The sequence below is a fragment of the Cynocephalus volans genome, chromosome 6 (assembly GCF_027409185.1).
Source record: "Cynocephalus volans isolate mCynVol1 chromosome 6, mCynVol1.pri, whole genome shotgun sequence".
Taxonomy (NCBI): Eukaryota; Metazoa; Chordata; class Mammalia; order Dermoptera; family Cynocephalidae; genus Cynocephalus; species Cynocephalus volans.
The window spans coordinates 149,032,583-149,104,671 of NC_084465.1; the positions used below are offsets into that span (position 1 = coordinate 149,032,583).

General features: G+C 42.4%; 3 long non-coding RNA genes across 3 annotated transcripts; 1 reads left to right on the plus strand and 2 right to left on the minus strand.

Moving 5' to 3' along the window:
* Nucleotides 1-11,457: 11,457 nt before the first annotated feature.
* Nucleotides 11,458-12,265, minus strand: LOC134379690 (uncharacterized). The gene is made up of 2 exons (XR_010023818.1): nt 12,140-12,265; nt 11,458-11,670 (listed from the first exon to the last, which is right to left on the minus strand). It is a non-coding gene; the product is annotated as an uncharacterized LOC134379690 (long non-coding RNA).
* Nucleotides 12,266-14,507: 2,242 nt separating this feature from the next.
* On the minus strand, nt 14,508-26,836 carry LOC134380487 (uncharacterized). Its single transcript, XR_010023882.1, has 4 exons — nt 26,721-26,836; nt 26,078-26,292; nt 14,860-15,024; nt 14,508-14,664 (listed from the first exon to the last, which is right to left on the minus strand). It is a non-coding gene; the product is annotated as an uncharacterized LOC134380487 (long non-coding RNA).
* LOC134380486 (uncharacterized) lies at nt 25,631-34,945 on the plus strand. Its single transcript, XR_010023881.1, has 3 exons — nt 25,631-26,439; nt 29,190-29,337; nt 31,372-34,945. It is a non-coding gene; the product is annotated as an uncharacterized LOC134380486 (long non-coding RNA).
* The last annotated feature ends 37,144 nt before the right edge of the window (nt 34,946-72,089 follow it).

The window sequence follows — 72,089 nt, forward strand, 5'->3', positions numbered from 1 at the left end:
TCCCAGAAGAGCTGACAGTATAGTTCCATTCTGAGTCCAAAGGCCTGAGAACCAGAGAGCCAATGATATAAGTTCCAGTCTTAAAGCTGATGGGCTTGAGACCCCAAAAGAGCCAACATTTCAGTTCAAGCCCAAAGACAGGAAAAACCAATGTCCTGGGTCAAGGAGCTAGGCAGAAGAAATTTCCTCTTCCTTGGGAACTTCTTAAGGCTTTTTTGTTCCATTCAGCCCTTAAACAAATTGGATGATGGCCCCATAGTAGGGAAGACTATTTCTGTTACTCAGTCCACCAATTCAAATGTCAGTCTCATCCACAAACACCCTCACAGATACACCCAGAATAATGTTTGATCAAATATCTGGGCACAGTGTCCCAGTCAAGGTGATACATGAAATGAATCATCACAGTCACTCAGCTGGTAGGTGGTGGATCCAGGACCTGAACTCCACAATCAGATGGATGTGGAGATCTTACCTGGCTAGAGAGAGATTTGAGAGTCATCAACACCTGAAGCCACAGGAGTAAATAAGATAACCAGAAAGAGAGGATGTCATAAAATAAAACCTTGAGGATTGTCAGCATTTAATTGACGGGCTTGGAAAAAGGCACTAGGGCAGAACAGCCAGAGGTAGAAGGAAATTCAGGAGAGAAACTAAGGGGAAAGGGTGTTCCAAGGAAGAGGGGTTCGTGGACAGGGTTAAATAGGGCTCACGTTTTGGGAGGGCTACAAAGCGTCCTTGGCACTGATGACCTTGCTGAGGGCCATTCCAGGGGTGGGGGTGGAAGCAAGATTGCAGTCATTGAGGAACCAAAGGGGAGAGAGGAAGTCAAGCTAGGAGGTGTCGACGAGTTTTACAAGGTGTTTGTCTGTGAAGGGGAGAAGAGAGAAGGCTGGGAGCTGAAGGGAGACACTGGGAAAGGTTTGTCAGCTTGTATTTAAGATGGAGAGACTTGAGATTCTTGAGTCAGTGGGACTTGATGCCAGGCTGTCATTCCATGCAGGGAATCTCCAGGAAACTGGATAAGCCCAGGATTTGTGTCTCAGTTGTGCCCTGCTACAGACTCTCTCCTCAGGCTGACTGTTTTGCTCCTCCAGGCCTCATTTGGATGACAGCCTATGTCAAAATACTGCTGAGAAATGCATGTGGAGGTGCTCTACCAATAATCACCATTGCATCCAAATAGGAAAGGCCCAGAAGATTGCTGAACCAAAGATACTCCGAGCTTTTCAAGCGGGAGCATCTAGGAACTAGCAATGAGGAAATCCTGGCAGGAAAAGCTTTGGAGAAAGAAAGACAGGGTTGGTTTATGCAGGCCGAGGCTGGGGCTGTGGCAGGACTTCAAAAGTGGAAACACTTAGCAGATATGTGGAGATGGGGACCAGATGCAGGAGAGAAGCCAGGGGTGAAGAAGGGGAGCCGGCCTTCCTCCTCCCAGAGGTGAGCAGTGTGTCAACCTGGGGCCATGTGGTCTTTCGCAGAGTCACACAAGAACCCTTATAACTGCCGCTCATTTAACAATGACTTTGTGTCAGGCCCATTATCTACAATATCTTCAAACCTTGTGATTATCTGCATTTTACAGCTGAGAAAACTGAGGCTCAGAGAGGTCACCCAGCTAACGAATGATGCATGCCAGAGTGAAACACAGTCACTCTGGCTCCAAGCCCTGCCTTCTTTCCACTGCCTCATGCTGCTCTGCAGGGTGGAGTCTTGGGGGAGAACTATGCTTAGGAGACCAAAGGAAACAGCTCACTGGGCAGAACCATCAGAGAGTGTGATGTTATGGAAGCCAAGAGAAGATAAAGTTTCAAAATGGCAGAACCAGAAACAGTGCCAGATACTGCCAGGAGAGTAAGGCCACGTGGTGAGCAGACGGTTACCAGTAACTGCAGACAGTTGAAAGGGGCTGAGTCAGTAAAAATAAAAGTGCCCCAAAATGGTTCTGGTGGAGAAACTCCTACAGTGGCCAGTTCAACCACTGTCCGATGGCTAATCGGGGAAGTAAAAGCCAAAGGCCTTGTCCTCAAGTAGCTCACAACTTAATTAGGGACACTTGCTTTCAAATAGGAGGACAAGCAGAGAACACACAGGCTGAAAGGAACAAATGTCTGCCCCAAGACGTCTCCAACCGCCCCAACTCTGCCAGCTTGTGGATCACCAGGACCTGAGCTCCCGCAGGAGAGCTGGCCCCTCCGTGTGTGTGACATGTGTGGTGATGGTGCAGGGATGTTGATGGCCCAGGAAGCATGTGCAGCTGGAGAAGAGAAAAAGGTGCAGAGCGAACTGTAAGTAGCATCAGCATGTAGGGGACAGGCAGGAAGAGAGTGGACCCCTAATGGACACTGAGAAGTAATGGCCAGAGAGGAAGGCAGAAAGCCAAGACTGGAGGAAGGGAAGATGTAAACCATGGCCATATGTCATTCAAATGCCTCATGTAGCCCTCAGCCAGGCCAGAACCTTCTTCATTCTCTTCTCCCACTCAACAGCCACAAATTTAGTCCTGTTTTCTCCTTCCTGCCTCATTTTCTAAAATTCACAGGCCAGTGAGAGTCATCCATGTGAACGGACTAAAGCGCTGGCCTCTTCCCTCCTGCTCCACTTCTGCCTTCATCCTGCCACCTCATCTGCTGCAGAATTCCTCTGCTCGACCAACCTCAGGCTCAGGTGGCCCCTGCCAAAAAAGCATTTAGCTGCCACAGGGCCTGAAATGCCAGCATTTTCATCAATCTGTTTGGTTAAGAATCATTCTTCCCTTTGGTTCCTGTCTTAGAACGTTAATGTGCCTGGAAGGGTAACAGATTTTATTTCTAATACTTTAAATTGTGGAGAAGACCATCTACCTCTTTGCTGTGCCTTGAAGAGTTAAATACCTTGGGAGCCTTGGGTAGCTGAGGTTGGCACCCAGTATGGTTTAGGGAACAAGGAGGGAAGGTGGAGGGACTGATGAAAATCTTAACCCTTTATGCAGTTTTGTCCTGGATTAACTTCACCCCTTTGCTTGGGTTCAGGGAAGGTGTAATAATTTATTTGTAGCTGAAGCTATAGGAGCTCCAGCCATATCCCTTGGCCTACCTAAGAATTTACCTGCAGTCACTTTCTAAGTAACAATGGGGAAAGTCAGATCAGGAGAGCTAATGCTCTGCGGGTGCTAATGGAGGACAATTCTGAGATGCATCCTACATGGGTTCTCAGAGGGTCCCCAGCAGGAGTGAGCCCAGTCGCCCCCAGCAATAACCCACTCATGAATGTACCTCTTATTGCCCGCTCCTCAGGGTATTTTCTGGATCACCTCTGAAAAAAAACTACTTGCTCCCCAATTTTTGTTTTTGTTTCTGTTTGGGAGTAATCCAAACTAAGACACCATATATAACAGACCTTTCCCTATTATTCTCAATACTGATAGGCAAGAAAATAAAGGCCACTGGCTCCAGGAAAATCCACAGACCCAAAATACAGAACTGTGCATCAAATTTTTATTTATTTATTTACTTACTTTTTTTTCTAATTTTTGCATCAAAATTGTAAATGTCTGTATCCCTTGACCCAGTAATTTGATTTCTAGAAGTTTACCTTAAGAAAATTAACAGAGAGAGTTTCAAGATGGCGGCAGCTGCGGCGGCTGGCGCGGAGTAGCTGAGGTGGAAAAGGTGGCCACTGGGCCTCAGGCAGCCGGGAAACTTGTGGACCTTCCTCTGGCCATCTCTTAAGGGAGGATTGCTGCTGCTGGCCGGTCGTGGGGGCTCAACGCCACTTTGCCCCCGGCAGGAGAGGCTGCCTCATTTACAGGCAATAGCTTTGAAGTGTGGAGCAGGAAAAGAACTGATTCTTAGCTGCAAAAGTGAGTCTTGAAACAGGGAACACGGCGCCAGGGATGCTGTGGATGCAGCCAGGATCCCGGAGGCTGGGGCCGCACTGAAGGCGGCCAGCTGCCCTATCCAGGATTCGAGGTTTCAGGCCGGCATTAAAGAAGACTCCTGGGAGCGCCCGAGCGGCGCCGCGACTGAACAGCCCGAGGCGGCAGCGCCGAGAACACGGAAGGCAACAAACCAGAGACAGAGCGAGCGCCCGACCTGGCACAGCACTGTGAGTGATCCCTGGCACAGCTCTGTTCGGGGGGTGGATGCCCACGCGGCTCCCCGCCTGCACCACCAGGCCACTCATTGCCCCGGTGCTGCCTCCATTTTCCCAGGTGCAGGCAGCTCCGCCCTGCTCGGCCATCACTGAGCCCATTTGCTTGGCCTGGCGCGGGGCTTTCCGGACCCTGCGGGCCGACCTCCTCTCCCACTCCCTCCACGGTTCTCTGGCAGGGCTGGGGGTGTGGGGCGTCCCGACCAGTTTTGGGAGGGCTAGGAAGTACGGGCGGGCCGACTGTCACTCCACCACACCCTGGACTCCGGCCCCGGTAAACTTCCTGTTACTGGGAGGCAGATACCATCTCTGCAACCACCAGGTTGGAAAAAAGCCTAACGAATTTCTGGTTGGGAATAGTGTGGTAGGAGAGTTCCCAGGTCCGCTTGAACCTGCCGGAGAGCAGGCTGCAGGCGGGCACTAGACTCGGTTTATACCGGGGGGATACAAAGGTGAACAAGACCCGAGAAAGATCTACACAGTGCTACAAAGGCACCCAGAGAGACCGGTCGTCTGTGCCTAGCAGAAACCTGGTAGACTTCCTGGGCGAGGCGGTGCTGAGCAGGGTCTTGAAGGCCCAGCTGATAGACGAAGGGTGCAGAAGACACGCCCCAACCCAGCACAGTGTGCACAGAGGGGGGAGACGTGCGGCCAGGGAGGCGGAGACTCGACAGAAACCATACACCCGGTGGGGTCGCCACTGCACGATCTAACAGCCTGGGCCAGAGCACACGGAACGGGGAGAAGTCCTGTACAGAAAGTGAAAGCTCAACAGAGATCACACACCCTGTGGTACGTGATCCACCAGCCCAGCAGAGTACAAGCTGACCAGAAAGGTGGATCCCCGGAGAAGCCCAAGACCCGAGGCAACCACACACACAAGACACTAGAGGCCAACTGAGCAGTCACGGCGGGAGCCATACCAAATTGGCAACCACAGCAACATCCTAGTTAGTCATTAGTCTTAAACCGGTGGACTGTGAAACCCCCTGCCACAATGAATAAACACCAAAAAAAGGACACCAGAAATACAAAAAATCAAGAAAGTACACCACCAAAAGTTAATAAATCTCATACTCTAGATCCTATAGAACAAGAAGCCCTTGAAATAACTGACAAGGAATTTCGAGTGATAATTCTAAGGAAACTGAATGAGATACAAGAAAACTCAGCTAGACATCATGATGAAATGAGGAAAAGTATACAGGATCTGAAAGAGGAAATATACAAGGAAATCAATGTCCTGAAAAAAAATGTAGCAGAACTTGCTGAACTGAAGAAGTTATTCAGCGAAATAAAAAACACAACGGAGAGTTTAACCAGCAGGCTTGTCGAAGTTGAAGAGAGAACCTCTGAACTTGAAGATGGGCTGTTTGAAATAACACAAGCAGACAAAAAGAAAGAAAAAAGAATCAAGGACATGGAAGAAAATCTGAGAGAGATATCAGACAACCTCAAGCGCTCAAATATCCGAGTCATGGGTATTCCAGAAGGGGAGGAAAATGGAGATTCCATTGAAAACATATTCAACAAAATAGTGGCAGAAAACTTCCCAGGTATAGGAAAAATCACAGATCTTCAGATCCAGGAAGCTCAACGATCTCCAAACGTATTCAACCCAAAAAGGCCTTCTCCAAGACATGTCATAGTCAAATTGGCAAAACTCAGAGACAAAGAGAGAATCTTAAAAGCTGCAGGAGAGAAGCGTCAAATCACCTATAAGGGAGCCCCAATCAGGTTAACATCAGACTTTTCATCACAAACCCTAAAAGCTAGAAAGGAATGGGATGATATTTTCAAAATACTAAAAGACAAAGATTGCCAGCCAAGAATACTCTACCCTGCAAGGCTATCCTTCCGAAATGAGGGGCAAATAGTATATTTCTCAGACAAACAAAAACTGCGGGAGTTCACTACCACAAGACCACCCTTACAAGAAATCCTCAAGGGAGTACTGGGTTTGGTTCCTGAAAAATAACTACCACTGCCATAAAAACCTAAGAAAAATCTAAACCCGCTAGTACAATAAAAATGGCATTCATGAAGAGAAAACAAGCTAACAAAAACACTATCTACAACCTAAGGAACCAACAAACAAAGAAACCAAACAGTAAATCAGAAAGCAAGGAACAAAAGACACCTAAGACAACCAAACAACCAATAAAATGCTAAGAATAAATCAACACCTTTCAATAACAACTCTTAATGTTAAAGGCTTAAATTCCCCAATTAAAAGACACAGCCTGGCTGACTGGATTAAAAAGCAGGACCCAACTATATGCTGCCTACAAGAGACCCACCTCACCCATAAAGATTCACACAGACTAAGAGTGAAAGGATGGAAAAAGATTTACCATGCAAACAGAAAAGAAAAACGAGCTGGAGTGGCTATTCTTATATCTGACAAAATAGACTTTAAACTAAAAACCATAAAAAGAGACAATGAGGGACACTACTTAATGATAAAAGGACTGATCCATCAAGAAGACATAACAATCATAAATATGTATGCACCCAATGTTGGAGCAGCCAGATTTATAAAACAAACTCTATTAGACCTAAAGAAGGAAATAGACACTAATACCATAATAGCAGGGGACCTGAACACTCCACTGTCAATATTAGACAGATCATCTAGGCAAAGAATCAGTAGAGAAACACAAGATCTAAACAAGACTCTAGACCAATTGGAATTGGCAGATATCTACAGAACATTCCACCCAACAACCTCAGAATATTCATTCTTCTCATCAGCACATGGATCATTCTCCAGGATAGATCACATATTAGGTCACAAATCAAGTCTCAATAAATTCAAAAAAATTGGAATTATCCCATGTATCTTCTCAGACCACAATGGATTAAAACTAGAAATTAATAACAAACAAAACTCTGGAAACTATACAAACACATGGAAATTAAACAGCATTCTACTTAATGACATATGGGTCCAAGAAGAAATCAAGCAGGAAATCAAAAAGTTTATTGAAACTAATGAAAACAATGATACATCATACCAAAACCTGTGGGATACTGCAAAAGCAGTATTGAGGGGAAAATTTATTGCATTAAATGCTCACTTCAGAAGAATGGAAAGATGGCAAGTGAACAACCTAACACTTCACCTTAAAGAACTAGAAAAACAAGAACAATCCAAACCTAAAGTTAGCAGACGGAAAGAAATCATTAAGATCAGAGCAGAACTGAATGAAATTGAAAACCAAAAAACAATTCAAAAGATCAACGAATCAAAAAGTTGGTTTTTTGAAAAGATAAATAAAATTGACAAACCATTAGCATGGCTAACAAAAAAAAGAAGAGAGAAGACTCAAATAACAAAAATTAGAAATGAAAAAGGCGATATTACAACTGATTCATCTGAAATACAAGGAATCATTCGAAACTACTATAAACAACTGTACGCCAACAAATTTGAAAATCTGGAGGAAATGGATAAATTTCTGGACACACACAAGCTCCCAAAACTGAACCGTGAAGACGTAGAAAATTTGAACAGACCAATAACAATAAAGGAGATTGAAGCTGTTATCAGAAGGCTCCCAACAAAGAAAAGCCCAGGACCAGATGGATTCACAGCAGAATTTTACCAAACATTCAAAGAGGAATTGACACCAATTCTTTACAAACTATTCCAAAAGATTGAAACGGACGCAAATCTCCCAAACTCATTCTATGAAGCAAACATCATCCTGATACCAAAACCAGGTAAAGATATAACCAAAAAAGAAAACTACAGGCCGATATCCTTGATGAATATAGATGCAAAAATCCTCACTAAAATACTAGCAAACAGAATACAGCAACACATACGAAAAATTATTCATCACGATCAAGTGGGATTCATCCCAGGGATGCAAGGTTGGTTCAACATACGCAAATCAATAAATGTGATACACCATATTAATAAACTCAAACACAAGGACCATATGATCATCTCTATAGATGCTGAAAAAGCATTTGATAAAGTTCAGCACTCATTCATGACAAAGACCCTCTATAAGTTAGGTATAGAGGGAAAGTATCTCAACATAATTAAAGCCATATATGCCAAACCCACTGCCAATATCATCCTGAATGGGGAGAAGCTGAAAGCTTTTCCTTTAAGAACAGGCACTAGACAAGGATGCCCACTCTCACCACTCCTATTCAACATAGTGTTGGAAGTACTAGCCAGAGCAATCAGAGAAGAGAAGGAAATAAAGGGCATCCAGATTGGAAAAGATGAAGTCAAACTGTCCCTGTTTGCAGATGACATGATCCTATATATCGAACAGCCTAAAACCTCTACAAAAAAACTGTTGGAATTGATAAATGATTTCAGCACAGTAGCAGGATACAAAATCAACACACAAAAATCAGTAGCATTTCTTTTCTCCAATAGTGAACATGCAGAAGGAGAAATCAAGAAAGCCTGCCCATTTACAATAGCCACCAAAAAAATAAAATACTTAGGAATTGAGTTAACCAAGGAGGTGAAAAATCTCTATAATGAGAACTACAAACCACTGCTGAGAGAAATTAGAGAGGATACAAGAAGATGGAAAGATATTCCATGCTCTTGGATTGGAAGAATCAACATAGTGAAAATGTCCATACTACCCAAAGTGATATACAAATTCAATGCAATCCCCATCAAAATTCCAAAGACATTTTTCTCAGAAATGGAAAAAACTATTCAGACATTTATATGGAACAATAAAAGACCACGAATAGCCAAAGCAATGCTGAGCAAAAAAAATAAAGCTGGAGGCATAACACTACCTGACTTTAAGCTATACTACAAAGCTATAATAACCAAAACAGTATGGTACTGGCATAAAAACAGACACACTGACCAATGGAATAGAATAGAGAATCCAGAAATCAACCCTCACACTTACTGCCATCTGATCTTTGACAAAGGCACCAAGCCTATTCACTGGGGAAGGGACTGCCTCTTCAGCAAGTGGTGCTGGGATAACTGGATATCGATATGCAGGAGAATGAAACTAGATCCATACCTCTCACCGTATACTAAAATCAACTCAAAATGGATTAAGGATTTAAATATACACCCTGAGACAATAAAACTTCTTAAAGAAAACATAGGGGAAACACTTCAGGAAATAGGACTGGGCACAGACTTCATGAATACGACCCCAAAAGCACGGGCAACCAAAGGAAAAATAAACAAATGGGATTATATCAAACTAAAAAGCTTCTGCACAGCAAAAGAAACAATTAAAAGAGTTAAAAGACAACCAACAGAGTGGGAGAAAATATTTGCAAAATATACATCTGACAAAGGATTAATATCCAGAATATATAAGGAACTCAAACAACTTTACAAGAAGAAAACAAGCAACCCAATTAAAAAATGGGCAAAAGAGCTAAGTAGGCATTTCTCTAAGGAAGATATCCAAATGGCCAACAGACATATGAAAAAATGCTCAACATCACTCAGCATCCGGGAAATGCAAATCAAAACCACATTGAGATACCATCTAACCCCAGTTAGGATGGCTAAAATCCAAAAGACTATGAACGATAAATGCTGGCGAGGCTGCGGAGAAAAAGGAACTCTCATACATTGTTGGTGGGACTGCAAAATGGTGCAGCCTCTATGGAAAATGGTATGGAGGTTCCTGAAACAATTGCAAATAGATCTACCATACGACCCAGCCATCCCACTGTTGGGAATATACCCAGAGGAATGGAAATCATCAAGTCGAAGGTATACCTGTTCCCCAATGTTCATCGCAGCACTCTTTACAATAGCCAAGAGTTGGAACCAGCCCAAATGCCCATCATCAGATGAGTGGATACGGAAAATGTGGTACATCTACACAATGGAATACTACTCAGCTATAAAAACGAATGAAATACTGCCATTTGCAACAACATGGATGGACCTCGAGAGAATTATATTAAGTGAAACAAGTCAGGCACAGAAAGAGAAATACCACATGTTCTCACTTATTGGTGGGAGCTAAAAATTAATATATAAATTCACACACACACATACACACATACACACACAAACGGGGGGGGGGAAGAAGATATAACAACCACAATTATTTGAAGTTGATACAACAAGCAAACAGAAAGGACATTGTTGGGGGGGAGGGGGGGAGGGAGAAGGGAGGGAGGTTTTGGTGATGGGGAGCATTAATCAGCTACAATGTATATCGACAAAATAAAACTTAAAAAAATAAATAAATAAATAAATAAATAAATAAATAAATAAAAAAAAAAGAAAATTAACAGAGTATGCAAAATGTGTGTGTGTGTGTGTGTGTGTGTAGAAGATTAAAATTAGGGAAACAATTTAAATTTCCAGAAATAGCAAATTGGTTAATAGATTATGGTATATCCTATGTTGCCATTAGCAATAACAATATAGATTTTTCTACATCTTTCCATGTCTGTGGCAAATTAAGTGAAAATGCAGGTGAGAAAACATCACGTACAGTGTAATCTAGTTTTGTAAATACACCTACATCCATGTGTGTATGTGCACACAGAAAGAATCTGGAAGGATGACAACAGAATGTTAACAATGGTTATCTTTGGGTGGAAGATTGGGGACCTGGATCATTTTCATTTTCTTCTTTACACATTTCTGAATTAGAAAAAAATATATAATTTATAATTCTTAAAACCTTTAAAACTTCTTTAAAAATTGTAAATCAGAAATCAATGGCTGCAGCCACATAGAACTGAATTTCATAGCTCAATTCCTGTTCTCCCAACAACAGGAGCTGTTGGTCCCGCCACCTAGGGGAGGTTGGAGCAGACCCACAGAAGTGAACTGTCCCACTTAGCCCAGGCCAGGACTTGGCAGTGGCTGTTTCTAAGCATGTCAGCAAACACAGCTGCTCACTGGCAGCAGTGGGAAAGCACGTCATGTCAGTGTCCAGCATGCGTGGCCCCATCTGACTCACAGGAAACTCCCACAGCCCAGGATCCACCCTTGGGGTCCCTCATCAGGCTCAGCCGCATCCCCCGCCCCTGCAGACCACCTCTCCTCACCCCGCCTGTCTGGGGCTCCAGCTGGCATTCGGGAGGTCCCTTTCCCATTTGCTCCACATTCTGGAGTTCCTTATTCCCACGGGAAGAGCTCGTTGCCATGGCGATGTGAGCCTCCCCACCCCGGAGCGTGCAGGAGAGGCCAAATCCCTCCCTGTGCAGCCCGGCCTCCCTGGCTGAGCGGTGGGCTCCGGTGGCCCACCTTGCCCAGTGGGAGAAGGATTTTTAGGCTCCATATTCTTTGTGCTTGGGGGGAGAGGAGAGTTAATTAAGGACAGAGGGAAAGGAAAGGAGAAAAAAATGGAAAGAAGATTTTATTCAAAGTCCCCAGTCACTAGGCCTTTTCTTCCCACCCATGGGGACTCCTCAGCCAAATGCTGTTACTGGTTCAGGAGCATGGATGAGGATGCCAGACGCTCTGCTTTTCCTCTCAACGTCTTCCAAGAACCCCGGGGCATTTCTTAGTTTCTGGAACGGAGCTTTAACCTCTCTTGCTCCTTCTGCCTGGGACTGAAAAGAAGGGAGAAGTTGGGAGCGACAGGGCCTAGCCCGTGACCACTCGGCGTAAGTGACCTGAGGTTCTCTGCTCCCAGGGCTGCAGCCTCGGCTGGATGGGTGCGGGCTGCCCCCAACAGAGACCGGCGGGGGACGGCGGGGGACGTGGCCGCCTCGCCCTCCGCCTCGGGGGAGGAGCTGCAAGGCCGCCCCGCCCACCGGGAGGCGGGGCGATGGGATGGGCGGGGCGACCACGTGCGACTGCGGGGAATGCGCGGCAGGGCGGAGGGGCCGCTCCGGCGCAGGCGCCGGCGTGGGCCACGCCCCGCCCCGAGTTCTCAGCGCCCCCTCCCGACGGCCACGCCCCAGGCCACGCCCACTCCTCCAATCCCGCTGGGCTCCTTCGGTGCCTCCCTTCCCCCACCTCGACCGATTCACAGACCTCAGCCCTGGGAGAGAACCGCGTGCGTCTCCTGTTACTCACCCCAGGGTGGCTGCCGAGGGAAAAACTCCAAGCATATCACTGACTGGCCTGGAAACCCTTTCATCTTTGCTCCATCAGCAGCAGCTCTTTGATTAATTCAGGCTTCTGGCTTTGGAGCCTCCAACTATAACCACACTGCAAATCCCTGGGTGTCCGCTGGCTCAGATCGGGGGCACGTGTACACGCAGGTGCACCCCCGTCCCTCAGCCTCCTGTCCTCCTCCTCTTGCCTCCCCACCCCTCAAGCCTCTGGGACTTGGAGTTGCAATGAACCTTAAATCTTTCCAAAAGAGTTATTTTTCTTCCAGCTTCTCTGTGCACTCACCCACTACAACACCTGACATTTTCTTTCAGCTACACCCTTCCTCCCCCGAGAGTCCATGCACATAACACACATGCCTCTTCCCTTCCCCTCCATCATCAGTCCGGTGAGAAGTCAGCTCACCTAATAGGCAAGAGCCCAGAGGGTCCACAGACAGCTGCTCGCTCTGCGCAGGAGGAGGGCTGCACCCCACAGCAGGCCCACACGGAAAAATCGTGCTTTGACAACCCCAGGCATCATATTTCATAAGTGGACCAAATGTAGAAAGGATTAGCTGTTTCACCCAATAAGCCCACATCTATAGTTACATTCTGACTGGGACAAACTTACCCTGGTTATTAATCCTTCTGCTTTAGGGTATAAACTGATCACCAGCTGGGGTCAGGAAAAAATTCTGCTCCTTCTAGGCTTCTCCCCCATCCTCACTTGTCCCATCTCCTGTGGTATATTGTTGCACATTTAGGTCTGCAAACCAGGTTCAAAGTCTTCTAATCATATAAGTGAGAATCTACTTTGTGCAAGACAGCACTGGTCTCCACTGTGGGAGATTCGAAGTTGATTTGGGCATGGCTCTTGACTTCTTCATTCCAAAAAAAGCAGAAATGAGGGGTCAGAATCTGCATGTGGTTTCTGGGACTCCCTGCCTTGAGGCGCCTTGGGTGTATCAGACAGCCTGAGGAAGTGCAGTTTGGGTACTAACAGTATTTCCACGCCTGCTGCCAACAAGGAATAGGGCCATTTCCTCCAGCCTCAAGCTTATGTGGCCTCTCCTTGCAGTGAGCCAGTGGGCCAGGCCAGGGTTACTGTCTCTGATCCTTTCTCATTAGAGCCCAAATCTGCAAGCCCTGGAGACTTCCAGGAGTCTCCATTTCCCTTGGTGGGACCAAGAGGAGAGAAGCAGGTTGAGAGCCCGAGTTTACTCTTTCCAGACTGTTGGGTCTGGGGCTATACCACACAAGAAAGTGACATCCCTGAGAAGCCATCTTCCTCAGTCACTTTAGACCTGGCCTTGTATGGGCTGACCACATGATTCAGCATCCAAATTGGAACATCTTGATAAGAAAAAGAGGCTCCATTGATAATTTCATGGAATTTTCCCAAGCAAGCCAGGATGTGTTCATTCTACCAACAGGTCGTCTCCGTGGGGCATCACAAGAGGCATTCCTGAGACACAACAGTTTGTTAGCTCTTCTCTGATGGCTCCCCAAGTTCTCTCCCTCTTCCTTGCACTCATGTCCCACAGTCCCCTTCTGTGGACAGGTCTCCCCCGACCTCAGTCCTACCCTCCACCTCAACTCCTATGTCCCCTGTACCCAAAGCACCTGTATTTCTGCTCTCCAACCTTGGGTCGGCCCAAAGACTTGTTTTTATTATTTCTGCGTCTAGAAGGCTGGGCAATTATGGAAATTGTCCTCAATAACGTTTGCTAAGTAAATATATCTGGGTTGACCCCATGGCACAATTATGCTTTCTACCCTCAGACGCTTCTCAACAGTGCTCAGTCCTTCTGTTGTCTTTCTCATTTCACATGGTAGAGTTTCAAGCCTTCAGTAGCCCAAATCCCCCTCTATCCCCTAATTCTTGGCAGAGGCCCTAACTACCAAGAACAACAACAAACAGCAAACTAACAAAAACAATTTGAGATATGAACCTGTCTCACTTTCTAAGCTCTCCTCCACCTCCAAACTACATCTATCAATGGATGCCCATTATTTTGTCTCTAGATCCCCTCTTCAATGCAAACCACCCCTCCTTCCACTCCATCTGTGTGGTCCCTATGGGTGCTGGCATGTGCTTATGTAGGACCTCCTGTCCACAGCCTAGCCACAATTTATTGACCCAATATTGGGCTCTTAAATACTCAAGATAAGAGACATGTTAATTTGCTTCACTATAGCAGTCATTTTACTATGTATATGTACCCCATAACATCATATCATAAACCTTAAGTATAAATAATGAAGCTTATTTTTAGAAAAGAACATTGGAAAATTAAAAGTACTAAATGTTTAATTAAAATCTACAAATATATAAACAAATACTCCAGATGGACCAGTGAGAATCTTTTTCTAGACTTTGGGGCTTGGAGCCAAGAGGGTCCGTCCAGTCTCTCTCCCAAGGCTGCAGCTGTTGCGATGTAACATTTGGGAGTTGATGGCAGCCTTGTTTCCCCGCCAGACTGAAGAAGCTGAGGCCTGCAGAGGCTGAGAGAAGAATGAGGCAGATGCAGAGAGAATCTGAGAGCAACATAGAGAAAGTCCTGGTTTGGGATAATTTTGAAGCCCAGCCATCGTTTGGTTTTGTTTGTTTATTTGTTTAGCTTACCTGATTTAAATTGGCTTCTGCCACTCGTAATCAAAGACCTCATATGTAACCCGATATAACACCAACAATGTTACCTGCTTCTCAGAAGCAGAAGTTCCCTCTTCCTGCCTCTGGCCAATTCCTCCTCCTGCAGTCTTGATTCAATCCCACCCTGGCCACTCTTGTCCTGTCACTCGCACCACTTCTCTTGAATCTTCAGTCATTTCTGCTACACATGTGCTCATCTCCTTGTCCAAAAACTAAATAAACAAAGACATTATTTTATCTCTGTCCCTCCTCAACTGCTCCCTTCCCTTCCACTCACTACCTCTATCTTCTCACCTCCTACTTAATACCCAACCTACAGCTGCAATCTTGCTCCATCTCATCTTCCCATTTTCCTGACACTGCTCTCTTGGTGGGCATTGCTTTGCAAAACATCCCACTTCCTAGATTTCATGCTGCTTGTCTGCAGCGCCTGGCATCCGTAACCACCTCCTTCTTGAAACTCCACCTTCCCTTAACGATGTTCCTCCTGGTTCTTTCCCTAATACAGAAAAGCTTGACCTGCAGAAGCTATATCAGAAGTAGTCAGGATCCAAAGCTCTAGACCTTTCCAACCTTCCTCTAACCCCATAAAAATGCAGCTGACCTGTGACAACTCTCCTCATGCACTTCTAAGTGAAAGCTGACTAATCTAATAAAAATCAGAGGAGCTAAGGAGTTAATGGGTGAGTCATACTGATATTTTGATAACAGCTCTTAAAGACTTAACTCAGTGTCTCTCAAACTCGGATTAGAGTGGAAGGTGATGGGGGGGAGCAAGGATGAGGTGAATGGGGGGGAGTTGAGATATAATATTGAGAGTCTAAAAATTTTTGCAAGATACTTAAATATTTTCACTTTGATGTTATTCAGTGCTTGATTGTGTGTTTTAATTTATCGTTCCATTGGCATCCAAGTAATCACCAACTTTTAATGCCATATTTCGGAAGTGGGGTGTAATCTCAAAGGTTCAGAGAATTTTCTCTTCCAAAGCGAGTCTCTTTGTTCCTCAGCTTCAGAGGCACTGACTCAAGGAATAAGCATTATAGAAATATGAGTGTTGTCTATGTACCTGGCAGCACCAAGAGGGGGGACACAGAAATGTAAGACCCAAGTCCTGCCCTCAAAAACTCATAGGCTCACTCGGAAAATAACACAGGAACACTTTAAAAAATTTAAATACAAGCATGAAATAACATGAGATATTTTACCGAGTGGTATATTATTAAGTGATGCAGTCAACACTTTCTATGGGAGATCAGAGAGCTTTCTCTGTATAGGAATAGTCAGTGGGGGCTTCTTTGGCGGGGAAGGGTCTTGGTGGAGATGCTGATATGAGAATCGAGCAGGGCCATAAGTGAAAATAGGAGTTATGTAGCCAGAGAAGAAAGAAAGAGATTCAGGCATGAAGGAAGTCCAAGAGCCTATGAAGTCCTGAGCTTAGGATGGAGATCAGAGTGGGCTGAATAGAGGGTCCTTGGGGGACACGGCAGACAATGCTTTTTTACCCAGCTATCAAGCTGAGCACATGCTTTAACACAGCAGAGACACCAAAAATTTTGTTTTAAGAAATTATTATTTGATATTTTTTTTTAAAAAAGCATCAAGAAGACATTATAGAAAAAATCAAGACACAGTTGAACTTCCCTACACTTATGTTACGTTTTTAATACTGTTTTATATTTATTTCTGTGCAGGAAAGAGGTGAAACACAATAATCATATCAGTGCTTAGGACCTCTCAAGGTCCAATACAGCCCTTTAGTAGGAGATAACATTGTGGCCATGTTTTGGAAGACTTGAATGCAGCCAGACTTTTTATGTCTTGATATGCAAAGGGCTTCAAGGGCAAAGACTACGTCAAGTCCTCTGGGTCTCTAGAGCAAAATATTTCTGAGTCACACACCTGCTCTAATACTGACTTTCAGATCTTTTGTTACATAGTGTACACTCACAGAACTATAACATGAGGAGTTTTTTGTTGTTGTTGCAGTGATTATGATGCTTTGTTTCATTACCATTGTTGATTGGCATTGGCTGGAAGACGTAACATCCCCTTCAATGCAAAACCGCCCTTAAAGAACAACTCCTAAAACAACTGTGATGTTTACTGTTTTTATTAGCTTTACAGTCTTGAGACAATCTTGATGCCATTTACGTAACTCTTTCTTTCCTCTATGTTATGAAGATACTACTTAGCTGTGATCTATTGTGGCATTGTGCTTGGGACAGTGAAACTCCGGCAATATGGTGTCCTGAGTCATAGGTATCTGTGAAATGAGTGAATGTGTGAATAATTAAGGAGGATTTATGCTAAAAATGGGTTTTGCCAAGATTGGCATTGAGAGGGAGGTTGGAATAGATGATTGCTACAATCTCTTCCAACTGAAAGAACTCTCCTTGCATTGGGGATGGATGCGGGGAGGTTATTCAATTCTCTAGTAGCAGTCCCTCAAGAGATCAACTTTCTCCCCTTCCCCTGGAGCTTTCTTAAAAAGATCCCGTCACGCTCCTCGGTGGTAGTAGTGCTGTCTTTCAGTTTCTCCAGGGCTCAGGGGAAAAGGTTCTTTCTGATGGCTGACTCAACTCCCTCAAACTGCACTTTAAGCCCGTTCCATATGTCTGGTTCTCCAATGACAACAATTCTTCCTTCTCGGGGTCAAGGTAAGACTATTGCTAAAGCCAGTCTAGGATTTAAATCCACGGAAGGACTTGGTAGGGTGGAGGGGAGAAGCATTTACAGAAAAGCCATTCAGGTGATGAGGATCTGCAGGAGGCTGAGGAGCCCTGAGGATTCACTGAGAAGGAGTAATTACATTGAACACAACAGATCCCCAGCCCAGAGTCACTGCCCAGAGCGTGGCCCTGAATGCAGGTGGATTGCTTCAATTATCTGGGCATCTTGATGAATGGGCACTGCACACGCTCTGGGGAAGACGGGAGGAAACTAGCCACAGATTAATCACTTATGGCATCACTGAGCTGCGGGTGTTTAGAGCCTGTGGCAGCCAGAGGGACCACAGGTTCACAAAAGCAGAAAGAGAAACCTAGAATAATCGGGCCACCCTGAGAAGAAAAGCAGGCAAATATAATACAGAGACCCAATTTTTTAAGGCTGATTTACATAAAGGTAGTGACAGTTGAAGTAGCCCAGGTAGGAATGGACGGTGATTTTCAGTCCTGGGAAGTGCCCAGGCTAGAGTATGGCCAAGGTCTGGGGGCCCTAAAGGAACCCCAAGCCAGAGAAGGAGGGTCTCAGAGGCAAAAGGAGGAAAATACCACAAAATGGGGTGAGGAAAGGAAATGAGAACTAATGAAAGCAACCTCCTGCAGGCTTCTAGAAGAAGATAAAGCAGCGTGCAGTTCCCAGCCTTTCCTAGAATTTTTAACAACTGCTCATCACTGGTGAGAGATCAGTGCTTCTCTGCCCCCAAATTACTATGGGGTGTGTGTGTGTGTGTGTGTTCAAATAAAGAGAATTATTTTTTCTTTGAGATGTTTGATTGTATATGTGCAGCATTTAACACACAATATGTCATAAATGTTTGTTGAATGAATAATAATAATAGCTAACATTTATTGCACTTTGACTGTCAGACAACATACTAAGTGTTTTACATACATCAATGTAATTCATGTAATCATCCTATGAGGTTTTTGGAAATCCCTCTTTTATGGCTAAAAAACTAAGTCTCAAATAAGTGAAGTAACTCGCTCAGCTAGTTACTAGTGTCAGCTAGTAAGTGACATACACGTGAAGGAAAGCAGGGTCAGAGAGGAAAGGAGCCAGAGAGAAAGGGAAGATGGAAGGAAGGAGGGAAGGACCTAGGAAGGCAGGCACGTCTTAAGAAAGGGCTGTGAGAAGTCTCAGATAATTTCTTTTGAAAACCATTTGTCTCAACAGAGATGTGCCCTTTAGTTCCACTTTAATTCCTCTTTACCACCAGGTGTTGAGTTCTGCAAAGAGCTGTGAGAACTAGCACAGCCTCCCATAGGACTGAGAGAACATAAATGACAGGGCGAGATTTTAAATGAACCTAGAAGACACAACACAAGCAATCCTGGTTATGAGGGCTGTTGCTTCCTGCAGCCTTTGGCTACAGCATGGAGACAATGGGACAGAGATGCTTGTTTTCTAAGTTGCTGATTGTTGAGAAATGATGCTGTGAACCTCATACAAGCTGTTTTCATTCAGAATAATAACAATAAAAACCATTGAGGAACTGAAGAGAAACATGAATAGGAAAATAAAGGTCAGATGACCTCACAGAAATGCATACAAAATGGTTGGCCCCAAATACAGACAGGCAGGACACAATTTTGACTCTAAGCTACCTAGCAGCATAAGCAATGAGGGAAATATCAATTGCAAGACCTGTACTGTCCACAGGACAAGAACGACCCACTGCTTAGAGGAAACAGATTTTTCAGATGCTGAAATCTTGTTTATCTGTTCTTTTTTTTTTTTTTTGGCCAACTTCCTCAACAGCATCCTGCAATGTTGTGATCAGCAAATTTCACGGTTCTGTCTTTGGATTCTGTGCTGGCCATTCCAGAACCACAACAGCAGTAATAAGGGCAGCATCCTCTGAGGGCAAGGAACCCAGAGGCATCACTGATATCTGCTGGACAGAAAGGCTATTATCGTTATTGCCACTTCCTTCAAACCATATCCCAGCATCAGAGGAGCAGCAGTGGGTTCCAAAAGGCCACCCAGGTGCTACCACTGCTGGAGGTGTTGTTCCTAACGGGAAGCTTCAGCTGCCGCACGGACTGAGTCAGACCAATACATCCTGGGACAGGAAGGATCCAGTCACCTGGGAGAGAGCCCTGACAAAACTAGAGAATGACCCAGGAAGGAAGCTGGTAAAAGAGGGCAAAACACCCCTGAGGCATTAGACAATGTAAATTAAGGGAAAGCAGCCACCAAGGGCTGTAGCAAAACAAAGCAATAGGAGAAAGAACCTGGCAGCTCCCTTCTGGAGGGGTGTTGGGTGTATTTGCTTTCACCGCCGCCTCTGGGATGAGAAATGCAATCACTCACAGGCTGGTTAGATGGCTAGATGACGGCCCATTTTCCATGACTACTGGGCAAGGTCCTGCAGATGTTACAGATCAGATTTCGACTATGTTCAGTCAACCACATGGACCAGCTCATCCTCACTGACAACACTGAGGTTGTAGAGGATTAAAAATCTTGATTCTCGATTGATTTTTAGACAGGGCTCTTTAGCTAAAGAACTTATGGGACAAAAGTCCTTAGCTAGGAGGCAATGGCCTACAGCTAGTGGGCAAAGGCCCATCTAATCAATTCTAATCACTGTTTAGGGATGGGACATCCTGATTATTGTTAAAAGATGTTGAAAGAATTGCTGTAGGGAAAAATATGAAAAAATGTTCGCTAAGGGCAAGCTGTTTGTTGGTGGAAACTTTAGAGACAATTATACTTAGATTTAATCATAAGAATGTAACTCTTACTTAAATCATTTAAGGAGAGGTTATATTTTAGATTAGATAATGATCACAGTTTGATCAACTTAGCTTTTCACCAATTGTACTTTGGAATGTCACATTGTTAGTTTAAATGATGTTACTAGTTTCTATTGTTTAAGCTATACTTAGCCATAGATAACTTTTGTCACGTTGCCCATGTCTTTGTGTCCTTTTGAAATGACTGAATCAACTGATTTTTCTTGTGAAACTTCCTTGTTTTTACAATAAAAACAGAAGCTAACTCTGAATCAAGGCTGTACCCAGTTTCTCCTTCTAACAGAGGAGCTGCTGAGGTGCAGTCCCTTCGGGCTTCTCATTGCATTCATGCTGCTTTGAGTAATCTTCTTTGCATCTCCATTACACGGTGAAAAGTGTAACACGAGGTGGGCATTTTTATCATTCATTTTTTCAGATTAGGAAACTGAGGCTCAAAGCAGCCTGAGAAACCCACCTTCCCTGGTTTTATTGCTGCAATTCCTGCTGCCACTGCTGCTGCAGGTACAAAATCATCAAATCTCTGCATTTCTCAAGTTGATGAGACAAGCTTGGCTGTGGCTCCCTTTTACAGCACTCTTGCAATTCAAAAGACAAAAGCTCTCTTCTCAGGCTGGCCACTTATCTCACTCAGTAGAGCATAGTGCTGGTGACACCAAGGTCAAGGGTTCGGATCCCCATACCAGCCAAGGACAGAAAAGAAAAAGAAAAAGAAAAAAGACTTGGCAAGACATAAACAGACCTTTCAAAACCAGCAACAAAACTAGATGACTAGGTCACAAAAATATCCTTTAATTACTGCAGCAAAGTAAGGGACTTTCTCTCCTTTCCCTCCTTTCCTCTTCTCCTCTTTCCTTCCAGCCTTAGTATTTATGAAGTTCTTACAATGTCCCCTTCCCAGGCCATGAGGGGTTCAAAGATGAAAATAACAGTCTCTGTGCTCAAGATCTCACACTCGACTGAGAAGACAGACAAGAAGTTGTGTGACTTCCGCACACTTACCTGAAGTGCCAGCACAGGGGGCTGTGCCGTCAGAGAGAAATAGATCAAAGGCTTCACACCTGCCTGAGAAGCTCAACGTGATGAAGGTGGAGGTGAAGGAGGATACAGACACTGAGGTTAATATGTGAGATGGGGCTTGGGGAGGGAGAGGCTGCAGAAATAACCAGAGGTCAGGGTGAAGGGCCCGGGGGCTTTGACTGGTTCCCAAGGCCGGGGGAGGGTGGTTTTGTCTAGAGCCATTTTTGGTTGAGGCAACTGTGGGGGTGGGCAGCACGTGATACTGTTATCTAGTAGGAAGAGACCAGGGATGCTACTAAACATTCTACAATGCACAGGACAGTCCCCCACAACAAAGAATGATCCAGCCCAGAATGTCCAAGACTGAGAGCCTCTGCCCTCAAGTCCTGAGGAGTCACCAAAGACTCTAGGCAGGGCACTGAAATTTCAGAGCTGTGTTTTTAGATCCCTTGTCAATATTGGAGAAGTTAAGAAACTTTCTATCAAGCAGAATGGAGCTAAGGGATGTCTGTCGGAGCCAGTTAGCTGAAGGTCTTGGATGGAGAGAATTCCAGCCGAGGGAGTGTGGTCCCATGGCAAATCGTGAACCAGGCATCAGAAATCCTGGCTTCACCTCACTTCTAGCTGCAAGCTGAGTGACCTCAGGGAGGCAAGACAACTTCCTAAGCATAAGAACATATACAATTGACCTTGAACTACACAGGGATTAGGGGTGCTGACCCTCACAGTTGAAAATCCATGTATGACTTTTTATTCCCCCTAAACATAACTATTAAATAGCCTACTGTTGACCAGATAACACATATTCTGCATATTGTATGTATTATATACTGTATTCTTACAATAAAGAAAACTAGTGAAAAGAAAATGTTATTAAGAAAATCATTAGGAAGAGAAAATACATTTAAAATGCTGTACAGTATTTACCAGGGTACTTCAAAAAGTTCATAGAAAGATTTGTATGATCTTTTAATTCTATCTTTCCATGTACTTCAAAAAGTTATGGAAAGATAGAATTAAAAGATAAGTACATGGAAAAATAGAATTAAAATAGAGTTAAAAAATAGAACAAATCTTTCTATGAACTTTGTGAAGTATGCTTGTATTGAAAACAAGGTACATATAAGTGGACCCAGGCAGTTCAAACCTGTGTTGTTCAAGGGTCAACTATAGTGTTCTGACCTTATCCTTGTGTTGCTGTGATGATCAAATACAATAGTGTTTACAAAAGAGCTCTGTGAAGTGAAAACAAATGTAAATGAAGGATATTATTGTACTATAGAGAGCATCTTTTTAATAATTATGCAACTATTATATGCTCATTATAGTAAAGTAGAAAATATAGTTAAGCAAAAAGAGGAAATAAAACTCACCTGTCATTCCACTATCCAGAAATGACACTACTAATATTTAGGTGTATATTTTTAGCTTTCCAGGCATGTGTGTGTGTGTATGCGTGTAATTTGTAATTTTTCATTAAAAAATGGAATCATGCTTTCCCCACAAATAGCGTCTCATATCAATAAAATGTTTCTATGCTATTATTTTGACAAAAATAATAGATTGATATTTTTGTCATTAAATTGTTGCATCATTTCATATTTTTCACGTTTACAAATATGGGAGTTATATCTCCTAACTGCGTTTACTTCAGTTAAAGCTGAGAAATGCCTAGCTGCAGGCATGCAGCACAGTCAGCACCCAGCCCTGGCCCTGGCCCTCACTGCTGCTGGTGGCAGCATCTGTGTGGGATCCTGGGGTATCAGGCCAGAGGGGTAATAAATACTCCCCACTTGGATGAGAGAGTTGATTGTACTTGTACCTTTATCATGATAACTTTGCTTCCTACTCTGGATTGGGGGGAAGATGGGAAAGTGGCCCACCTAGAGAAGCACCTGATGCATTTCAAAATCACCACATATGCCTCCTAAAAACCATCTCAGCAGCCCCACCTGGGGCCATGTCACCAAAGCTCAGCCAACTGAGAATGCTGGGTCTGTTACTTGCTTTACTTCTCCAACAACTTAGAAAGTATGACATACCCCAGGGCAGGGCTGTGCGGACCTGACAGTGGTTCACCTGTCCCAGAGACAAACTCAAAATGCAGTAAAAGCTACACTGCTGTACTATTTGGAGCAGTGAAAAAAACAGAACTCACCTAAATGTCCAGAACAAAATGTGGGACTGTTATCAATAGTACATCCATTTCCTGGAATATTAACCTCTCATTTTAAATGATAGCTGTTAAGACTATACAATTACATCTAAAATTATGACATAATGTTAGGTGAGAAAAGCGGGGCTTCCAGGTACAGAAAGAAAAATACTGCATGTCCTCACTCAAAAGTGGGGGCTGAAAAAATAAATAAACAAACAACAACAACAAAAATGCAAGAAAGAAAGATACAACAATCACAATAATTCCTTGAACTCCCAAAAGGAAAGAACAGAACTGAGGACACTAGAAGTGGGAAGGGGGTTGGGTAAGGGAGAAATTGGTAAAGGTCCACAAAAAATGTTTAAATTTTATAACAAAATAAAAAATAAAAAAGTAAAGTCAGAATATTAGCCAGGTAGATGACAGATGCACTTTCAGCTGCTTTATTTCAGTGAACTAAACTAAATTCTGAACTAGAGATAATGTATCATTGTTTTTTACATAAGTTTTATACTGATGTTTTTGAATCTTTTCTCCAATGCTGGTTTTAAATAAGTTTTCGTACACACATTTAATCACATTTAATCAGAATTTCAGCACAGTAAATGAGAGATTCACTTTCATCTGCTTTATTACAGTGAATTAACTGAATTCTGAACAAAGAATGATGTATCATTGTTTTTTACGTAAGTTTTATGCTGATATTTCTGGACCTTTTTTCCACTTAAAATCAGAGTTCTGCTGTTTCATTATAGTGAATTAAACTAAATTCTATACTAAGAATTATGAACCATTGCCTTTTATGTAAATTTAATTCTAAGGTTTTTTACCTTTTTTCAAATGCTGGTTACAGTATGTTTACATATATACATTTAAAATCAGAATTTTAGCCAGTTAGATGAGAGAAGCACTTTCAGCTGCTTCATTACAGTGAATTAAACCAAATTCTGAACTAGGAACTATGTATCATTTTCTTTTACATAAGTTTTATACTGATGTTTCAGGACCATTATTCGAATACTGGTTTTCAGTTGGTTTTATATAAGTATTTAAAATCAGAATTTTAGCAAAGTAGATTAGTGATACACTTTTAACTGCTTTCCTTCAGTGAACTAAACTAAATTCTAGACTAAAAATGATGTATCACTGTTCTTTACATAGGTTTTATACTGATATTTCTGAACCTTTTTCTAATGCTGTTTTCCAATGTGTTTTCATGTACACATTTAAAATCAACGTTTCAGCGATGCAGATGAGAGATGCACTTTCAGCTGCTTTATTTCAGTGAATTAAATAAAATCCTGAACTAGGGGAAAAAAGAAAGAAAAGCAGGGCTCAAAATTGTATAGAGAACAAAACTACTACTGTGTTTAAAATTATTATTTGCATGTGAAAAAGAGGAAACAGTTCAGCAGCTCTCTTTGAGATCATGGGGGGATTTTTTTTTTTGCCCCTTCTCCGTTTTCTGAAAGTTCTGTAATGTGGTTATGGCTGCTTTCATAGTGATTGTGTGTGTGTGTGTGTGTGTGTGTGTGTGTGTGTGTGTGTGTGTGTGTGTGTGTGTGTGTGTGTGTGTGTGTGTGTGTGTGTGTGTGTGTGTGTGTGTGTGTGTGTGTGTGTGTGTGTGTGTGTAAGGAGCTGTTAAGTTCTGGGTCCTCTCTTCCCACGTTGCTGCATCGCAAGGTGGAGGACAGGAGAAGGGAAAGGAGCAGCTGGGCTTAGCAAAGCTGGTCACTAAGTTGAGGAGGTGATCAGGGGAGTCACAACAAGGGGTGCTGTGTCCCCAAGTAGCCTGCTTATGCCATCCTTGGGGATCGTGCCTGGGCTGACGGCCCGAGACTGGGATTTTCTGCTATAGAGACAGCTCTGAGGACAACACGGAGCTTAATCCCAACTTGGCTCCATAGCACCCAGTGGGATGAACCATTCCAATCTCACAGACCCGGTTGGGACCACACGAGGCAAGTCCCGATTTTCCCGAGGTCCTCTGTCCACCAGAGGCTCTTGTGGTCCCAACCACATGGCCACAGGCATGGAAGAGGGAATCTTCTGCAGGTGGCAGTCTGCACACTGGCCGACCCCTTGGCTGAACCTACTGGGTTCCAGAATTTTCCGGCTCACTTGGACACAAGTGCCTGGGAGGCTCAGGAGGCTGCAGCGGCTCCTGCACAGTCACCTCTGTGCAGACGGCCCCGGGGTGGGGAGGCCTTCCCCCCTCCGCTCCACATCGGGGTGGCAGTCCTGGAAGGGAGAGGGGGGACCCCCGCCTCCAGGTCCCGCCTCAGAGCCCGGCCCCTCCATGCAGCCGTGAGGTCGCCTGTGGCTCCCCTCCCCCTCGGCTCCCCCCCCCTCCGGTCACCGTGTGTCGCTGATTATCTGACACTGGTGTCCATTCTCTTGGTCTCTCTCCCTCTGAGTGACTTCGCTGCGTTTCCATCTGCCTGTCTCTGTCTCCCTCTCTCGCTGTGCTCTTTGTGCCCACCCCAGCCCCTCTGGGGTTCCTGCCACCCCCTCTGGGGACGTAGGGCAAGGCCTCTGCAGAGAGAGCGCCCACACCCTCGGGCCTCTCCTCCAGCTTCTTTCTGTCCCTGTCCCTGCTCCTACCCCAGCGTCTCCTTCCTCCAACTCTCCCCGACAAGCACGGGCATCCGAGGGCTCTGCTGGGCTTCCAAGCAAGTCACAGAAGGACACCCAGGAGGAGGCTTCAGAGGGAGAGGCGACCATGGCTGCCTCTGACTCCTGGGGACCTTCACGCCAACCCCCAGCACTGGGGTGACTACTCCAGACCCGAATTCTTCCCTCCTCGGAGCAAGGCCTCCCTGGGGAAGGAAAGCCAGGAGAGAAGACGCAGGACGTAAGGCAGGGCAGGAAAGGAGGCGAGGCGGGAATACGGGGGACAACGAGAGGCAGAGGAAGAAGGAAAACGATTTTGCATCTGTGGAAAGAAACCTCCTTTCTGGCCAGAGGTGAGGTAGGGGCTGGACCAGGCTTTGGTGGCACGCCACGCTGCCCCTGAGTGTTTGACAGCAGGGAGGTGGCGGGGACAGGGGGAGAGGGGACAGTGTCCTCCACCAGAGTGTGCCCTGAGTTTGAGCCCCATGCTGGCTCTAAATGGCACAACCACGTGGGCGGGGACGGAGTGACCCGGGCAGGGACACAGAGGCCCAAAGAGGAAACGCGCCCCACCCCGCGCCCCAGGAATCCGGGGTCTGGATTCTGGAGCCCAGGCGGCGAGTGTCATTCTTACCACAAAGCAGAACTATGCTCCCTTTTGAAACGGTTGGCTCCACAGCTGTTTGAAAATCCCCTGGTACTTGGAGACAAATGATCCGAGTCAGGCTGTGCTAACAGGTCTGCTCTGGAGCCAGGCGAGAGGTGGGACCAATGTGGACTCCATCCCGGGCCATCCATCACTGCTCAGCACAAATCCCCAGGGGCCACCGGCCTCTCCGACAGTATCGTTTACATTAGAACATGATTGGGAAACCTCCAGAAAAAAGAAGGGTGGGGAAAACACACACACACGGGCCAGCTGAGACACCTCGCGCACAGAGGCAGAAAGGCTGCGTGGCCTGGCCACCGTGGGCCCAGCTGGTACTGCCCGACTGTCCCTGAGGAGATGCAGGAACATTCTCTAACCCCAGAACCACCTTGGAGGGAGGTGGGGAGGGTGAGCTCACCTAGATGGCTCCGCACACCTGTCACAGTGTGGTTTCCACTGGGTTTAACACCCTCTCCTCCCCAAAATCTTGTGAATTCAGCCAAAGGCACTGCTGACAAGAAAACATGTTTGTTTGTACCTCAGACTCTCACAGCTAGGATGGGAGGGAGTGCAGTGCTTTGCACTAGGCCAGGACAGCAGGGGGCGGGGGGGGGGGTGCTGGGAAGGCCCTGAACAGAGTGGCATTTGGGGAGCTGCTGAGACAGGAGGAAGGGGCAGACGCAGAGCTCCCAGAGGTGGGAGCTCCCAGCTGCTGCAGCTGACAGGCTTGGCTAAAGAGGGATTATGCACCTGTTTTATCTGGACAGAAAGGCTGCAAGTTATGGCTGTTTTGCTCTAACACACCCCATTAAATATTCCAGGAATCCAAATGCAAAAGGAAGAAAAACCAAACCACTTTGAAGTTCCAGACAAGGGGGGATCTGGTGGGGTGGGGTCCAGGTACAGCTGGACAGTGTGCTATCTTGGGCTCTGCATAGGAGTGCCACGGACCCTTGCCCTCTAATTGGGTGTGTCCGGGCATCAGTTTGTCCTTGGATCTCAGGAAGTAAGGGTTGGGAGTGAGGGGTGGCCTCCATCGGTGCAACTGCCGCCTGCCTAGGAGGAACGGAGGAAGAGCCTTTGGCCAGGCTGTGTCTGAATGGGATGACTTCCTGAGATGTGGGCCACTCTGGGTTTCTAGTAAAGCGGGACTCACAGGTGCTGCTCTAAATGCTATAGATGTGGGTATCATTATTGTCCATATTACAGATGAGGAAACTGAGGCACAGAGAAATAAAGCGGTTTTCCCAAGGCATGCAGCAAGGAAGCAGCAGGGCCAGGATTCAAACCCACATTCAGACTCCAGAGTGCCTGCTCTTAACCAGAATATACCGCCATCTCTTTAACTGCATTTTAAAACTGATTTGTTTGGCAGGCCACACCCCACCCCCTGCTGGCTCTCACCCACTGGAAGGTTGCCCCCAGCCTGAGACCTCTCAGGGTCAGAGCCTGCATGCTTACCTGGACACCCCTTCTTGGGGCCTAACAAATAATCTCAGAGCCTGTTTCCTGTGGTGTTCCCGGCCTTGGAAAGTGGAAAAGTTATACAAAGCTTGATTGCCATTAAAAAGCTAACACAGGAAAGACTATCAGGACCTTTCTCTGGCCAGCTGAGGCCAGCGCCCCCCGCTGGCCATTCTCAGGATTTTTTGAGATTCAAGAATAACCAAGGATCTTCATTTCCTTGGGTGCTACAAGGCAATTCACCCTCACCCCCACCCTGGCAGCAGGTGCCTGCAGACCCTGAGGGGGCAGCAAGGGCTGGAGGGTGGGCTTTTGCCCCATCCACCTCCCTGGGGATCAGGAAGCACTCCCTACAATTCCTTAAGGCTGTCTTCCTTTCCCTTGTCCCTGAGGCCAGAGCTAGTCTTTCTTGGAAGCTTAGGAAGAGGCCTCCCTGACCCAAACTCACCCTCACCACCTGCTGAAAGTGTCCACATTCCTGAATTCTCCAGAATACTGTCTCCCCTTCTCCAAGCAATTCATCCAGACTCCTCTGCTCCCAGGAATATCTGTCCAGAACACAACTACTCCAAACAGTTTTAAGTTTGTTGGGGCCAGCTGCCCACAGGCTACAGCCCCATATCTTACCATGTCATACGAGGCCCTCTGCAGTCCAGCCAGCCCCCCGGCCTCTGCCTACTGTATGTAGCCATAACAGACTGACCGTCACTGTTTCCAGGGATCAGTTATGCTGCTTTCCCTGCCCAGTGACCTGATAGACATCTCCTACTCTTACCTCGAAGCCCCATTGAAACACCTTCTTCCAGGGCTACTCTCACCCATCTCTCCTGAGGGGCAACAAAACACAGAAAGAAAACAATAAACAAAAATCCAGCAGAACCCTTTGCACATACCTGTCATTATATCCCCTTGTGTCATATTCATTTAATGTCTGTCTCCCCACTATAATGAGCCACTTAAGAGAAACTGACTTTATCTTTGTCTTCCCAGCTCCCGGTACCAACAATGCTGTTGAAGTGCAAATATCCAGGAGAGAGAAACACATTGAGCCAATAACTTCCACTAACCAACAGTATCAATGCCTTCCTGTAGTTAGTTTTAGCAGAGAACGTGTTCAGAGAGATGCAACTACAGATGGGTGAGTTTTGATGTGACGGGGAGCAGATCTGTACTCTGGGATGGAGTCTTGCCAAAGGGGGCTGGAGAGGCAAGCCTGGGACATGGAGCTCCTGAGGGGACTGGGGGCCTGGCAAGCTGTGTCAGCCTCCAAGCTTTCCCCAGCCAGCTCTGCCCAAGGGAACCCATTCGGCCTCCTGACTCATCCACCCTAGACCCTGCCTTTCCTACTGAGGCTTAACCCTAGCCATTGGCGTCCCACTCCTGGCACTGCAGAAAGCAACTCCTGGGCTCATCCTCTTGGTTCCTCCTCTTGGTAAATCCATTGCAGTAGTACAGATCATCCTCATTTCCATCTTCCCTGTCCTCGGGTGGGTAGCATCTTCCCCTTCCTGCTGCATCCACCCCAGATCCCTCTGCTCTGGAGGTCATTGCAGCGGCCTATCCAGAGGCACTGTGGTGCTATAGAAAATGCTGGCTTTGAAACAAAATCAATCTGAGTTTAAGTTCTGCCTTAGCCTCAGTCTTAGTTTCCACATCTGCATAGAGGGCTGAAGAACCATCCCTGAGGGTTGCTGTGAGAAATAATGAATGAAGAACCTCAATTAGCAAACAGTAGGTGCTCAATACATTGTAGCTCTTGGGTCCATGTTGGTGAACATGTAACTTCCCTTCAAGTTAGTCAACAGCAGTTGACCATGCTGTTAGGTTCACAAACCTGGTCAGAAAGGTACGTGAGCCATGGCATGGAGTGTGGACACACAGCACGGTGTACAGCCCCGAGCATACAGGGGACAATCCCATTTTTATAGGGACAAATAATTATAAATAAATATGCTTCAAAAACACCCAGAAGGATAAATACCAAAATATTAACAGTCTTGGGTAATGAGTGATTTTTTTTCTTTCTTTTTTTATGTATTTATCTTCTTTTTTTCTAAAAGGAGCATTCATTGAGAATAAGAAAAAAAAATTAAACCACATGTGTTAGAAATCTGCCTGCAATATGGGCCTTTGATTCAAAGCACCATCTGGGATTTGCGTGTCAAAGAATCGTGGTTTACAACTGCAGATGGCTGTAGCCTCCATGTGGAAAGAATTAGGGGAGCTGAGCACGTCCCCACCTTAGGAAAGTCCCGTGGAGAGAAGGCAAAAGCTACTCCCACAGTGGAGGCTTCCCTCAAGCCACTACAAAACAGGAGGGTTTTGTAAAATTGATGGTATTGTTGCTGAAAACGAGTTATCCATTAGATATGTATTATTTTGAATTTTTGTGTTTGGAAATGAAGTTACATTTTAAATTCATTTGGTGAATTCTATGTTTAAAAGAACACTCTAAGAGAACTTTTGTAAACAAAGTCATTTCCGTAGTTCAAACTCTCACCTCCTTACATCTTTCTGTTTTATAAACTGGCGCATTAGTTGGTTTCTTTGAAGCAAGAAATGCCTTCACTTCCTAGTGAAAACTGGATCTATCAGGACAAATGCCACCACATTTATTTCGGGATAAAACTCTGACGCCATGGCATCCTTCTTTGGCTTTGACATGTTGGAATGCACCACAGCAAGGGAGGTGATAACATTTCTGTGTCTGTGAAAAGCATGTGAAGCAATTTTATGAGGGTAGTTTCTCATCAACCCTGCTCACAGTTGAGGTAATAAGCTAAATTAACTCTTCACAGAGTTTCAGCTCTTAAGTCTACCAAATTTATTGTAGAGAGGCATTCTTTTTCATAGTTTCTTATCCCTCTGTTAAGAAGAGATTGGAGAAACATTTGGCCTATATTGTTTTAACATAAAAACCAGGCAAGTGAGGTGCCAAATATTCAAAGTAAGAGTTATGAATCATAATAAAAAGAATCTTTTCAAGAGGCAAAGAGATCTTCAAAGTAAGACTATCTAAAATCTATTTACAAAAGAAAATTTTACAGTGTAAAGTAGTTAGTTTTAAGGATTGGTTAATTCAACTGCTTAATTACATCATCCATAACCTAGATTCTTTTAGTCTTTCTGCTCTGCTAACTCACATATTTTGCTCTTCTCCTTATGGTCACAGAATGGCTGCAACAATTTACAGTCATCTTGTCCTCAAATGGAAACATCCAAAAGCCAATTTCTAAATCAATCACTTATGAGAAGAATGGATTTATTGTGAACTGAGTCATGAATCCTTGCCTGGCACCGGGGAGGGGACCCTCCTTCAAAACAATGGTCTTGATATTTGAGCAAAATCAGGGTTTGGAGAGAAAGAAGAAGGAAAGAATGGATGGTGGATAGTCTACTGGGAAGAACTATCACAAAGACAGATATGAGATTTATAACTGACAACTCTACGTGCTAAAAGACAGCAGAAAAAAAATGTATTTACTGTTCTAGGAGAGAAATAATTCAAACCTGAAATGCTATACCCAGCCAAACTATCAATCAAATGGGAAAGAGAAATAAAGTCAGTTTCAGCTAGGAAGGAATCAGAAAGTTTATCTTCCATAAAACTTTCAATGAGTAAAAAAGTATATGAAAATGTATTCAATCAAAGCAAAATAAGAATTTAAAGAAAGAATATCTGTGATCCAGGAAAAGTGAAATTAATTCAGGAATGCAATGAAAATAGCTGGAAACTATGCAGCAAGTCTAGAAAACCATAGGTCAAAATTAAAGTGAGAAATATCAAAGAATTCTACCCTGTAGGTCTTCAAAATGCAAATGAGTTTCATTTCCCTTTTCTATGATTAGGAAGGAAACTAGAAATTTTTGATCAGATGAAAACATACATTTCTCCTGTCAACCACAACAAAAATAAAACAGCTAGAAATTCCAGGGAAAATAAGTAGCTGCACACCATCAGCAAAAATATGGAGCAGAATTGAAAGTGGCATGACATTGAGCAATTGATTGCAATTGTAAAAAGAATCCACTTGGCTGTGAGATTTACAAAGGTTTCCTTCCAGTGGCCCAGTGTACACTTCCTTTTGTATGGATCTATTCATACATTTTTGAGGAGTTCATCAGTATATGATCATTGTAATTTTGCAAATGCTGTGGTTTTTTGTTTGTTTGTTTTGTTTACAGCTTTATCATAAATCTTGGCCAATAAATTGGCAAAGTGAGGGAGATTTTTTTTTTCAAGTTCAAAAGGGGACAATATTTACTATTTAGAAACACATACCTAAGATTTTTTTTAAAGTTTGTAAAATCAATAGTGATGTTGTTCATTGCTGATATTGATAATGCATGACTTCCTTTTGCTATTACATTCAACGGTTTTTGATATATTGTGATTTTATCATCTCTTGTTTTTCATGAGATTTTTGGCACTTGTAACTATGCACATATAAAGTAGACTAAAAAGTTAACTAGAAGGAAAACTCTGAGAAAAAAGGTCAAAGGAAGGAGAAGGAGAATAGGAAGGAAAAAGAAAAGAAGAAACATACACAAAGTGGAACATTACATGTATTGAGCAGAAGGCAGGGAATCCAATAGAGAAATGAAAATTATCTCTTGCAGGTTGTCTGTGAATGGAACCAAGTGTGTCACTGCCCTTCCCTGTGTAAAGTGAGGGAGATTTTAAGAAATATTTTAATTGATTATACATATTCGTAGGGCACAGAGCTGACTATCAGCCCCAGTGTCCAAGATGTGATGATCAGATCGGAGGGAGATTAATTATAATCACAGAACAAAACGGCAAGGTTACTTGTCTTGAAGAAGTAAAAGTAATGTTACAGCTGATAGAAGTTGAGGAGGTTGGAGAGAAAAAGTGGGAAAAAATGAAGGTGTTCCAATTTCTCGTTTATTTAGGGAAGGGAGTTAATAAATAGTCTGAATTTTATGAATTTAGAAATAAAGGTTTTACAATGACCAAACTAATAGCAATGAGCACTCAAATGTCCAAACTAATAGCAATGAGCACTCAAATGTCCAAATTATGTTCTCTAAATACCATTTCTCTACTAAAAGTAACTAGAACTCCTTGGAGAAATGGTTAATCCAGGTGTGGGGCAGCAAATGTGCCACCTGAGCTGGGAACATCTACTCATATCAGAAAACGAGGAAGGTACAAAACACTCCTGGAGTCAGGTCAAGAGGACTCAAGAGTGAACTTGAAGAAGCTTTCATTGGCCAAAGATAGGACAATTTGAGCATCAATAAGAACAAAAATGCAATGGTTTGAAACACATCAAACATAAGTTCATCACGATACCCAAAGAAAAAGAAACTCAGTGGTAGCTGTCAGAGAATGCTAGAAAATCAACTCATCATTATAAAAACCGGCAATTAAACAAGCTTTAAAGTAATTAAGAGTCAAGCAATTATTTCTGCTTTTCCTCTGCCTTAGGATAACCAAATAGTCAAAGGAGAAATTTCTTTTTATAGAAGCACTCCAACTGTTCAAGGGTCTAGGCAATTGTCACCAAGAGCAGCTAGAATCATTCACAGAGACAACCAGACATGATGTACCTCCTGGTGGGAGTTAACAGAACTATGTATAAAGTATTCTTGCCAGAAAATTAAATCTGGATCTAAGCAGGACTCTAGATCTAATTGCCAATTTACTGGAAATACAATGAATAGAAGAACATGCTGAACAATATCACTGGGGTGCAATCATCAATATCCAGAGAGTAGAAACTCTATAAGTCAAACAACCCAGTTTCCTCAACAAATTACATTGCAATGGGAAGGAAGGGCGAGGAACCTATGGATTTAAAGAGACTAAAGAGACGTGTCAAGTCATTCTGGTATAGATATTTAGATCCTAACTTGAACAAACTGGAAAAAAATGATAGTATAATTTCAACAGACTGGCTATATTGAGGAATTATTGTAATTTTTTAGGTGTGGTAATAGCATTGAGGTTATGGTTTGTTTTTTAAAGATTCCTTATTTGTAAGAAATATATACCAAAATATACAGATAAAATGATACAATGCCTAAGATTTGTTTCAAGATAATTGATGGATGGGAGTAAGTGGATATATTCATGAAACGAGATTGACTCTGGGTTCATAATAGAAGCTGGGTTCTGAGTATACACAGGCTTACTGTACTCTTTCTCTCTGCTTTTATACATGCTTGAAGTTTTCCATATTAAAAAGTTTCAGAAAATAAAGGTTTAAGTGTTGTTTAAAGCTAAATGTTAACCAGTAGAAAACCCAAAATTGTAATGTATCAAAAATCAGGAGATGGAGGCAGAGGGTTGATGGCGGTTAGTGCAAGTGCACTCAGTTTCTTATTATATTGAGAAGAGGGCCCCAGACACTACCTGCAGTGGGAAGTCAGGGCATAGAGATATGCACAGATGATTCAGAATTATGGAGACAACCACTAGAAACACCCTAAAGTAATTATTAAGAGGAGGAGGAGAGGGGAAGGAAGGCTTTCCCTTCTCATTTTATATTATTTTGTATTGTGTGATGCTTTTAACTTATGCATATATTAGTTTCCTATTGTGGTAAAATATACATAATGTAAATTATACCATTTTAGCTATTTTTAAATGTACAATTCAGGGGCATTAAGTATATTCACAATGTTGTGCAGCACCTCCACTACCCATTTTCAGAACATTTTTATCATCCTAAATAGAAACTCTGTACCCCTTAAACAATAACTCTCCATTCCTGTCTCCTTCGAGCCATTTTGTTTTCTTTTTATTTATTTATTTATTTACATATTTGTTTATGTATTTATTTATTTATTTATTTTTTGGTTATGAATATTCATGGGGTACAAAGATGATTGTCATCACTTGTGTGCAAGATGTGATGGCCAGATCCAGAACATACCCTAGGTATGTTCTCTCCCTCGAGATATGCAAGTCCAATGCACCACTGTGGTCTTTCTTTTCTTCCTTCTTTCTCTCTTAGCTCCCACTTATGAGTGAGGACATTTGGTATTTATCCCTCTGTTCTTTGCTTATTTCACTCAACGTAAGTGTCTCCAGGCTCATCCATGTTGTTGCAAATGCAAGAATTTCATTCTTTTTTACGGCAGAGTAGTATTCCATTGTGTATATATACCACAGTTTCCTTATCCAATTGTCCATCTATGGACATTTAGGTTGGTTCCATATCTTGGCTATTATGAACAGAGCTGCGATGAATGTGGAAGTACAGGTATCCCTTCAACATAATGATTTCCATTCCTTTGGGGACATACCCAGAAGTGGGATTGCAGGTCCATATGGTAGATCTATCTTTAATAGTTTGAGAAACCTCCATACTGTTTTCCATAGTGGCTGTACTGATATATAGTACTCCAACAGCGTAGGAGAGTTCCCCTTTCTCCACATCCTTGGCAGCATTTGTTATTCTCAGCCTTTTTGATTATAGCTGGTCTAACTGGGGTGAGATGATATCTCAATGTGGTTTTAATTTGCATTTCCCAGATGGTTAGTGATGTAGAACATTTTTTAAAGTACCTGTTGTCTACTTGTATGTCTTCCTTTGAAAAATATCTATTCACCCCCTTTGCCCATTTTTTAAATGAGTTGTTTTTTTACTGTGTAATTATTTAAGTTCCTTGTGTATTCTGGATATTAATTCTTTGTTGGATGCAGAGTTTGCAAATATTTTCTACCATTCTGTAGGTTGTCATTTCACTCTGTTGATTGTTTCCTTTGCTGTGCAGAAGATTTTTAGTTTGATACAATCCCATTTATTTACTTTCTTTTGTTGCTTGTGCTTTTGGGGTCTTATTCATAAAGCCTTTGCCCAATCTTACTTCCCGAAGTGTTTCCCCTATGTTTTTCATTAGTAGTTTTATAGTTTCAGGTCTTATACTTAAGTCTTTAATGCATTTTGAGTTGATTTTGGTATACAGTGGGAGATGAAGGTCTGGTTTCATTCTTCTGCATATGGATATCCAATTTTACTAGCACCATTTATTGAAGAGACAGTCTTTTCCCCAATGTGTGTTCTTGTTACCTTGTCAAAGATTAGTTGGTTGTAAGTCTGTGGGTTGATCTCTGGTTCCTCTATTCTGTCCCATTTGTCTGAGTGTTCATTTTTACACCAGTACCATGCTGTTTTACTTAATAGCTTTGTAATATAATTTGAAGTCAGGTAGTGTTATGACTCTGGTTTTAATTTTTTTGCTCAGGATTGCTTTGGCTATTTGGGGTCTTTTGGGTTCCATATGAATGTTAGGATTGTGCATATATGACTTTTAAAGTTTAAAAACAAGCAAGAAAGTAAGACATAAAATTATTCAATGTAGCTAATTCAACAGGATGATGTTTATCTTTATGAAATTACCCTGTTACAAAATTAAAATAATTCAATTACTATTTTTTTTTATTATTCTCAGAAACTCATAGCCTTCAAAATCACATTGTTCTACCTTTTCCTCCTTAAGTTTTGCAACAGCCTTTGGTTGAATTGTACTGGAAAGTCCAAAACAGACACTGACCCAAAGGTCAACAATGACTCTTCTTCACAGTGCTCTGGAAAACCTCAACCCTTGACAGAAGCAGGTGGTTTCCAGTCTGTTTGCTATCAGGAAAATTCAGCTTCTCATTTGGTCCATGAGGACAAAATAGATTTTGTAAGGCTCATGTGCTACACACAGTCAATGATCAATAAAGTCTGCTCAGTGTTTGCCTGGTTGGTTTGTTAATCATCAAACTCCTGGAACTGAACACATCCCATTAACTGCGGTGCTAGTTGTTAACCAGCCAACCTGTGTCGAGGATGCACACAAGGGAGACAGGCATGAGCTCAGCATCTGCTGGACCAGCTCAGGGAATGAGGGACTTCTGCAGGTTTGTTCAAACTTGCGATTTCCTCCTCCCCATTGAAGCCTCTGTGCCTGAGCATTTAGAGTGATACTACACCCAAGGCACTGGGAGGACACCAGCAGTCCTCACATTAGCAACATGCAAACAAGCCCTTTTCTGTGAGACTGTCGCCTCTCCATAGATCTGACTGAGAAATGCAACAGTAGCTTCCTTTTAGTGAGCACTTAATTGATTCTGTGATACTATGTCGTCTAATTCTAATAATATCCTGGGCAGATGTATTTTTAGTCCCATTTTACAGGTGAGGGAACTGAGGGTTAATTAGCATATTTAAGGTTATATAGCAAGAATTCAAACCCAAAGTCTGGCTGACCTCAAGACCCTTCTCTGAACCATCACAGTAGATAGGCAGTCCCTGATTTCCAGCTTGTGTTCTCTGCGTTCCCTGCATTCATTCTCCAACACTGTCAGACCCCAGCATAAAAGGTCTATAAAAGGCCCAGAGGCCTATAGACATTCCTTGGTTTAGGCTGCAGAGCCTCCTCCACTCAGAAGTAAGGAAGAGAAGCCAGGCCCCAAGAGTGGAGGAGGCTCTTCAGTCTATGAACCCCCCTGTGCTTCTCTGCCTCTCCTTTGCCCTCACCCCTCAAGCTGCCAAGGACAGTGAAGAAAGAACAGAAATAAGATGAAAAAGATTCAAGAGACCCTGTTCCCATACGCTCCCAGCTAAAGTCCCTGAGCAATGATTTCAAAAACTCAGAAGATGCGATAACTGCCTGAGATGAATGGATACCAAATAGTTAAATACGAATGTAAGAAAACATGGAACACCTTCCATATCCTATTTTGGGGGGTAGATCCTGAAAATATAGTGGTGAGCAAAACCAGTGTTGTTATCTTTATGGAACATTTAGTCTAGCTGTAAAATAAAGAGGTTGAATTAGGTAATCTCTCAGTTCTTTAACTCACTGCATAATATTTACAATGATGGGTGGTAGTCATGTCTATGAGTTAGTGGCTGCTAAATATTTGTCAGGATGCAACCCTTAATCATAGTGTTGTTTCAGCTAGGAAAAAGTTTTTCTTTCAGCAACCAGCTTTGTGTTGCTTTCCAGGAATGTAACGTGGAAACTAGTGGGGCAAGTGTCCCTCAGGCACACACCTGCTTCCCCTGGATCAGGGCTGCGGAAGAGGTACAGAGGTCTCTGCAGAGTAGCCCACTGGGCAGGGGAAGGGAGGGACCCATCCCACTCCATGCCTCAGAGGCTGAGGCCACTATTCACCCTCCAGAATCCAGAAGGTGCCCCTGCTCCGCTCAACACCAGTGGATCAGATCACGTCTGCAGTGCTGCTGAGAACTGGCACTGAAAACCAGAGGGGGTGACAGGGCTAAGAAGACCGTGCTTCAGCCAGAAAGATGCGAGAGTCACGGTGCATTTTCGTTCTTTCCATCAGTTTGACTTCTTCGATATACCACAAATCTACCCACTCTTCTTCCTTTTCTTCACTACCATTTTAACCCAAGCTGCCTTCATTTCTCTTCTTGACTGCTCCGGATGTCCCCTCACAATCTTCCTGCCTCTACCTCAAGCTCCTACAATCCCTTTTATGAATGATTTCTTCTTTGATCACGAATTATGTAAAAATAATTATGAATTATTTTTCATGTATTTCCAAATACATAAAAAATTTGGATTTTTTTCCCCTACCATTTTGTTTTCTCATTTTATTGCACTGTATTCAGAATACTTCTTGAGATGTATTGGTGGTTTAGTATGATCACTTTTTGAAAATGCCTCATGTATGCTTGAAGAAAAAAAAGTTTATTCTTTAATTGTTGGATAAAGTAGTAGCTCTCTGTATCTACTAATGGTGTTGTTTAAATCTTCTAAAATTTTTGATCAGCCAGTTTGTGAGAGAAATACTTTAAATTCTCCCATTTTGAATGTGGACTTTTCAACTTCTTGTGATTCTGTCCATTTTTGCTTTAGATATCTGAAGGCTATATTTTTAGGTGAAGATAGGTATATAAAACTTAAAAAAATTGTTATATCTTTCTGGTGAACTGTACCCAGTTGTCTGGGTTGATTATCACAAGTGGACAGTAGCCTGGAGTGTGAGGGCCCCATAAAGGAGTTGGTTGGGTGTGTGGGCTCTTGATTGGTGAGTCTGTGTGTGAAAAGAACCCTTGTTTACTGTGTCTAGGAACTGGCTCACCCTAGGAAGGGCGGACCCTCTGGGGTCGTCAAGGCCCCAAGTGTCAAAGCATCAGAATACAGAAAATAAAAGACATAGGTAATACAGTAATGCCCTTGTCACGCATCAGGTGCTACTCCAGGGCCTTAAGTCAACTAAATCCCAACAGCTCCAGGAAGTTAGTAATACTCTCATCCTCCCTTTAGAAAAGAGGAAACAGGCCAAGAGAGATGAATGAACTTTCCCACGGTCACACAGCTAGTGAATAGTGACACCTGGGCTGACTCTGAAAGCAGTTTTCTAAACAGTTTCCAAAGAAGCTCCAACATTAAAGATATTTTGCTAAGGGAGGGAGTGTGACTAAAATCACAGTTCTGATCCTTGACCTTGAAGGCCTGGGTGCTTCCTGCCCTCTTCCTGATTGCCAATGTCTGGGAACTCCCTGGTCTCCCTGGGACCCATATGACTCAGCCCCCTGGTGGGTTTTTTGCCAGGGGGTCAGACCCCCACCCAAGGGTCTGCCTGAGCAAGATTGCAGCTCACAAAGCCAAGGAACAATGAGGATGGGTCCCTTTGGTCAAGCAGAGAACCATATGGTCAAAGCCATAAGCTCTTAAGATCAATTGCCAAGTTCCATGGCCCAAGCAAGAGCTCCTATAGCCAGACTCGCCCCGTCGTTCTACTGATGCAACTTGGAGCAGCACTGACTGGCCTGTCAGGACTCTGCCCAAGCACATGAGAGCTCACAATGCCAGTGACATTCCTCAGCAACCTCAGTCCTGGGTATTATTGATTTCATAGCCATCCACCCCTTCTTTCCACCCCTCCCTGTCCCTCTCCCTCATGCACCTGCAGAGACTGACCCAGAGCAGGGTTCCCCCAGCCCTTGCCCTCACCATAGCCCCAGCCCTTCTGAGGAGCTGGTGGTGGCTTTGAGAAGCTTTTACCTCATATGCACAGCTGAGGCCACCCAAAGGCTTTGGCAGGGGCTCTTCAGCCAGAGCTGCAGCAGGGCCATTCTCTGATGCCTGGAAAGTCCAGGGTGAGGAGAAAACTGGCTGCAGTGAGAAAGGAAAAGAGCCTCTATGACATCAGCCCCTACCTGCCTCTCCCACACCCTGGCTGCTAAAGCCACCTCTCCACAGCCCAGCCCAGCCCTCCACAGCGAGGGCCTGCTTTTCCCACTCTCTGCCCTTCACAGCTTAGCTCCAACATCTTCCTTGGAGGTGCAAACCCCCGTCTTTTAGGCCTTACCCAAGTTGTTGGATTTTCAACCATGAACCTGGAAGAGACCTTAGAAATAATAAAACCAAACTCTCTTTTTTTAGAAACAAGGGAACAGAAGTGCAGAGGGTTGAAGGATGACAAGTGCAAGGAAGGAGATGGAGTAAGTGATGCGCATGCACACAGACGTGCAGACACACAGACACACACGTGCAGACACACAGACACACACGTGCAGACACACAGACACACACAGAGACACACATGTGCAGACCCATAGATACACACAGACACACAGAGAGACATACGCAGATACACATATGCAGACACGCAGATACACATACACAAACACACAGACACGCATGTGCAGACACACAGAGACACACACGTGCAGACCCATAGATACACACAGAGAGACGTACACAGATACAGATATGCAGACACACAGATACAAACACACAGACACGCATGTGCAGACACACAGACACACACAAAGACACACGTGCAGATGCACAGATACACACAGAAAGACATACACACAGAGACACACATAGACACACACACAAGGACGCACACAGATATACACACACAGAGAATGCTCATAGAACTTGGGAAATCTGAATAGGCTTGTGCATTGTACCCATGTTAGTTTCCTGGTTTTGATGGTCTACTGTAGTTATGCAATATGTCCCCATTGGGGGAGGCTGGGTTAAGGGTACACAGGACCTCTCTGCACATTTTTTATAACTTCCTATGTATCTATAATTATTTCAAAATAAAAAGTTTTTTTAAAAAATCACCCAAGGCCACACATGCCAATGCCTGTGCCTCAAACCAGAACATTTGAATTAGAATCTCTGGGGTGAGACCTAGGAAACATATTTTCTTCAAATAGCTCCTCACTGAGAACATGGGCAGCCAGAGTTGAGCACAACTGTGCTAGGGTCAGTAAAACAACAGCTGGTGGTAATTTGGCCTAAGAACTTCAGGCCTCCCACCTTCCTCATCTAGAGCATGTCCTTGACACTGCCATCTGAAGGCTCATCCTCTCCCCCTACTCAGGCACCCATGGGAGAAGCAACACTGTAGTCACCGACCGGAGAGTGGGAGGGCTGGTGACGAACACGCTGATAAACCCAAGGGGCAGGTGCTGCCTTGGGGCTCTGGATGGGAGGCTTGGCTAAGAAAGTGCTGATGCTGCAGGTGGCAGCGTGCGGGGAATTGAGGGATTTAAGTTGCTAGGCTAATTTTAGGTAATAGGATGCACAGGCTGAGGTGTTCTCATCAGCCATACTGTGTACTGGAGGACATCCCCCCCAATGGAGCATCAGAGCCATAACACATCCATCCATGCTCAGGATGTGTGATCCTGAGTGGCCTGCCTTCTCTCTGTCTACCAGCATTATATTCCTAAGATAGTGGACCTGATCAGGTGGTTTTGTCCTCATACAGTCTGGAGGACCCTAATTTGTCAGCTTTGTACCATCCATTTCTGAGATATGTTGGACTCAGTCACCAATCCCAGATCTGTCACCTGTGGTGAGAGTGACAGCAGTGGTGTCCCTTAATAAAAGCAGCACAAACCATAGTAATGTATCCAAGAAAGTGCTGCTTTGGGCTACTTTCCTTAAAAGGCAACTGTAGCTCATGGTCTCTCTTCCTGCAGCCTGTTCAGCATATGGTTCTTCCCCCAAAGGCACACTATCTTGGTCCCAAGCAGGAGAGATTGTCTCACTGGTCCTATTCTGTAAGGGCCTGTGTCCTCGGCTGGGTTCCCACAAGCAGACCTTGAACCAAAAACCTGAGTGTTGGTGAAGGGAAGTGGGAAAGTGAAATAGGGAAGGGAAAGAAACCAACACACGTGTGTTGATGAGCATGTAGTGACCTGCCTGGGGCTCAACCCCCATTCATCTTCGACTGAGGGCTGCTCCCTAGGTGTTAACTCCTTGGCATTTTGAGTCTGTCTTGCACATGGGCCTAGATGATGCCCTATGGCAAAGAGTCATGGGGACTTGCAGTAGGACCCGGTGTTTGGATCTCCAGAGAAGCAGAGCCAATAGGATAATAGGATATGTGTGTGTGTGTGTATAAGGTGTGTTTGTGTGTGGGGGGGGGTGAATAATAAAATATATATGTAAACAGATCTATTATAATGTTATTTATTATAAAGAAGCTAAAAAATCCCATGACCTGTCATCTGCAATCTGGAGACCCAGGAAAACTGGTAGTGTAGTTCAAAGGCCTAAAAGCCACAGAACCAATGGTGTAGATTCTGGTCCAGGTCTGAAGGCCTGAAAACCAGGAGAGCCATGGGCAGGAGAAGATTGATGTCTCAGCTCAAGCAGTCTAGCAGACGAAGAGTAAATACAACTTTTCTCTGCCTTTTTATTCTATTCAGTCCCTGAACAAATTAGATGAGGCTCACCCACATTGGGGAGGGCCATCTGCTTTACTCAGTTGCCCAATTCAAATGCTAATCTCTTCCAGAAACATCCTCACACTCCCACAAATGATGTTTAATCAGATATCTGGGAATTCCATAGCCCAGTCAAGTTGACATACAAAATTAACCATCTTACAAGTCCCCTCCTTGTCAACCTGGCACCCATGTACATCTCCTTAAACCATACTTAATCTCCAAGTAGAGGTAATAACGAGGTCACAGGATACAACTGTCCTGTGTGCAACCAAAAATGTTCTAATCCTTTCCCCAGAAGAGGAGGTAAAGTCCTTGAGTGATGTTTACTTTTCTCCTTGATATCCCATAACTTAAATGTCATGACTTAAAATTAACAATACTTAAATACTATAATATAAAGTCATTAAATAAATACTATGATAGAAAGTCAATATGTCTTATTTTACAAGATAAGGGTTAAGAGAGGAAAGAAAACAAAGATATTGTGTATATATGCATGTATGTGTATATATACACACACATCCATACATTATAAACACACACACACACACACACATGCATACACACATGAATGTATTTATAACAAACTGAGGTGGAAATATTCATGACAATTACAGTCCTCCTTTCTATAACTGGTCACATGCTTGTAGCTGGTATTTATAACTACCTTCGTCCATTACCCATGCTGTACTCCCCCTGCCTTCAACAAGCACCTTAGCTGGTCATAGTTGTTTACCTGCTGGGGTGAACAAAACCTTCATTACTGAATGGTCTGGGTCATTGGTATGTCTGGATTGGGTTGTTGTAGTTTTCCATTGACATTAATCACAGGGTCTGATAATACCTAACATGGAATACTGAAGATGGTAACACCTAAGATGGCAGTCTTAACTTCCAGCTCAATGGAATCATTGTTGAGTCTCCTAGTAGAAGTGTTTCTCCCTTTGGAACTAAGACCTCCAGGACAGTAGAGCATAAAGTTGTGTGGAAAGGGAGCAACAATTTTGCAATTTTTCCAGAGGGTCAATAGAAGTGATCGCAAGTGGTGTCACTACCATTTCCACCCCTTGATTCCTGGACCTGTGAATTTTGGCCATGGGAGAAAAAGCACCATATATTGGATGCTGATTCAGAGTATATGCAGCTTCCTACAGAACCTTGCCCCAGACCTGAATGGTATTATCACCTTGCTGATGCTATATCCGAGTCTTCAGAAGGCCATTCCACTGTTCTATAAAGCCAGCTGTTTCAGGATGATGGGAAACATGGTAAGACCAGTGAATTCCACAAGTGTGAGACGTTTGTAATTCTTTTGCTATGAAGGGAGTTCCCTTGTCAGAAACAATGCTGTGTGGAATACCATGACACTGGATAAGACAGTCTGTAAATCCATAGATGGTAGTTTTGGCAGAAGCATTGTGTTCAGAGAAGGCAAACCTGTATTCAGAATAAGTGTCTGTGCTAGTAAGAACAAAACACTGTCCTTTCCATGATAGAAGCAGTCCAATGTAACCAACCTGCCACCAGGTAGCTGGCTGATCACCCCAGGGAATGGTGCCATATTGGGTACTCAGTGTTGGTCTCTGCTGCTTGCAGATTGGGCACTCGGCAGTGGCTGTAGCCAGGTCAGCCTTGGTGAGTGGAAGTTCCTGTTTCTGAGCCCATGCATGACCTCCATCCCTGCCACCATAGCTACTTTGTTCAAAACCCCACTGGGCGATGACAGGGGTGGCGGCAGAAAGAAGCTGACTAGTATCCACAGAATGAGTCATCTTTGATTATTAAAATCCTGCTGAGGTTCTCCTTTGGTGAGCATTCACATGGGACCCCAATGTCTTCATGGTTTTGGCCCATCAGAGAGGCTTATCCACATAACCTCTTCCCCAAATTTCCTTGTCTTCAATTTTCCAATCACATTTCTTCCAAGTCACTGACCATCCTACCAAACCCTTGGCCACAGCCCATGAATCAGTATACAATCTCATGTCGATCTACTTCTCCTTCCAAGCAAAGTGAACAACCAGGGGCACTGCCAAAGTTCTGCCCACTTGAAGGATTTCCCTTTATCTCTGCCCTTCAGGAATGTTCCAGAGAGGGGGTGTCGTGCTGCAGCTGTCCACTTTCAGGTGATGCTTCCATATTGTACAAACCATCTGTAACCTTGGCCCCAGTCTTCTCTTCCTCTGTCAGCTGATTACAGGAAACTCCCCATGAGGCCATAGGTGCAGGCTGGGAAAGAGTTGGCAGCAGATGGGAGCAGGAGTGAGGACCATGGGCATTTGGGCCACTTCCTCATGTAACTTGTGTCTTCAGAGCCTGCTCAGGTCTGATTACATATATGACTTCCTTTTGATAATGGAGTGTTGCTGTATGTGCCCAGTTTAATGGCTTGGAGGGTTAGATATCACCCAGTTCACACTGTTCACATGGTAACTTGGTGTCCCATGGGGCTTTCAGTAGGACCCCATCAGCATGTACTACTATGATGAGTGACAAGGAAATATGGGAGAGAAGCCAACCTGTACCTTACATTCCACTCAGTCGTCCCACAGTCCACCCTCTGCATCTCTCAGAGCCACTCATGCCCCGCGTTTGGTTTTCTCTAGTTCATCATTCTTCAAGAAAGTGACCGGTCATAGCTTCTAAGAAAACAAAGACAAAAAAACTTACAACAAAGGGATCAGTGAAACAAGCAAGAGTCTTCATTGCTGCTCTTGGCCTTTTTTTTTTTTTTTTTGGTCTTAATTTATATTTTTATTGAACCAAATTGATTATACATATTTTAGGGGTTCAACATTGAGATATGTTGATCAAATCAATATTAGCATATATTGTAACAAATCATAATTATGCTTTATGCCCCTTGTCCAATCTCTCCCCCTCCCCCTCCCCCCTCTAATTACCCTAGATTTCTTCTCTTCTTCTGAAACAATAATGGTTACTCTGTCGAATTGTTGCCTTGGTCTTTACGCCATAATTGGTTTTGATCATATCCCTCCCTACCAGATTCCCCTCACCCTCAATCAGTGCTTCTGTTGTTCCATTTTGCTTGCCCAGTGGGGAGCCCTTTATCCTGAAAATTCTGAGGCCCAGGTTACCACTCCCTTGTCAGACTGGAGGGTGCAGTTGTCTGTTCACGATTATCACAATTATTACTGCACACGGACATACCAAGAATCACTCAGCAAACCACGGAGTGCCAGGCAGCTCCTCCTGCTCCCACATGTGATAGCAGTTCTATGTCTTCATCATAATCAAGGTCAATTTCCTCCACTGATAAAGTATCTCCTTTCTTTGCCTGTGGTCTATCATCATGAAGAGCCCCAAATGGCTGGGTGGCTGCCATCACTTTAGGGTTACTGAAAGCTTACTGTGTCCCCTGCCTGCCCCAGAACCTCTAGCCCAGCAGAGCCCAGAGTTGCATGTACAGGAAGCACAAACTACCCAAATCACTCACTGATGGTGAGAGGAGCAATTCCTACTTCCACCTCTTGGTTCTCAGACCCACTATGTTCTCTTGGGGACCCAACACCACATAATGGCCATTGATTCATTTATGCATCCTGAATGACAGGATGTCCTGTTGCCTAAACTGTGCCTTTAAGAGGACATTCCAGTGTTCTATCCAGCTGGTGGCTTAAAGGTGAATTAAATGGGGATCTAATGGGAACCATCTGTCCTGCATATAGATTTCTGCCTTCCACCCAGGATGCAGTATTGCTTTTGATTTACTATCTTGGTTGGGAGTAGGTGGCTAGTGTCAGGGACTTCCACTCTAGACCTTTCCCCTATTATGGCTTTTTCTCCATAGATCATAGAACCAATGTTAGAGTTCCAGAGACAAACATATCCCAATTACTCACTCAGAGATCAGTGATTTATTATGGAAATAATCAAAAGGTCACTTGACTAGAGGATCCATGGCTCCATTTGACCCATAGAGAGATGCCTTTGAACCAGGACTCTAACTCCTGGCCTCCAAATGTCCCACACTTACAGAAGGATCATGATAGCATTTGAGGTCCCACTGTATGGTGGTTTTAAAATCAACTATGGCCTCCAGGGGACAGTCACCATTGAGCCTCTTCATGGTTTTGGGGTCTCTCACTGGTACAATCCTTAACACATTAGTGAAGGGAGCCCCCTCTCAGCCCACCTGGTCTTAAATCCATCCTAACATTCTCACCTCTCTGAGAATGTTGACCCCTTCCCGATACTCTGCAAAAGCAGTTCCAGCATCTCCACCTTATACTATGGGTCATGATTGTTTCTGAGTTGTAAGAAGCCATTCCAGCAGTGCATAGGACCAGACTCAGGTTCCCTTGACACATTGTTAAATACTGAGTCACAGAAGGGTGGCACTCTATCAATAAACTCTTTCCTGCCCTGACTTATCTTCCTTCCTCCCAGGTCCTCATGACCTCCCTCATGATCCATTCCCAGGCACATTCTACCCAGTCTCTGCCAGCATCTGTAGGGCAGGCCCTGTGGCACTTCAGAGAAAAACCCCTTTCTTGAAGTAGCAGAGACAGCACTGCCCTGCTTAAGCCAGGCTGTTTCATCACCCCAGTTACTAGGCTCAAAGCCGTGAGGGAAGGCAGGGGAGATCTTGGGGAAATACCGTCATCTTGCAAGGCCTCTGCCCCAGGTGTGGGCAGCATGGTACCTAGGCAATGGGGACAGTGCTTGCCCCCAGCACAGGGAGGGAGGCACCCTGCCAGCCCCTAAAGGCCCCATTGCAGGCTCTGGTTTCCCCTCCTTCCCTAGCAGGGTCCTGACTTTAGCGTATGAGAGAGTCCTGCCAGGACTTTCTACCTCCACCTTCTCTACAGCCCAGTTTGGACCTGATTTTCAGCATCTTCCTCTGGTTAGGACATGAGAGACTCTTTAAGTACTTCCATGGACATCTAAGGCTTTCACATGGTGCCTTGAGTTGACAATTGCCTGACCTGAGACCATTATTTTCTTTCTCCTGGGTTTCTATGGCAGCTACAACCTGTCCATTAAAATGATTATTACCCCTATACCTTTTCATCACTAGAGCTATTGCACAAGCCAGTGCACCTCCCCCTCAGCCTATAGCTCATCTCCACCCTCAGCAGGGAAAGACCTTAGCAAAGTGATTCTACAGCACTCTGGAAGTTATCATCATGGTCCAGCAAGTGATCCAGCTCTAGAATCCAACCCCTAGCTTCTGCTTCCAAGGCCTCTCCTGGATCCAATGCCTTAGGCAGTTTCCTGCACAGGCAGACCTGGAGACAAAGATCTGGGATGCAATGGTTTATTTGGCAGGGAGTACAGGAAACGCCAACATGGAAATGGGAAGTGAGGCAGGGAAGGAAGGCACTAAAGGCAGGTTCAAAGCAGTTTGCCACAGTGGGCAACTTGGCTTCTGTCTTGTTGGAGCTCTCTAGGAGTCAGTGGGGTCATGCCTCCGGAGTAAGGAGGTTGGGGCATCTATCTTCCAGCTCCCACTGGTGCCTGGGGGTGTCCCCCGGTCTGCCCTGCAGCAGCTGAGAGAGCGCTCTAAGGCAGAGAGCTGCAGGTGTTTCTAGTAGGAGCCATCAGCACAGACTGGAACCCATGAGGTGCTGAGAGATGGGGGCCGGGCAACGGCAGTACGTGCTCCAGCTGCACCTGCATTTACCTGAGCTGAGACACGTCAGCTCGGACAGAGACACACTAGTGAGTCAACATGAGCCAGGCACTGGGGTAAAGAATAACAACTGAGGACTGGCCAGTTAGCACAGTTGGTTAGAGCACAGCCTCATAACACCAAGGTCACAGGTTTGTATCCCTGTATCAGCCAGCTACAAACAAACAAACAAACAAAAGGATGTCAACTGAAGATCGCACATGGGCAGGTAGCAGAGTGCCCAGTCCAAAAAGAAATGTGGATGAGGACAGGTAAACTGCGATGGGGCAGCCATACTAAACCGGCAGAGCCACGTCTCAGGCTAAAAGGAGCTACTGTGGTGGCCCTGAGCACTCAGGTCCTTTGTGTGGGCATAATGTCAGAGAATGCCCAGAGGAAAGGGGGGAAGCATCAAACAGGCATTATTCACCTCCAAGCAATGCCAAAAACCAGCTTTGGCCGGGAGAAGATGGTTAAGCTGATAAGTGATCTTTTATGAACAGGCTCCACGCTTCATCACATCAGCTGAGCACATGACAGATGTAGAGAGGTTCCATTAGAAAGAAACCAATTTGCATACAACAAAAGCCAGTCATTGTCCCCACACCACATCAAAATAACCATTTTCAGGCAATTCACTGAAAATAAATAAATAAACCAAATACAATAACTGAACTCTCTAGGCATAGACCAAACAGCCGATGATTATGCCTAAGGAGAGAATTTTGCTCTTTCCACCCAGCTATTTTGGCGTTGGCTGAGCTGGTGAATGTTGGCTAGCATTAACTTGGGGCTGTCTCCAGCCCAGGGAGATGCCTCAGAAAGAATAGGCTTCGGCTTGGATCAAGCCATCCTGCGAGCAGATGCCACAAATGAGGTGCCACATAGAACTCAGGGCTGAGGACAGACAGCCGGGGTGATCCTCCGCTGCTGTCAGCTTCTGTCTTTGATCCTGAAGACAGAGCACTAGAAAGCTGTGGTTCTGGAACACGGTTCTCCAAGGAGACATCGGTAATCTTTGAATCAAACCCACATAGGTACTAGCAGGATGGACCAAATAATTTTGGGGGCCCAAGGTAAAATGAAAATGTGGGACCTGCACTCAAAACTTATGAGGAATTTCAAGACGGTGACAACAGAGAATAAAACCAAGCTCGGGGAGCCTGGGTGAACGCACAGGTTGCACGCCCACAAAGCTGGCCCATGTACAGGACAACAAAGTACGGTGCAAAGAGCACTGGATGGGGAGTCAATAGCCACAGGTTTGGTCCTCACCCTGCCACATGCTTGCTGAGCAGCTATGGGTAAAGCCCTTAGTTTCTCTGGGTCAATTTTCCTCATCTGACAACCCAAGACAAAGGACAAAAATAAGAGGAAAAAAGACTTAAATCTAGCTTGCACTTCATAAAATTAGAACCAATATTTCCATAAATATGTATGTACTTAGCCCTGAGAAAGTTTTGTTTCAATTAACATCTGTTGCTTACCTGCCAGCCTGCCTCCTATCAGCCACTGTGCCAGGCTCTGGGGACAATTATTAGGGACATTCACTTCTCGTGGGACCCACATTCTCCAAATTCCCATATCCAGAGACTACGGGGTTAACACACAGAACATATCCACCAAAGGTGCCTTTCAGAGAGGTCACCCTGCAACATGATTCCAACCCTGAAGGCTGCCCTCTTCTGGAATTGCCTCTACAGGCAAGGTTAAACCATCAAGAAGTCAATCCATCACATGACAGTCACTCCTGCCTCTGGACCACTGTCTATATTACCTAGCTTGATTATCCACCTTGTTTGATAGTTTTAATTCAGAGTGATTTTGAACTATTTCAAAACTCTAAACCCATCCTCCGAGAAATTTTGAACACATAAAATATTTGTGTTTTATATTTTGCAGAGTAAAATTTTACATGTGCTTCCTGTGTTCTTCAGGAAATAGAAGTATTAATTTCAATCTCTGTTTTACATATGAGATTTCATCTCTAATGAAAATAGCCAAAGGAATATACAATTAGCCCTGGATTCAATTCTCAAAAAGATGCCCCCATTTTTGAGAGACCTGGTCCTTGGGACCTCGGGGCCCCTCTTAGCAGTTAAAGAATCATTAGAGAATTCAAGGCTTTTGACTCAATGAGGATAAAATGGTAGACACTCAAGTCAGAGAAGCAATAATTGGCTAATGGAAAAAATGCAACTGATTACATTAAGAGTAATCGCATTTTGGAGATTAATCATATTTACATTCCTGGAATGCAAAAAGTATAGATCAAATTTGTTGAAAATATGCACAAATCTTCCCAACCCATTCTGATAGCTATTCTCCTCAACAAACATGGTTTCCATGAAAAACAGTGGCACACAGCTCATTGCAATTTGGAAAGAGAAAAATAATCTCCCATTTTCCACCTAACTCCTCCAGGGTGGAAGAAGCAGGGCAGGCGGCCTAGGCAGCCACAGGAGCGCAGGAAGCCACGGCTGCAGCACAGGCAGGTCGGACAGATACTAGTGACTTCTAGTGGTTCCTCTGGGTGGTCTCTTTTTTCAATGGCCTTGTGGAGAAAGGGAAAGGAGCGGTGAAACTGGTTCACCCAAGGCCTCACAGCCCTCACTGCCACCTTCCAACCAGGCATTGAGTCCCTGGAGAGTGCATTGCATTCTTTAATTGACTTTTGTGAAAACGGTGTTTCATATGGGCTGGGAATAGAAACCAAGACACAATAAACATTAAGAGACATAGGCATGCACTGAGAAATAAGAGATTAATTTGAAAGAGTGTCCTGATTGGGGTTGAGGTGGGGAGTGGGGGAAGGATGGTTTAGTTCTAGGAACTTGGCCCAGAAGCAAAAATGCTGGCTTACAGATTTGCCTCCTAGTGGAGGCCTGTGGGCCTTTATGATCCCAGCTGATAAAATAATGCAGACAGGAGTAACGCAGCAGAGTACTCTCCTCGTGCTGAGTGTTGACTATGCATCCTTCATTTACTCTTCACAGGAGCCTTCACATGAGCCAGGTACCGCTAGTCCCATTTTACTATTAGCCAAGGAGCCTGTGCTCCCAAGAGACGAAGTCGCCTAAGTAGGATGGCCAGTAAGTGGAGGTTCTTCTGACTCCAAAGTCCTGCTCTTGGTCTTTGCACCATGCTGCCTGCTTTGCTGGACAGTCAGACCTGGATGTTTTGTCTATTTTATTGTGGAAAGTGGAGACTAGCCAGGTAGAAATACAGTCTCTCCACCTTGTCAGTGCTGCGACCCTTTCTCCTAGGCCCAGCAATGCCAGTGCTCAGGCCTGGAGCAGACACCAACCCATCCTGGCTCCCAAACCTCACTCTCCACATATGAAGGCACCGGGACGAGCATGTGAGGACTGACCAGCATCCCAGCCTGGGGGGACCACAGTGGGCCTCACAGACTTTTTTCTGGCCCTCAGGCCACTTCCCAGCTCTTCCCAGAACCCACTGCAGAGCAAATAGCCCTGGAATTTCCTATAAATACACGGGTTTTACTCTCTTCCTGCTTCAGGGATTTCGGATACATTCATATGGTTCTTGTAAATGCTACAGATAAGGCCTGGAATGCAGCTCTTATCCCTTCCCTCCCTTCCTCCAATTTTTAGTCCTCTTAATACAGGAATGAGCCAGACCCCACCCATTATAGCTGAATGTGCTACCATAAAAACCTGAAAAAAAATTCAAACGATCTTGCCAATACCCTCAGAAATTGAGACTTTCTTCAGATAGTGCAGAATGTTCTGCATTCTACTTTTAGGTGAAAAGATAAAATAAAATAAAACAAAAGGAGGTGGGAAAATAGTTAAACAAAATGTTTATTCCTGTTCAGAGAATTTTAAAAAATTAATAGCAGCTTTTCAGCTTCAGATCAAAGTAATAGTGTGTTTATCCTTTGAATCTCCCCTGCTCTCCAAGCCTAGCATTTATAAATTTTTTTTTTTTTTTTACATAAAAAAGACAGTGCCACAATTAGAACCAAAATAAGCATTTCCAAGGACAAGAAATTGGACAAACATGCAGTAGTGAGTGCTGATGTCACAAGTCTGTTGGGCTCCAGGCAGGGGGAGCAGATTAGTCACTGGGGGAACTTTCCTGGTAGGAGAGTGGAGTGCAGCTGGATGAGGACGTGAAGCAGAAAGACTGAGTGTGGCTGGCATAATAATGCATCCTACAGACGGGGAAGGAAGCAGAGATAGGCACACAGCACCTGGGTGAAGCTATCAACAAGGAACAAGAGACCCAGGTCAGGAGCACAGGAACATTTCAGGTGGGGAGAAGGGAGGCTATCACAAAACCCAGGAGGGATGAAATAGAGAGAGAGAGAGAGAGATCAGAAACAATTCCCAATCCAGGGTACCCTACAGACAAAAGTGCTAAAGAACCAGGAAAAATAGCACTGAGAAAGTGTTCCCACACATCATCAACAGAGAAACCTGCTCTCTGTGAATGCATATAACAGAAGCAATCTCAAAATGAATCTAAAATGAGGATGTTTAAGCTCTTCAGGATATGAAGGAAGGGCTAACAAAATTTATAAGATGTTGTGAAACAAAACTAGGAGGCAAAGAAATAAAAGAAGATACATACAAAAAACAGTCCATTGGAACTCTTGGAAAAGAGGAAAATATAATCCTTAGAATAGTAGTTTGTACAGTGCAGCCTCAGTTCAGCACACATTCGTCTCTCCCTCACACATGCTGAACCTCCATAGGAAAACACAGTGGGAAATTTCATTCTCAGAATGTGAGAAATAAAAGGCGTGGTCATCAAAGCAAGTCTGAAGTGTGTGTGTGTGTGCGTGTGTGTGTGTGTGTGTGTGTGTGTGTGTGTGTGTGTGTGTGTGTGTGTGTGTGTAAAAAAGAGAGGGAGGAGGAGGAGGAAGAGAGAGAGGGTGGGGGAGGAGCCCTGGAAGAAGAGGGTACTGAGGGTGATGGCACCTGGAGTCCCACTCCTCCACGACCAGCACTAGCAAACCTCCCTGGAGCTGCCCAGCCTTATCTGTCCAATGAGGATGACAATGACCATTGTGGGGTTGTGGTGAAGGGGCTGGAGCTGTTATGTAAAGTGCTCTACTCCTAGTAAGTGCAACTTATCAAGGAAGGAAAGCACATCAACACTTCTTTGCAAAATAGTATTTTTCATGGCAAAAAAGACTGTGGTGCCTTATGCATCCCCTTCCTTTGTTATCACAGTAGTTCATTCTGGTCATAAAAATGCCGTGTAGACAGGTCATTTCCAGTTCCTGTTAGTGGAGGCTTTTCTGGGGAACCGCCTATGAACGCTTTTGCTTCCCTCTGGGAGGCTGCCGCCCACGTGGCTCGAGTGAATCAGTGTCAGATGGTCACACTGATGTTTCATTTGCTCCCTTGACAGGAGAAAAATGTTTCCAATGACTTAATCCTTTTACTCTCTAGGGTCTTCCTTCTAAGTGCTCCCTCTTAATTTAATAAAAACTTATCTGTGTTAATAAATGTCTATGTCTGCTCCAGCCTTGGAGTTAGTTTCGCCAGTGTCCACCCATCATCTGATAAACGAGATGCCTCCATCTGCTCTCCCACCGTGGCTACTGGACATGACATTGTGGCTGCCTGTGGGGAAGGCTCATTTCTGGTAGTTGATACCCTCTTCCCACAAGAAAATGGGAGCCCTGATGAAATAAAACACAGCAGAATTAGATTTTCCAACACAAATAGAACCAGAAACACCTGTGCACTACTGCCTAGGGCAGCGGTGACAACCCTAAGGAGAGCAGGGTTAAGGTGAAGAATTCCATATGCCCAAGATGGCCTTGGCGTCAGGACCAAAGGAAGAAACAGCCTTAATAGAAGGAGATAACCTGACAATCTTTCTCTTCCTTATTTACTTTTCTGAAATTTTTTTAAAATTGTAAAATATTTCAAACACCCAAGATAATTGATGTTAAAATTGTGCCAAATTTACATCAGGTCCACCCATGTCTCTAGGAAATAAAATGTTATAGATAGGACTAAAGCCCCACCCTCAAAACATCCCCCACTCTCTCTTCCAGAGATAGCCACTATCTTGAAGTTAACAGGCGTGTTTTATTTGACTATGTATACATTAGGTATGCATAAACTATGTACTAGTATGTGCTTTAAAACTTACATGCATGGTATCTATATCCTTTTGCCTCTTGCTTTTTTCACTCAATATTATGTTTTTGAGATTTCATTCATTTATTTTTTGCCACAAATGTGCCTACAGTGGATTAGGAGTGTTTTAGGTACTAGGGGATAGCATTGAAAAAAAAAAAAAAGACAAAGACAAAACCCTCATGAGACACACAAAAAAGATAAATAATTGAAATACATACATATACTTACATAATTTAAATGAATTTTATATTAAATTCATATTTATATATGAATATATAAAATAAAACAAAAGACAAATAAGTAAAATACATAATATGTGAAGTTTAGTGTCTATAAAAAATACTCTATAGCAGTGGTTAAATGCTGAGTGGAACATTCAAGGAAGAAAAGGGGATAGGGAGTGTGTGTGTGTGTGGGTGGAGAGTGGGTTTGGCATTTTAGACAGATCACATTGTTTCAGGTAAGCCACTGCCTGGAATCATCCCTGGTGAAGTGACTGCATTACACAGAGGGCTGGCTGCAGTGGACATCCTTCTCATGGCTCTTTTGGGAATTGCTGAGTCATAGCGTACACACATCTTCAACCACACTTTCACATGGCTTCCCCATGTCACTGTAGCAATATATATACCCACCAGAAGAGTACTGGGATTCCTATTTCCCTCCATACTTGCCAATTCTCATCAGACTTCTAAATTTTGCCCTTCTGAACAGTAGAAGTGATAAGCTGTCATTTCTGATTATTAGTGTGGCTGAGCATTGCCATATGGGCCACTTAGGTTTCCTTTCTGGAATTGCTGGTTCACATCCTTTGCTCATTTTTCTATGGGACTGTGTGTCTTAATTTTATGCATTATATAATTCCTTTATAGAGTATGGATTATCTCTTTTTCACTTATAGGAATTGCAGATATATTCTCCCTCTCTGTGGCTTGTCTTTTTATGTTGTCTATGATATTGTTTGTGATGCTGATTAACACCAATGCAATCAAAATAATCAAGTCTATCCTTCAATATTTGTGTTTTTTAATTCCTAAATACTTTCCTACCCCAATGGCGTAGAGGTTTTCTGTTGTATTTCTATCTAAAAGCTTTTCATACAAGTCTGTAGTTTTTCCTGAATTCATGTTTGTGAAAGAAGATAGAAAATGATTTTTCTTTTTCTCTATAGATAGCCAATTGTCTCAGCACAATTTATTGAATAGTTCATCTTCTCTATTAATGTGACAAGACCTCTGTCAAATGGCAAGTTTTCAAATATGGGACCTGTTTCTGAATCAATGATCTGACCAATTGGTCTGTCAATCTATCCCTCACCAGTTCCACCATCTTCATCATCACAGCCATATAATAAGTCTTGGTATCTGATACAACAACCCTTTACCCCCATTAGTCTTCCACAAAACTTCCTTGGCTATTCCTGGCCTTTTCCTACTCTGCTATAATAATTTTAGGATCAATTTGGAAAATCCCCACTCAGAAATGAAAGTGAAGCCATGGGCAGCCTCCACCTCCTTGCAGAAGGGAAGGAACAAAAGATATTTAAAATGTCCAAAGGAAAATCAACAAAATGCCAAGAGTAAGATAACACCTTTCAATAACAAGCCTAAATGTAAATGAATTAAACTCCCCACTCAAAAGACACAGACTAATTGGATTAAAAAACTAGACCCAAATATGGGCTGTCTTCAAGAGACTCACCTTACCTGTAAAGACCCTGATACAGTAATAGGTACAGACCTGAACACCCCTCTCTCAGCATTGGACCAATCATCTAGGCAACAAATCAACAGAGAAACACAGGATTTAAACTACACCTTAGATCAATTGGACCCGGAAGATATCTACAGAACATTTCATACAACAACTACACAATATACATTCTTCTCACCAACACACAGCACATTCTCCAGGATAGACCACAAACAAGGTCACAAAGCAGGCCTCAACAAATTTTTAAAAATTGACATCATTTCAAGTATCTTTTCAGACCACAATGGATTAAAACTAGAAATCAATAACAAATGAAACTCTGGAAACTGTATAAATACATGGAAATTAAACAACATGCTCCCAAATGACCTACAGGTCCAACAAGAAATTAAACAGGAAATCAAAAAATTTCTTGAAACTAATTAAAGACAGATCAAAAGTTGTGGGATACTGAAAAAGCAGTACTAAGACAGAAGTTTATTGCAATGAACACATGAAAAGAATAAAAAGATTTCAAATAAACAGGAGCTCCAGTCAAGAGGGCAGAATAGACAGTCTGCAACATCACTCTCTCCCATAAATCAACCAATTTACAAGTATAAAAATGTAACATCAGCCAAGCCAGGGCAGCTGGAGCTCAGGGGAAGAGGAGGAGAGACCTATGGAGTTCATGAAGGTGGGAGAAACCATGATAAGTGAAAGAAAAAACTGCTCTGAGCATTTCAGGCTGTAGCTGCTTTAAGGCTCTAGCTGCTGAATGCATGGAGCAAGAGCTGACAGAAGCTGCAGCTGAGTCTTTCAGATAGAGTTACTTGGAGGTGGCAGGGGAGAAGAGGGCCTTGGTGGCCCCCAGGACAGCAAGACCACTAATAGGGCTCCCGTGGGCCCATGCAGGAGCAAGGAGCCAGAACAGCTGAAAAAGGGGAGCCATTCAGAGGCCAGTGAGTCATTGCAAGGGACCAGCACAGGGCCTGTCCCATGGGAAGAGTTTGGAGCACAGGTAGTGGTGGAGACAGGTCCACTGGGAGAACACTGGGACACAGCAAGGAAGAAATAGAAAACCTGAGCAGATCAATAACAAGCAACAAGATTGAAGCTGTCATCATAAGTCTCCCAACAAAGAAAAGTGCAGGAATGGATGTCTTTACTGCTGAATTTTACCCAACCTTTAAAGAGGAATTTATACCAATTCTCTTCAAACTTTTCCAGAAAATTAAAACAGAGACCATTCTCCCAAACTCATTCTATGAGGCCAGCATCACCCTGATACCAAAATCAGACAAAGATACAACAACAAAAAAGAAGACTACCAGTCATTATCTTTGATGAACATACATGCAAAAATCCTCAACAAAATATTAGCAATCAGAAGACAGTAACACATCAAAAAAATCATACACCATGATCAAGTGGGATTCATCCCAGGGATGTAAGGATGGTTCAACATATGCAAGTCAATAAATGTGACACACCACATCAATAAAATCAAGTTCAAAAACCATATGATTATCTCAATAGACACAGAAAAGGGATTTGACAAAATTCAAAATCCCTTCATGATAAAGACTCTCAGCAAATTAGGCATAAAAGGAAAGTATCTCAGCCCTATGAAAGCCATATTTGACAAACCCACTGCCAATATCATCCTGAATGGGGAAAACCTGAAAGCTTTTTCCTTAAGAACAGGAGCAAGATAAGGATGCCCACTCTCACCACTCCTATTTAATGTACTATTGGAAGTACTAATCAGAGCAATAAGGCAAGAGAAAGAAATAAAGGGCATCCACATTAGAAAAGACAAAGTCAAACTGTCCCTGTTTGTAGATGACATGATTCCATATAAAGTAAAACCAAACAACTCTACAAAAAAAACTCTTAGAGCTGATAAACAATTTCAGTAAAGGTGCAGGACACAAAATTAACATGCAAAACTCAGTAGTTTTTTTATACTTCAATAATGCATTAGCAGAAAAAGAAATCAAGAAAGCAAGCCCATTTACAACACTCACCCCCAAAATAAAATATCTAGGAATAAATTTAACCAAAGAGGTGAAAGATCTCTACAACAAGAACTACAAAGCACTGCTGAAAGAAATTAAAGAGTGCACAAAAAGATGGAAAGACGTTCCATGTTCTTAGATTAGAAAAATTAACGTCATGAAAATGCCCATTCTACCCAAAGCAATCCATAGGTTTAATGCAATCCTCATCAAAATATCAATGACATTCTTCAGAGAAATAGAAAAAACAGCCCTAACATTCATACGAAACAACAAAAGACCCTGAAAAGCCAAAGCAATGCTGAGAACAACGACAAAAAAATAAAGTATTGCACTGCCTTACCTCATATTATACTACAAAACTATAGTAACCCAAACAGCATGGTACTGGCATAAAAGCAGACACTTGGACCAATGGAACAGAATAGAGAACCCAGAAATCAACTCACATACTTAAAGCCAATTGATCTTTGACAAAGACAGCAAGAACATACAATGGGCAGAAGACTGCCTGTTCAATAAATGGTGCTAGGAAAACTGAACATCCAATTGTAGAAGAATGAAACTAGACCCCTATCTCTCACTAGATACCAAAATCAACTCAAAATGGATTAAAGACTTAAACATAAGACATGAAACTATAAAATGCCTAAAAGAAAACTTAGGAGAAACACTCAGGAAGTAGGACTGGGCAAAGACTTTATGAATAAGACCCCAAAGGCACAAGCAACAAAAGAAAAAATAAGCAAATGGGACTATATCAAACTAAAAAGCTTCTACACAGCATAAGAAACAATTAACATAGCAAAAAAACAACCTAGAGAATGGGAGAAAATGATTGCAAACTATACAACCAACAGGAGATTAATATCAAGATTATACAAGGAACTCAAACAATAGTAACAAAACGAGTAACCTGAGTGAAAAAGTGGACAAAGGAGCTAAATAGGCATTTCTCAAAGAAAGATATGCAAATGGCCAATAAGGCACATGAAAAAATGCTCAATATCACTAAGCATCAGGGAAGTGCAAATCAAAACCACACTGAGATATTATCTCATGCCAGTTAGACTGGCCAGTAGCAAAAAGGCAGCAAATAAAAATGCTAGTGAGGATGAAGAGAAAGAGGAGTCATCCTGCACTGTTGGTGGGACTGTAAATTAGTGCATCCCTAATGGAAAACATTATGGAGTTTCCTCAAACAACTACAGATAGAATTGCCATACAATCCAACAATCATATTTTTAATTTTTTATTGGCAGCTGGTCAGTCCAGGGATCCAGACCCTTGACCTTGGTGTTATAACACCATGCTCTAACCAACTGAGCTAACTAGCCAGCCCTTATTTGGAATTTTGTATCAATATTCCTAAGTGAGATTGGTCAAAGGTTTTTCTTTTTCTTTTTCTTTTTCTTTTTTTTTTTTTTGACCGGTAAGGGGATTGCAACCCTTGGCATGGTGTCGTCCGCACCACGCTCAGCCAGTGAGCTCACCGCCCATCCCTATATAGGATCTGAACCCACGGCCTCAGCGCTACCAGTGCCTCACTCTCCCAAGTGAGCCACGGGGCCGGCCCAAAGGTTTTTCTTTATATTACTTTTCTTCTCTGAGTTTTGGCATCAAAGTGATACTAACTTCATAAAATGAGTTCACATAGGTTTTTCCTTTTCTTCCTTATACTCTGTGAACAACTGGCATAAGACAGAGTATCTGTCCCTTAAGGCATTGGTAGAATTCAATGGGTTTTCTTTGTATAAAGCAATAGGAGGGAAGAAGATATTCAATTTCTAATTCAATTTCTTTGTGGACTATAGGTCTAGGAAGTATTTCTATCTATTATTGAGTCAGTTTTTGTAAGCATTTTTTTAGGAAAATTTCTGCATAATCTCAATTTTCGTGTTTTTTGTTCATAGGATTTGCTTAAGATTTCTAAGATGTCAATCATATGTATACTGTCTCCTCTTTTTACTAACTAAAAATTGCTACCGATTTCTTATTGTACTAATATTTTCAAAGAACCAGCTGCTGGATTTGTTGATCCTTTTAACTCTATTTTGTTATTTTCTGTCCTCATCTTGATTATTTCCTTTCCTATACTTTTTAAAAAAATTTAATCTGTTGCTCCTTTTTCTAGTAACTATATTTCTTCATTTCTATTTTATTCTTTTAAAGTTATAAATTTGTTTTTAAAAGATGTTTTAGCTTCATCCCACAGGTTGGATTAATTTAATTTTATAGATTTTATCACGATTCTTTCTTTGACCATTAATTACTCACAAATGGGTCTTAAAATTTACCAGTGTGAGTTTTTGTTTGTTTTCTTGTGGCATTTGATTATAATTATAATAAGCATATATTATTAACATATGATATAAACATATTAGAAGCATATGCATATAATATATAATTATTACATATAATAATACAGTTATTATACTATTCAGATGCCTAAATCATTTTAACTTTTTTCCTATTTCATCTATCAATGACTAGAGAAAGAGTGTTAAAATCTCCTGCCAAGATTATAGGTTTGTAAATGTCTCCTTATAATTTTGTCCCTTTTGTATTTATACGATTTTAGGCTAAATTATTAGGTACTTAAAAGTCCAGAACTATTAAGTCTTGTGTTGAATTTTCCTTTGATCATTATGTAACAAACCTCTTTATTCCTAATAATGTTCTTATTTATTTATTTATATTTTTTGGTGGCTGGCCAGTACCAGGATCCAAACTCTTGACCTTGGTGTTACCAACACCATGCTCCAACCAAGTGAGCTAACCAGCCAGCCCCTCTAATGGTGTTTTTGCTTTAGCATTTATCATCTGTTATTAATATAGCTTTAGCAGTTTAATTAATATTTGCCTTTACTGTGAACATTTCTGTGCATTATGTTTTAAGTATATTTCTTGTAAACAGCATAGAATAGGAATTTTAAGAATGCAGTTTGAACCTTTGTATTGTAACTGGTGGCAAAATACATTAAAATGTGTTACAGTTAGTAAAATATTTGAATTTACTTTTATCACAATCATTTTTCATCACATTCATTCTAATTTGACAGACAAAAACTGAGAGAATTCATTGCCAGGCACATCTGCTCTGCAAGAAGTATTAAAGGATTTTCTTCAGGCGGAAGGAAAATAACACTAGATGGTGATTTGGATCTACAAAAGAATAGAGCAGGCTATAATAGGTAAAATATAGAATACATTTTTACCATATTTTACATTTCTGTAATTGGTAATTGATTGATTAAAGTAAAAGTAATAATATATTGTGTACATAACATATGTAGGATGATTTAGGACAACAATACTGCAAAGGATGGGAAAGAAAAATGTAAATGTACTGTTGTAAATTTCCTGTACTGTACATACAATGATTTAATATTATTTAAAGATAGACAGTTATAAGTTAATAATATACATTGTAAACCCTAGGATCAACCACTAAAAACAAAAAGGCAAAGAGGCATATGTAATAAGTCAATAGTGCAGATAACACAGAATCATTAAAAATAATACAAAAGAAAACAGATAAAGAGAAATAAGGAACATAGAACAGATGAAACAAACACAAAATACATAGCCAGATAATATAAACTCAATGACATAATGAAATATATCAAATGTGCATGGTCTAAACACTACAGTTAAAAAGCAGATATTGTCATATTGGAAAAAAAATCAAAACCCAACTATATCCTGTCCACAAGAAACCCACCTTATGTATAAAGACACGGATAGTTTAAAAGTAAAAGGATGAAAAAGATATTGTATGCAAATACTAATCAAAAGTAAACTGGAGTGGCTATGTTACCATCAAACAGCATAGATTTCAGAGAAAAAAATTATCAGATTGTATCAGATAAAGAGACATTTCATAACAATAAAGAAGTCAATTCATCATGAGGATGTAACAAGCTAAATGTGAATACACCCATTAGCAGAGTTTCAAAACACATGAAGCAAAAGCTAGTAGAAGTGAAAGGAAAAATAGACAAGTTCACAATTGCAGTTGGAGATTTCAACACTCCTTTCTCACTAATTGTTAGACCAAATAGAAATCGGTAATTAACTCAAATACTTGACAACATTGTCAACAAATTTGACTAATCAACGTTTAGGGAACACTCCACCCAACAACAGTAGGATTACACATTCTTTTAAAGGGCAATCAGATCATTCATGAAGATACATCAAATTCTGGGCCACAAAACAAGTCCAAATAAACTTAGAAGTATTGAAATTATACAAAATACAGCATCTGAACATAACGTAATTATACACAACTAGAAATCAATAACAGAAATATATCTATAAAATGCTAAATATTCAGAATTTAAAGGACACACTTCTAAATAACCCATAGACCAAAGAAAAAAAATTTGAACTGAATGTAAATGCAAACACAACATAACAAAATTTGTGGGATACAGCCAAAGCAGCGCTTAGGGGGTAATTTATAGCATCAAATGCTTATATTAGGGGAAAAAAGGTCTCACATTCATTAATTAAGCATCCATCTTAAGAAACCAAAACAGGACCAAATTAAACCCAAAGTAATTTACAAGGAAGTAAATAATAAAGGCAAGAGAAGACATCAATGAAATAGAAATGAAAAGCAAATTTAACAACAAAGAAAATCAATGAAATCAAAAGCTGGTTATTTGAAAAGATCAATAAAATTGGTAAGTCTTTAGCCAAACTGATCAGAAAAAAAAAAAAAAATTACCAACATCATGAATGAAAGAGGAGCCATCACTACAGATATAGCAGCACCAATGTGATAATAGGGGAATATTATAAGTAATTTTATGCCAATATGTTAGACAATTTAGATGAAATAGGCAAATTCCTTAAAACACACTGTATTAGCTCGTTTTGTTTCACTTATAATAAAATGCCTAAAACTGGTAATTTATTTTTTAAAAAAAGAAATTTATTTTTTACAGTTTGGGAGGCTGGGAAGTCCAAAGTCTTGCTGCACATCTGGTGAGGGTCTTCTTCTTGGTGGTGACTCTGTACAGAGTCATGTGGTGACACAGAGTATTACATGGTGAAAAATGTCAACAGCTCTTTCAAGTGCTCTCCTTATAAAGCCACCAGTTCATGCCCTTGGCAACACATTAAACCATCAACTCATTACTCTGTGAATGGATCAATCTATTCATGAGGGTAGAGTCCTCATGATCCAATCACCTCTTGAAGACCTCATCTTCCACCACCATATTATAAGTGAAGTTCCAACATAAGCTTGGGCTGGGGGTGGGTAGAAGACATTCAAACCACAGCATGCACAATTACTAAACCTCATTAAAAAACAAAAATAGGGCCGACCCCGTGGCGCACTCGGTAGAGTGCTGCGCTGGGAGCGCGGCGACGCTCCCGCCGCGGGTTCGGATCCTATATAGGAATGACCGGTGCACTCACTGGCTGAGTGCCGGTCACGAAAAAACGACAAAAAAAAAAAAAAAAAAAAAAAAACACAAAAATAACCAGAGCAGCCCAATATTTGTTTGTCTTTAAATAAATTTGTAGTTACAAACCTTCTCACAAAGAAAACTCCAGGCCCAGATGGCTTCACTGATGAATTCTAAGAGAGAAACAATACCTGTTTTTTACACAAGTTTTATTACTGATAAAGAGCATCTATGAAAACCTACAACTAATAACTCATTTAATGATGAATGACTGAATGCTTTACCTCTAAGATTAGGAACAAGACAAGATGTTCATTCTTACTATTCTATGCAATATCATATTGGATTACATAGCCAAGGAAATTAAGCAATAAAAAAATAAAATACATATAGACAATATGATTATCTGTGGAGAAAAACCTAAAGAATCTACAAAATAGTTGCTAGAAATAATAATTTTAGCAAAGAGCAGGATTAAAGGTCAATGTATAGAATGTAGGAACTAATAGATGAAAATTGAAATTAAAAAACAGTACCATTTATATTGGCATCAAACTATATGAAATACTTAGGAATAAATTTAACAAAATATTTGCAATAACTGTGTGTCAAAAAGTACAAAAAATCACCAAGAGAAATTTAAAATGACCTGAATAAATGAAGAAATAAACCATGTTAATGGATCAGAAGACTTGATACTGTTAAAGCATCAATTCTCCCTAAATTTATCAATGATTTCAAGGCAATTTCAATCAAATCACAGCAGACATTTTTATTTGATGGAAATTTAAAAGCTGATTTGAACATTTATATCAACCTGCAAAGGACCTAGAACAGCTATAACAATTTTGAAAAACAAGAACATGTTGGAGGAATTATAGTCCCTAATTAGGTACACTAAATGGCAGGGTGGTACTTATAAAGGGTAGACATATATACCAGGGACATGAATAGGGACTCCCAAAATGGACTGACATATATATGGCCAATTAATTTAAGACAAAGGTGCCAAAGTAATTCAACGGGAAAAGATTCAACAAATGGTGCTGGAGCAATTGGATATCCCTATGCTAGAAAATGAAAGAACACTTACTTTATGCCATATACAGAAATTAACTTAAAATAGATCGCAGACCTATATATAGATCCAGAACTATAAAACATCTAAAAGAAAAAACAAGGCAAGATGTTTATTACCTTGGGTTAGGTTTTAAGACTTCTTAGGTAGGATATAATAAGCATAACTGTAAAAAAAAAAAAAACTTGAAAATTGAACTTTATAAAAATTAAAAACTTTTGCTCTTCAAAAAACAGTGTTGAAAAATTAAAAGACAAGCCACAGACTGAGAAAAATATTACTAAAACATATATCTGTCATAGACTTACATTCAAAATATATAAAGAACACTTACAACTCACTAATAAGAAGACAATAAGCCAATATAAAATGGGAAACAATCTGAATTCTTTACAAAAGAAAATATATAAATGGAAAATAAACACATAAAATATGCTCAACATATTAGTCATTACGGAAATACAAATAAAAAACCACAATGAGATGCCACTAATGACATGCCCACTAGAATAGCTGAAATTAAAAGCACTGAGCATACTGTGGTAAGCAGAATAATGGCCCCCAAGGATGTCCATGCTTTAATTCTTAGAACCTATCAATATATTACCTCACATAGCAAAAAGGGCTTTGCAAGATGTTAAAATGGGGAGATTATCCTGGATTATCTGGTGGGTCCAAACTAATCACATGTCTTTCCCTGCCATGGTCAGAGAAAGAGATAATTGTGAAAGATGGGTTAGAGAGACGTGATATGACAAGGATTTGATCCACCATTGATGGCTTTGAAGATGGAGGAAAGGGGCGATGAAACAAAGCTGGGAATGCCCATCAATTTGCAGCAAGCAAGAAAATGAGCAATGAATGAGCAAAGAAATGGATCCTCTGCTAAAGCCTCCAGAAAAGAGCACAACTCTGCCAGCTCCTTTATTTTAGTCCAGTGAGACCCATGTTGGACTTCTGGTCTAATAAATTTGTGTTGTGTTGTTTAAGTCACTAAGTTTGGGGTGATTGGTTATGGAAAGGTACCAAGTGTTGATGAGGATATGGAACAATTAGAACTCTCTAACATTTCTGGTGGAAATTCAAAATGGTACCACCACTTTGGAAAATAGTTTTCCAGTTTATTGTAAGTCAAATGCGAACTTACCATGCAACCCAGCAACGTCATTCCTAGATATTTACCCACCAGAAATGAAAACATATGTCCACATGAAGACTTTTCATAATTTTTATTGTGGGTGAAAACTGGAAAAAATCCATATGTCCATCAACTGGTAAATGGATAAAGAAAATGGAATACCTCTTAGCAGTAAAAAGAAATGAACTGAATTTACTGATACAGGCAATGACATGGATGAATCTCAAACAACATTAGGCTACGTGAAAGATGGCAGACAAACAAACAAAAAAGATACTGTGTGGTTTCACTTATATGAAATCCTTGAAAAGTCAAACTACAGTTGCGGTAAGCAGATCAGTTGTTACAGGGTAGAGGAATAAGGCAGAAGGAGAGGATTAGCTGCAAAGGGGCATGAAGGAAATTTTAAGTTCATATTCTGTTTTATGATTTTGGTGGTTATACAATTGTAAACATTAATTGAAATTCATCAAATTTTATACTTTAAAACTGGTTAATTTTTTTATGTAATTTATGTCTCAACAGAGCTGATTAAAAAGAAGTACAGGTGATGGGTTTAAGCCATCATCCTTCCCCCAAAAAACCTGTTAATTTAATCTATTTAAATGTGTATTGCTTAGTGATATATTTGGATTTGTTATTATGTTATTTCGTACTTTTTATTCACCATGATTTTTCTTTGTTTCTTTTTTCTTTGCCTGTGTTCTCTTCTTCTGGATTAATCAGATTTTCATTATTCCCCTTCCTTTCCAATAGTGGTTTAGAAGTTTTATATTCTAATTTTACTCTTATGGTATTTACTCTTTAAATGTTAGTCATATTGATTTAATAAGGTCTAATGTTAATCAATAGCTCTAACCTCCACTGGAACACACAAGTATCTTAAAATTCCTTGACTTCTATCATCCTATCCTGTCTTATCCATTACTGTGATCTACTATTCTAATTCATGTTTTTATAGCCCCCAAATAAATCATTATTGCTGCAGTTCTTTTATACAGTCCATGTTTGTTTAGATCTTCCCACATGTTTTCAGATTTGTTTTCTCAACATTGCTTCTTCTATCTTACTTCCTTTCATCTGACTTCAATCTCCTTCATCCTTAGATACATTTTTTTTGTAATTCTTTTAACAGAGGTCTGAGAGTAGCAAAATCTCTAAGTATTTGTTAACTAAAAATCCCTTCATTTTTTCCTTCACTCTTGATTGATATTATAATTCTAAGAAGATATTATATTGTCTTCTGATCTCTATCTTTGGTATTGAGAACTCTGCAGTCATTCTAATCATTGTTATTTTGTATGTGATCTCTTTTCCCTTTTGCTTTGCAGAATTCTCTTTTTATTTAGTGCTTAATAGTTTCACTAGGAAATATCTAGGTGTGGATTCGATTTGTTTTAATACTTACCCCACTTGAGATTCCTTGGGACCTTTCCATTTGAGTATTCATGTCTTTAATAGGTTCAGATTTATCCTCCATTTTCCCTCAAATATGTTTTCTAACCCTTTATCTCTATTTTCTCCCTCAGGACTCTTATTAGACTTGTAAAACCTTGTATTTTTTAGTATCTTAAATTCTTATTATCTTAAACTCTCTTTCATGTTCTCCATCTGGTCCCTCTGTGCTGCATTCCTGGTAATATCCTCTCATCTTCAGTTCAGTCATTCTCTCCTCAATTGTGCTAATGTGCTATGTAACCTACTCATTAAGTTTTTCGTTCATTGAGTATATCTCTCATATCTGGAAGGCCCACTTAGTTCTTTTCCAAACCCTCCTTTCTATGTCTATAGTGTCTTGATTTTTCCTCCAGGATTTGATTTCTTCTAGTATATTCTCAAGCATTTTTAGTATGCTTCTATTATTTCAAGTTCATGGGACTTGATTCTTACTGTGTGTTGTGTCTGCTTTTTGGTCATAATGAATTATTTCATTGTATAATTTCTATTTTTTTTTTATCATGAGCTCATCTTTAACGGGGCTTATTTTCTGAGAAAATACAGTGAGCCTGTGTTGATGGAGCGTCACTTCAGGTGACTTAGGATTTCAGGCATTCCAGGGATATCCACTTTGGGGCAGATTGTTATGTTTATTTCTCTGATAGGAGTTTCCTGAGCCTCGTAGATATTTGCATGTTTTCTAAATGGATTAGAGACATGTTTTGGACCAAAAACCCAAGGGCAAGCCCAGGGCTTAATTTTCTTTAGGAAGACATTTTTTTAAACTCAAGCTTCCTCGTCTTCTCCCTTTGCCAATAAACAGATTTCTTCTAATCCTCTTAACTACTATGGATCAACTCTTCAAAAGTCCCCAAGTTATACTTCTCAGGATTCTAAGACCTTGTCTCCTGTCCTCAACTGATTGTTGAAACCCAAGCCCTGAGGTTTACTGGAACCAAAAATAAACTCCCAAGTTAGGTCATGGCCATATTGCTCTAATTTTCAGTCTCCTCTTCATTTCTGATACTCATGATCTCAGCTTTGCAATTTTTAAAGGATGATATGTATCCAGAATTTCTGTGTGTTTGTGGCAGGAGTGATTTCAAGTTTCTTAGTCCATCATCTTTCTGGAGCTAGAAATCTCCTTCTCCATTTATTCATGTGGACACCTCCCAAGAAATATAATTTCAGAGTAATCTGTGACTATTTACACAGCTCCAAAACACAGAGCTGAATTGAGATATTTGGCCAATAATCGAGATGTTTTTGCCTGCATAATGCCAAATATCCAGATGTTTGTGTCCAATTCATCTGCTGTTTCAAAATATAATAAACTTGAAGTATTAAACACATTGCTATTTCACAAATTGAGGAATCCTGTGGGTATAATCTTGTCCCTTATTTGCCAAGACTTATTATATTGTAGTACATAACTTTCATTCTATCAGATAGATTTATAATGCTGCAATTCTTTTCCTTGTTGTTGTTTTTATTCTTATTTTTTTACAATACAGTATTGAGGTCAACAAGTATTTATTAGACTCCTGGCTGAAGGTGAAAGGAATGAATAATCACTCTGTCCTTTGGGGATATTAAAATCTATACTTGTTTATTCATTTCCTCAGTCAATAATATTTTACTGAGCACATACCATGTTCCTGGGGAAACAGTCATGAACAAGACACAGACCCTGTCCTCGTGGAGCAGACTATTTAGTGAGACACAGACAAAGAATCAATTGCATAAGTAATAGATAATAAAAATTATCATAAGTTTTACATAGAAAAGTATAATTGATGTGGTAGATTACCATACACAGTCTCACTTTAGTTTGGGGAAGTCAAGGAAGGCCTCTCTTAGGAGCAATCAAAGCTGCGACCTGAAGGATACAGGCAGAGTAAGGAGAAGAAAGTTCCAGATGGAGGGATTATGGGTGTGTCTATGGGAAGCCTGAGACTGAAGGAGTTCATTAGGCTTAAGAAGCATGGATTGTCAGTGTGGCTGGGGGTGTCAGCTGGAAAAAGTCGTAGACGTCAAATTACCTCTGAATAGGGTGGGGCTTGGATTTCAGATTTTCTTCTAAGTGCAATCACCCACAAGGAGCAATGTGAAAAGATCCCTGGCTGCTGGGTGGAAAAGGAGTTGGGGAAGGGTGATGTGGAAAGAACGAGGTGAGTTAAGAGGTTAGTCTAGGTAGAGGAAATGGTAGTGCAGAATCAGGACGTAACAGTGGAGACTGAGAGAGGTAGATGACTGAGATATGCTTTAGAGCTGTAATCAGTGGGTTTGGTGACAGCTATGGGTAGCAAGGGAGAGGAAGGTGTCAAGGTCAACTCTGGCAAAAGCCACTGGGCATACTGAGGTGCCATTTACTCAGATGGGAAGCCTGGGGGGAAAATGCAATTTCTGGGGAAAGTTAGCTCATTTTTGGACATGTTAACTTTGAGATGTCTATGAGACATACCAAATAGAGATGCCAAGTGGACAGTAGGATATGTGTATCTGGAGCTCAGAGGAGCCGGGCTAAGGTATAAATGTGGGAGTTGATGGCATGGGATTGGCATACAAAACCATGAAAATGGTTAAAATTACCCAGAGAGAGATTGTAGACAGAAAAAGAGCAGGACAGTTTGGTGTCATGAAATTCAAGAGGGAAGAGGGTTTAATGATTCAAAATAAAAGTGGCCAATGGTATTGAATACTTCTGAAAAGTCAAGTAAAATAAAAACTAAGAAGTGGCCATTGAGTAGTGTGGATGCCATTGGTGAGTCTATCAAAAGCGTTTTGGTGAAGAGGAAAAGGCAGAAGCCAGAGTGAAGTGGGTTAAAGAACCTGTGGGCAAGGAGGAGGCAGAGGTAGAGTAGAGTCAGCTCTCCCAGGAAGGAGAGAAGGAGGAGACAAAGGTACAAGACTTAACTCAGGAGACGCGACAAGCAAACAAGCACGCGACAGTTTATGATTATGAGTCTGGGGAAACGAGATTCAAACAGAGGCTGGAATAGGTGGGGAGAGCCCTGATGAGATTTAGCCTGGGATAGTGGGCGGGATTCCGAGAAACAGAGAGAGGAGAAGGCACTTGTGCCTGGAAATCAGCACAAACGAGTGAGCAGAGGTGGTTAGAGGATGAGGGGGACTGAGAAGTGTGAGGACGGCCTGTGTCCGAAAAAAGTGAAAACTACGACGGGATGGGAAGGGTTGAGTACATCAATTTTTTGTCTGCCCACTTCTTCTGAGGAGCACACTCCTGCCTTTGATGAAGCCTCCTGCATTCCACCCCTGAGGCCACAGAGGGGCTGCCATCATGGTACTCACCCCCGCTTCCAGGGACCTGAGGGCCAGGTCAGGCCAGCGAGCATCCCCCAGGACCCTTACTGGCAGCAGCCACAGAAACGCTCTTGTGGAAAGAATGAAATCGGCCTTCGGAGGGCAGGAGATGAGTGGGAGCAGGCCACGGTACCCATGACCTGCCTGGGGCCACCCACACCTCTGTCCCTCCTGTACTGAGCACACGTGAAGCTCGGAATATATTCCTTCCCTGTGAAGCCTATGCTGGCTCTAGTGGGTATCACTTGCCATCAAGAGTTCTGACGCCACAGTGAGATGGTGCCAGAGAATGGGAATGCTCTGTTGTAGGGGTGAGCCGTGGGCAAAGATGCAGAGGAGCCCCCAGCAGGAACCAGGCAGACACCCCACATCTCAGAAATTGTCTATCCTTATTTGTTAGTAATGACTTTTGAAATCTTTAGCTTTTGCTGGTTGATCCCATTAATACCATTTTCAAATGACATCAAAACCCTTTTCTCTGAAGCCTCAAGGGTTAGCTCATGTCAGAATCAATACCCCAAAACTCACTGATTCAAGCAACTATGAAAACTTAAGAAGAGAGAATATAGAGGTCGCTGGTAAAATGAGTTCATCTGTTAGCCACGGGCTGGAGATCGGGCTGCCATTAGTCCACGGAGGGAAGAATACCACAGGTTTACGGTATGATGGAGGAGAAAAGATGCTGGAAGATGATTTCCCTGGCCAAAGAGCAGCGAGGAAGCATTTCTAGCCTCACAGTCTGTCATCCATTCTCTTCTCATGTTTTGATGCATTATTTGGATTGCAAATGCACACGCACAGCAGAGGGTCCCTGCTGGCTGAGATGTCAGACACTATGTGTTATTTCAGTTCCCTTTTATGAAGAAGCCATAACAACTCTGGTTCTAATTTAGTGTCTATGAAAGCTGATTTCTTGCATGTGGGGTTCCAGTAGCTAATTCAATCTCCCTGAATTCACTATACACCCAAGGAGTAGACAGGGGTCAGACCTCTTTGGAGAGCCACACTGTAGACACTCTGTAAATGTCTAATGTTAAAGTATCACGTTGCCCCTAATAAAGAGACAAATTGCCTCAAAGATTTAGTAATTTGTCAGCACCACGCTCAGCCAGTGAGCGAACCAGCCATCCCTATATGGGATCCGAACCCGGGGCCTTGGTGTTATCAGCACCACACTCTCCCGAGTGAGCCACGGGCCGGCCCAAGATTTAGTAATTTGGAAAATGTTCATGAGATAGTATGTGAAAAATTCAGGTTATGAAACTGTGTACAGTCCAATTCCATTTCTGTAAATAAACATGCATACGTCTATATAGGTTTA